General features: G+C 42.6%; 5 protein-coding genes across 15 annotated transcripts; 1 reads left to right on the top strand and 4 right to left on the bottom strand.

Annotated features, from left to right (window-relative positions):
- Positions 1-215: 215 nt before the first annotated feature.
- Positions 216-11,727, bottom strand: eef1db (eukaryotic translation elongation factor 1 delta b (guanine nucleotide exchange protein)). Of its 8 annotated transcripts, none has more exons than XM_076724673.1 (11): positions 11,528-11,621; positions 8,417-8,474; positions 5,220-6,496; positions 4,579-4,696; positions 4,253-4,324; positions 2,862-2,924; positions 2,446-2,527; positions 1,856-1,968; positions 1,539-1,742; positions 1,205-1,399; positions 216-336 (listed from the first exon to the last, which is right to left on the bottom strand). In XM_076724673.1, the coding sequence occupies exons 3-11, from the start codon at positions 6,494-6,496 to the stop codon at positions 298-300; spliced, it is 2,163 nt and encodes a 720-aa protein (XP_076580788.1). In that variant the 5' UTR covers positions 8,417-8,474; positions 11,528-11,621; the 3' UTR covers positions 216-297. The 8 variants fall into 8 exon arrangements, with proteins under 8 accessions (XP_076580788.1, XP_076580798.1, XP_076580807.1 ...); XM_076724683.1 differs by having other exon boundaries at positions 11,519-11,584; XM_076724692.1 differs by lacking the exon at positions 2,862-2,924.
- A 4,803-nt stretch (positions 11,728-16,530) lies between these two features.
- On the bottom strand, positions 16,531-22,936 carry pycr3 (pyrroline-5-carboxylate reductase 3). 2 transcript variants are annotated; one of them, XM_076721468.1, is made up of 7 exons: positions 22,815-22,936; positions 19,667-19,760; positions 19,518-19,582; positions 18,504-18,683; positions 18,189-18,401; positions 17,761-17,853; positions 16,531-17,604 (listed from the first exon to the last, which is right to left on the bottom strand). In XM_076721468.1, exons 2-7 carry the CDS (start codon positions 19,752-19,754, stop codon positions 17,401-17,403), a joined length of 843 nt encoding a protein of 280 aa, XP_076577583.1. In that variant the 5' UTR covers positions 19,755-19,760; positions 22,815-22,936; the 3' UTR covers positions 16,531-17,400. The 2 variants fall into 2 exon arrangements, with proteins under 2 accessions (XP_076577583.1, XP_076577576.1); XM_076721461.1 differs by having other exon boundaries at positions 21,957-22,883.
- A 255-nt stretch (positions 22,937-23,191) lies between these two features.
- bmb (brambleberry) lies at positions 23,192-28,570 on the top strand. The gene is made up of 13 exons (XM_076727207.1): positions 23,192-23,223; positions 24,574-24,830; positions 25,002-25,130; positions 25,215-25,400; positions 25,506-25,728; positions 26,211-26,327; positions 26,432-26,611; positions 26,719-26,925; positions 27,017-27,167; positions 27,586-27,647; positions 27,777-27,904; positions 28,009-28,130; positions 28,250-28,570. The coding sequence occupies exons 2-13, from the start codon at positions 24,576-24,578 to the stop codon at positions 28,377-28,379; spliced, it is 1,890 nt and encodes a 629-aa protein (XP_076583322.1). The 5' UTR covers positions 23,192-23,223; positions 24,574-24,575; the 3' UTR covers positions 28,380-28,570.
- Positions 28,571-28,692: 122 nt separating this feature from the next.
- Positions 28,693-33,737, bottom strand: LOC143318737 (GDP-L-fucose synthase-like). Of its 2 annotated transcripts, none has more exons than XM_076727208.1 (10): positions 33,684-33,737; positions 31,944-32,101; positions 31,741-31,855; positions 31,487-31,615; positions 31,324-31,397; positions 31,108-31,241; positions 30,632-30,763; positions 30,470-30,549; positions 29,416-29,515; positions 28,693-29,243 (listed from the first exon to the last, which is right to left on the bottom strand). In XM_076727208.1, the coding sequence occupies exons 2-10, from the start codon at positions 32,099-32,101 to the stop codon at positions 29,188-29,190; spliced, it is 978 nt and encodes a 325-aa protein (XP_076583323.1). In that variant the 5' UTR covers positions 33,684-33,737; the 3' UTR covers positions 28,693-29,187. The 2 variants fall into 2 exon arrangements, with proteins under 2 accessions (XP_076583323.1, XP_076583324.1); XM_076727209.1 differs by having other exon boundaries at positions 33,413-33,702.
- Positions 33,738-34,165: 428 nt separating this feature from the next.
- Positions 34,166-39,026, bottom strand: serpinb1 (serpin peptidase inhibitor, clade B (ovalbumin), member 1). 2 transcript variants are annotated; one of them, XM_076726042.1, is made up of 7 exons: positions 38,848-39,026; positions 37,860-38,045; positions 36,572-36,709; positions 36,368-36,485; positions 36,098-36,240; positions 35,809-35,976; positions 34,166-35,267 (listed from the first exon to the last, which is right to left on the bottom strand). In XM_076726042.1, exons 1-7 carry the CDS (start codon positions 39,007-39,009, stop codon positions 34,860-34,862), a joined length of 1,323 nt encoding a protein of 440 aa, XP_076582157.1. In that variant the 5' UTR covers positions 39,010-39,026; the 3' UTR covers positions 34,166-34,859. The 2 variants fall into 2 exon arrangements, with proteins under 2 accessions (XP_076582157.1, XP_076582158.1); XM_076726043.1 differs by lacking the exon at positions 38,848-39,026 and adding an exon at positions 38,675-38,715 and having other exon boundaries at positions 34,736-35,267.
- Between the last annotated feature and the right edge of the window lie 21,922 nt (positions 39,027-60,948).

Raw genomic sequence — 60,948 nt, 5'->3', positions numbered from 1 at the left:
GGAGTGAAACACTGTCAGCTATGACTGCTCTGAGTTTAACATGCAGTCTGACGTACGTCTTGGTTCAGTCACAGGAGAAGCTACTGACAGCGAGCATTTACACTACACGGTCAAGCAGTGTGATCCTGGTGTTATTCATTGTTTAAAAAATACGACAAGAACACTCAGTCAGTTTGTTTTCCATCTTCTTACACCACACACCATGAGACAACAGCTTCAGTGCAAGAGTTGGTTTTTATTATTAACCGTTGACACAATCAGCAGAGAAACACGGCCTGACGACACAGAGACACACAATCAGATCTTGTTGAAAGCTGCTACGTCGACGCTCTGGATCTGAAACGGAGCAAAAAGGAGAGACCTGAATGAGTTTCAAATCTGTGGCAGTAGCAGGGTTACACTGTCAGCTCCCTCACACCGGACGGATTACACTCAGACTTCAGAACTCTCTTTAAACTATCATCTCCAGCTTTTGTTTTAGCCTCTTTTGAACCACACGATGGCAGCAATGTGCTGTGACTGAGAAGCTGCTTTACTGACATGTACGGCCACTTTATTAGGTACACCGAGCTGAGGGTAGTGCAGTTTAACGCTCCTGCCATAAACCCGTCCTTCATGAACGTTGGACTGTTCAGTTTTTGGTGAGAGGTGTTGATTCAACTTTAGGATCAGTTTGGAGGCTGCAGGTTGTGCTGCTGTTAAACTCTATTGATTATACTGAGAGCTGGTTACACAGATGGAGTGGACAGAATATTAGAGACCACTCAGCGTAACAATTTAACAGCACCACAACTTGCAGCCTTCTAACAGACTAAAGTTTAATAAACATCTCTACAACAATGTCAACAAAACCTGACCGTGATAACTGTCAGGAGTGCTGTTTTAGTTTTGGCTTGAGGTATCTGATAGACTGGGAGCTGAGTGGAGTTTACATGTCAGGGCATTTAATTTGGTTAGGTGTCTTAATAATGACCAAAACAATAGAAAGCTTTTGTTTACTCATTTGAATTGATAAATCAAAGTGCAGACCACCTCTAAGGCCTTTATTGACAAGACTGAAATCAATCTTTTTAAGACTTTTCAAGACCTGCAGACACTCTGTTGGATCACAAATGGACCCTCATCTGGATTACAGTGACCCCAGATGTTTACAACATGTCCTCTCCTGGTCAGTTCTTATTTAACAGTATTACACAGTACTTACGTAGTCTTCAAACTTGACGATCTCTTCCTCCAGCATGTCTGTTCCCACCTTGTCGTCCTCCACCACGCATGCGATCTGGAGCTTCTTGATGCCGTAACCCACAGGAACCAGTTTGGATGTGCCCCATAACAGGCCGTCAGCCTGCACCGAGCGCACGCACTCCTCCAGCTTCACCATGTCAGTTTCATCATCCCACTGAAAAGGCCAGGGGACGAGAGGTGATCAAACAGGGTGAAAGGGGCTCAAAGTGTCTGTCAGTCGGCTGTTTTTTGTTTTTTCTTTAACCATAGATTTCAGCTCACTGACTGAATTTCGACTAAACGAGGACACTTACAGGTTTGACATCCAATAAAATGGAAGACTTGGCGATGATACCAGGCTTCTTGGCCTTCCTCTCTGCGTACTCTTTCAACCTCTGCTCTTTGAGTTTCTCTGCCTCTTCGTCTTCATCGCTGCCAAATAGGTCAATGTCATCATCATCCTCCTCTTCCTCCTCCTCTTTAACCGGGGCGCTGGTCTTCTGCTGGACGGTAGTGCCCTGAACAGAGTAAAAATACAAACAAGCTCAAACAGGAGTCTGTGGTGATGTGCTGGAGCTACAATCAGACTAAAACAAGAACAGTTTGATAAAAGCATGCTGTATCATCTCACATTTGTGTAGGGAACTGAAGGAGTGGGAGCCGGAGTCACAGCCACAGGAGATTTCTCCAGGACTGCTACCCGACACTCCAGCTTGGAGAGTGCAGCTCTCAAGTCATCCACCACTGAAGAAACAGGACCAGAATCAATGAGTCTTATGTGACAAACATTACACATGAACAAGGACCACATACAAAAAAAGGCATAAATGGTCATGTATTCTAGATGACAGAGGGTGCTGAGATGAAACAGTGCAAAACAAGCAAAGACAAGTACACTGCTCAACAAACGATGACAACCTTCATTTAACAAGTCAATCACTTGATTCGCCTGCTGAAAGTCAAATGAAAATATAAATCATTTATTAGTCCAAGTCCTTGCTCAAGACAAATCACTTAATATTCGCCAAGTGGTTCCTTCTGTGGTTTGTTGGTCGTATAAAATTAGCAGTTTTAGACAACAGACGGGGCTTTGTGGCTGATGAATTGCTATTGGTGGCTCTAAAAATATCCACACAGCGCCACAGGACACTAAAATAGCTGTAATGCAGGAAAAAACAACAAAATGTATTATATTTGATCAAAGTGGACACACAAACCTACCTTTGTGTAAGCTCTGGTTCTCCACCTCCAGGCTCTTGATGCGAGAGATGAGCTCTCCTTGATCAGCTGCACCGCTGCTGCTCTGCACAGGAAACAAAGAGTTTACTGAGAGCAACATCGAATGGCCAAACCAGAGCATCATCAGTCCTTTCTTCAAAGCCACTAAGCACACCGAATGGTGAACACGCAACACACAGCCGTGTCCATCTCAGCAGCATCTACAGCCACACTGTGGCAGCAGAAATACAGATGGAGCCTGGCAGAGGCACAAGTGATGAGCCGCTACTTGGTCTGCAACACTCCAAACAAAAATATCATCTACAAGCTGACTAAAAGGCTGAACTCTAATACACTCAAACTGGAGCGGGATGTCAGCCAGGCGCTTTCAGGGACACACAAGTCGTGGTGGCACTTACAAGCTGGGACTGTTGGCTCAGGGAAGGCTGACCAGACCCTCTGTTACACAGTGTAGTCTTCAGCTGGGGGGGAAGGAGGGGATTTCACGCATGAACAAGGGAGGGAAGGAGGAACAGAACTGAATGAAGTACATGCTGAAGGTGTGCCACTGAGGGAGTGTAAAACACAGCATCATCGATCAGGGCAACCAAAGAACCACCGTGGAGCTGGAAGGTTGTGGAAGATGACAGAAAAGGCAGCTATGTCCACACTCACAGCTACGTCTCTGCAGCGGAGGGATCTACTTAAAGATAATCTGCATGCAAAGCAAACTATTTCAACCCTTTAGCAAAAACAAAATGACTGTAAAAATAAACAAGCTCAAATATGTCAAGCAAATCCTATACAAACACTTTATTACCACCAGCTATTAACGGCCAAGAAAAAAAAAAAAAAGCAGCTGGTTTCTGGCTTCTTAATAGTTAGCCATGATGACACAAAGCACTAAATGCATTTCATTGACCTCAAAGTGCCAAAAACAGAGCACAAAACAGACAAATTGGTTTTTAAATTTGGCTCCACAAGTGTTAAAATAAAATGTGGCCCAAGATTGGTCTGTTGTCAGTTTTGGATGAGCTGCTCAGAAAGTTCAGAGTTAAGTTAAGCCTGTCAGCAGGAGAGAAGTAAAGAGAAAACCCAGTTCCCATTCTGCCACTGCGACACTGCGCAGAGCAACTATGAGAAAGGAAGGACGTGATTTCAGAGGCACAAAACATTATTTAAGGTACTGGGATAACAGTCTTCCTAAATGTCACTGTTTCGTGAGGGAATTATATACCTCCTGCAATTTAAGGGATAACACATCACACTTGCTTTTGCTCAGTCAGAACAGATCAGCAAAGCAGGCTATGCTGGGTAATCAGATGAACGTGCCTTTCATTGATGGTTTCATCAGATCAGATTGTCAGGCCATACAATAAATAAATGTCTATGCAACTCTTGTATCTTTTCTAAGCCGGTCTTTCATTTGTTTTGTTGAGGTTATCACTGATAAATGTTTCAGGTATTTCCACATGAAGCTGAAGATGTGGACATGAAGAGGTGGCAGATTCGATCCTTTCACAGCAAAAAAAAAAAAATACAGATACACAGTGACCCCGGCTCATCTGGAGCTGTGGTTGGCATGTGAGCAAAATGACTGACAGATCCACTAATCTAACCGTTATCACCATTCATAAAATCAAGTAAACCATCTCTGAACACCTATCCCATTATCCTGGACATTTTTAAGCAATGTGCTACATACCGTGGGTCAAGTGGGACCATGATTGCTCAGGCGACACGTGAGGTACTTGAGTACAAGTGAAAAATGTGAGGTAAGAGGCAGATAAAGAAGGCAGCATGTACTTACTCCTGCTAGAGATTTCTGGATGTTCTCTCGGGCCCGAGCGATGTCTTGCAGGATGGTGTTAGCTCCAACATCCTTCATGAAAAATTGATAGAAGTCAATGTTGATTTATCCTTTTTAAAGTTTCAGTAAGGCAGAAATATCAAAAGACTCCTCAGATTCACTGTTTTCTCTTTAGCTTCAATTCAATACCAATCTTTCAGTGCAGACAAACACGTCAGGTAATGTAATTTGGTGAAGAAAGGTTTAAAAAGTACATTTAGAATAATGGCCCCAGATTTATAGCAGCAAAATAAAATGGAAGTGAACCTCTGAGACAGTGCAGGTACCTGTGTTGGTTGTGAGGAGCCGTTCATGTGCTCATAGAAGCGTCTTTCTGCCTCGTCATAGCGAGGTTTGTCAAACCAGATCTTCTCCTGGGCCAGAAAGTCCACTGAACTCATGGTGCTACAGAGGAGAGACCGAGGAAGGACAAGAGAGGGATGTATGAACAGGACACAGGAGGTCAGGGAAAAAGGAAAAAATAAAGAAATTCTGTATTACTACTTAAAATTCTTATGCTTGAAACTGCTTGATATGTGATAAATATAAACAATGTCAGATGCATTAGCAGTAAAATGGCTTACTGTATGTATTCTTTCATCTACACTCTACACAAACAGCCCACCAACACAACCGTACAAAAACTCTGAATGAAGTTGGCAAAACGCAACAATGGTTCACACAAACAACAGTCATTCAGGAAAATTTAAAACAGACCTCAAGGAATAAAAATCAATGAAATGACAAATGAAAAACAAAAACAAGATGAACAAAGAAAGAGCAAAAATGTCCACGCATTCAAATAAGTAAATAAATTTTAAAAAAGGAAAAAAAAAAAACAAGAGAAACACATGATCAAATAAAGAAAACCAATGAAAGATAAAAGTGAAACAGCTGGAGCGGCTCCAATCTCCCGGTTTGGTCATACTTGTCCCTCAGTGGGGCGGTGGAGGCAACTGATGCTGCTTCTGGCCTCCGACCCTTCTTCACCACCACAGCTTCACTCTCACAGTAACCATGGAAACGGCTCTCTGCAGCATCATACCGCCACTTGTCCAGCCACACCCGTTCGCTGTCTGGGTGAATGAAGTAGCAGACTCCGGACCCGGACACCTCTTCCTTCTCTGGGACGTCAGCTGGCTCCTCTTCCTCCTGAATAGGCAGCAGAGCGTGGAAGACTTCTGCTTTACCTTGCTGGACCACCCGTTTTTCCTCTACCACCACTTCCTCATCTTCTTCCTCCTCTTCCTCTTCTACAAGGCTTTGAGGGTGGTCGCTACTTCTGGCAGTGGAGGCGCAGCTGGACCGTTTGGAGGAATTGTTACCGTACATATTCTGGTAGAAGGCCGCTTCGGCTCGGTCATAGAGCGGTTTCTCCAGCCACACATCTCTTAGCAGCTCCACGGGGACGCGGGGCAGTCCATTAATCGACTGTCTGTTGGTTGGTGTGACAGCTGCTTGTTGGATGACCGGCGTGGCGGGAGTCTGGGCGAGAGATTGATATCCTTCATCAGGTGTTCTGGGTGGGATGGAGCGGTTAGGCTGGGATGGAAGGGCCAGAGAATTTGGAATGGACGGCATTGACTCTTCAACAAAGCGGCGTTCTGCTTGGTCAAAGGTTGTCTTGTTCACCCACACGGCCTGGACGACATGGTGGCAGGCCACCTGATCGCCATGGTGGCACACCAGTCCTGAGGAAGATGGCGTAACAGCCGATGGAGGTTTTGATTGTTTCCCTGGAGCTGAAGGTGACCGGTTTGACTGGGTGTTCCCATTGGAGGAGCTCGCCAACCAGCACTGGTACAGGCTCTCGGCTCGCTCATAGATGCTGCGCTCAAACCAGACATTTGCACACTCAGACTGCAGGCCAATCAGTCCAGCACGGGGGTCAGGTGGCTGGCTGGTCCTTTTGTCTGGCTTGTCCTCATTCTTGGTCTTACTGTCGACCTTCCCCTCAGGACGACTCTCGGGATTGGAGGAACGTTTCTTGCGGCGGCGGTTTTTCCCACTGCGCTTTCCATCTCCATTCAAGCTTCCGCTCTCTGGGGATGATGACGCGGTCTCTCCATTTCTTTGACCTGATTCAGCCTTGTTCCTACACCCCAGTGCTGCGTTCACGGACCGGTCCACCTGACAATTGCTGGGAGGCTGATCATGCTCCAACTGATCCACTGCAGAGCACTGGGGGATCTTCTTAGACATCATCTTTAATCCGTTGCAGGAAAAAAAAAGAGAGTAACAGGTACAGGCTTTTGGATTAGTTAGAGAGATGCAGGAGGGTTTAGAGACAAAAAGGGATTGATCTATTAGGCTAAGTTCTTCAAATGAATCAGTGTCAAACACTAACTTTGGCGTTGTTATAAAGCTGTATGTACGACTACAATTCACTACAAAATGGAGTCTCCAAATCAGTCACAGAGAAATGCAAGAAATATGCAGGGAATTAGAAGAAACCCATGCAGATGAGCTAAAAAGTTAAGTAAATGGAATCTGTGCTTGTGATTTGTCAAGAGTCGGCAGTACAGAGTCCAGAGTCCTACCACAGGAGAGCATCCAGCTCAGCACAAGTGGTATAAATTCAAGGCAGGGAAATTTAACACCAGCATCCATACTTTGGAGTCCAAAATACCAGTTGGCGATTGCTTAATGGGACAGTTCACCCCCAAATCAAAAATACTTTATTTTCTTCGTACCTGTAGCACTCTTATCCATCTAGATTATTTTTTGTGAGTTGCAGAGTTCTTAAGGTACCAGCTATAGAGATGTGTGCTACACCCGCCAGCTGCATCACTGTGCATCTACTCATGGACGAGAGGTTCATGCTTGTGACCTCCTCCTTGGCTGAGCTGCAGCAATAGTTAGCAGCATTGGTTAGCTGTAAACTTGTCTCTAAAAGCTAGCAATTTCAGACTAGGGTTAATGGAGTAGCCACATGCTTCCTGCTGGGCTGAGATACAGTTGCCAGGTGTAGTTTGGTAGAAATAAAACAGTTCCTACATGAAACCACTCACAACAAGATCTGTGGAATACCTTGAGTAATCCATGTAAAAAGACACTGCTGTTGAGTTTCTCAAATGTATTTTTTTGAGCAACACAAACCAAGTGCCACCTCGTTCCATTATATTCAAGAAAAGGCAGTACAGATGATGTCTCACATCAAAATAAGATAAATTAACAAATAGCACTGCTATTTATGGAATGGAAAATGATTTGCCAAAAAAGTAACTTACACTTAGAAATAAATTCTTGTAAAACCCAACATTGCTTGTAAAGACATGGCCTGCGTTTCCCGTTGGTGGACCATGGACAATGATTGCTTTCCTGTGCATTTTTTTAAAATTGACTGCTGCAACAACATGCCATTAAGCTATATGGGAGAATTCATGCAGTTTCTTCTAGTTTATTCAATACGATTTTAAGTGACACAGTAGCTTGAGCAGTGCCATTATTTTAGCCCACTGCTATCATGCTCTTCCTGCAAAGGCATTTGCCAAATGTACACTGACTGGATCTGCTCTGTTAAATGATGATTTCATAAGACGCATCTCAACACTATCTCAACACTGATAACCTGGATACCCAGTTCTTCTGATTATTTACAGATGCAGCTGCAGGATTAAACACAGCTTTTCAACATAAACAAATGAACAAACGTTGAAATAAATGTTTCTCTGTAAATATTCAAATCTTTTCATTTTGAATGCTAAAATATGGGGCACGAGACTTGACAAATCTTCACACACTGATCTGAGAACGTGTCCTCTATATATATATATATATATATATATATATATAAATAAAGGTGAGATAAAAATCATTGCATTCTGACTCTGATGGATCTGTGAAAGCAGCGACATGCTCATGCAAGCAAAGTAATTCATTCAGTAACTACTGAGGTTTTGCTCTGGTAACAACAAATCACACAAAGTGCAAGTCATGCCGTTTTTACAATGTTACATTATTCTGCTGCAATACAGGAAATGCATTCCCTTCATGTTTCACCATGTGGATGTTAGTAACACTGACGAACACTAATATACCACAGAAATGGTACTGGGCAGTGTTTTGGGAAGGCATTTCCTGCTTACTGATTATTAGAAAATCTTATTCAAGCTCTTAACTCACCTTTCTTGATGAAGGTGTTGAGCTTTAACTAGTATCAAATTCAAATGCTCAACACGTTCTTTTCATCCAGTTAACCGCAAGCCATTAAAAAAAACATTTAACAATCACCACCTTGCAAAACAATGAAACTGATACAACAGGGTTTAAATATGAACGAAAGGCAACAAAAGTCAAAGGAGGTAAATGCCCGTGTTATAGGGAATACTCACTTGTCAAATTCTGAATGCAAGATGAGGAAAAAGAAGCTAAATGTTAAAGATTTCTCTAAATAAATACCCCAACATGAAACTCTGGCACTGATATTGACGAAGAACTTCAAACAACAACTCGGATGCTTCCCAAAGCTTTTCTCTCCATCTGTGTCTCTGCTCACTTTAAATGGAAGCGCTTGGGGCAGCTTATTTTCCTCACCATCATCAAAAATGAGCATTTGCTCTGAAAGTCACTGAAATCCTTCAGTCCAATTAGCCAAACGCATTAGTGGTGACGTTACAACTTTGAAAATAGCCCTCTTGTAAGCAGATCATACACCATGCTGCTCCGCCACATTTGATCATTTCTTGTGTTTTCTTTATGGGAATTTTCAGGGTGCACCCCTTTTGATGCAGCGCTGAAACCAAACCCAAAAAACATCCATTTAAAGGGTAAAACTGGTGATATTAATGTCAATAAGTCCTTCAAATAAACCAAACTAACAATGAGGCAGTTACGTCTCTACAGCCTGTGGCACTCCACTCCAAACCCATTTGTTCACACAAATACTGAAAATGTATACTTTCATTTTTTTATTATCTACAACAGCTGAACCCTGTAATAGAGCCCTGAATGGGACTGTTTCCTAAATCCCACCCCTGCTGGATTTCTGACCTATAAAAGTATACACTGTTCATCTGAGTGCTGAGCAATGGAAAAAGCACTATGAGTTAACAGTCCTGTGGCTGGTTTGCGAAACACAGCCAGTGGCAGTGCCGATTCAGCAGACTGTGAGCTGGAGTTTCCCCAGTAAGCACACCAACCTCCTCAGCTATTGCAGTTGTGTATCGGTGCTAGGCAGACCAGACAACCCAGTAGGCCGCAGGGCAGGCTGGCACCAGGCTGCCCATGTGCACAGACTTGAAAAGATGACAGGACTAAGGTTACTTGGTTTCAGCGGCACCACGGCGTGGTTAACGTTGAGAGCGGACCAGGGTAGATGTCGACTGTGGGTCTGCCGAATGGCCTGGGCAGACCGTCCAGCACCGCTACTGGCAGGTACAGGTCCAGGCCTAGAGCTAGGTCTGGGTCCCACCTGCCAGAGAATGAGGTGAAGAAGTGCTTGTACCCTGCGGACACCCAGCCTGTCTGCTGTGCTTAGAAGAGAGACAGTCCAGCAGGGAAGAGCGGCTCTAGAGGGAGAGTGACACCGAGAGGAGCAGCAGCAGGACGGCAAGGAGGAACGAGGTGTGTGTTCACTGCGGAAACTACAGCTCACGATCCACTATGTCAGCACCATGACTGGCTGTTTGTTTTACAAACCAATTGCAAGTAAGCAGACACATCAAAGCTACACATAATACAGCTTCTATGCTTCACTCAAACGTAACACATGTAACACACTGATTTTTGATTTGACATTTGACATTGATTTTTGAACATCATTTGGCAAACTGATGTCCTGTTTGGTCCTTATGGGCCACCGTCTATTTCACAGTCATGACAGAGGGCTTGCTTAATGCCTGACCTGTTCACCTGTTAATTCTTAATAAACAAGTGGTTATTTAAGACAATGTGATGTGACAAATGATGTTCAACAATTTTCATCCCGCAGTTCATTTCTTGATCACCTACAGGAAATTTAAACCACCTGCTCCCATGAGATTTGTGTAGGGTCCCACGGGATCCCAATCCAGTTCTCTATCCTGTAGGGGTTTTTTTTGTTTAATTTTTTTTTTTTTTTTTTTTTTTTTGCAAATGTTACCCAGAACAGAGGAAACAGTGGGCTATTTTTAGCAGCATATTAATACACATTTGGTGCTCTAGTATTTCTGGCAGCAGGACTGTGTATGTGGGAGTAACTAAAAATAAACTACAGTGTCCATGTTCGCAATGAAGGAACATCACAGAATCCAACAGCCTGGCTGCTGATGTGTTTTAATAGTTTTTGGACAGCAATGGAGCTCAATGGCACAGATAATATCTGTGCCATTGAGCTCTTAAATCAGGCCTTGGATCCACAGATTGGTCAGGTCAGCATTGGGTTTGGTTTTTACATTTGATGATAATAAAGAAACATGTTATTCACTGTGAAGTCACTTCAAATAACCTTTGCCAAGTGTCCACGTTACCTCTGAATACTGCTGTAATCAAATACTTTGCTCATGATGTTTTATCCCACTGATAAATGTGGAGAAGTTTAGCTGCCTCACAAGGAGGTCAATTACAAGTCCAGGTGCAGGGTAAGGGTGGAGTTCAGTGACAGGCAAAAAAAAGACATGTGGGCAGATGCTTCACTTGCCATAATCAAACCTAATTCCATTTAATTTAAACCTAATATCCGCAGTCACTGGACACGACTACATTAAGCCTGAAACGGTCAGATTAGGTTCACTGAGATAACAAGTTCCTGTTTAAAGGACTTGACACTTGAACACAACACCTTCACCAAATGTCATGAATGCGTCACGTCACGAAGAAAAGCAAGAAAAGCAACAAGAGGCACAGCTGTCATCATCAAAAGGTGTGCCCTGCTAACATGAACATTAGCCATCTTTCATTCTCAAGTTGGTCCTAGCTACAATGAAGGTGGTTAGCATTAAATGGGACACAAAAATAACGCTGGTTGTTTTGAAACGTGACACCTAAGAATTCATTTCTCATGTTGACGTTCATGTAAAATGTCAGAGTGGAATAGCGGACACTGAAGCCGGTGTCCAGCCGGCGTGACAGCCGCGTTAGCGCTAGCAAGCTGCCCCATTCAGCTAGCCGCCTGCTAGCATCGGCTAACACGAGCCGAGTCCCCGCTGCCTGTATAGCACCAATATTCACCCACGTCCCGCTATGTCTCCGAAACGAATCCCGACATCATTCCCCGGACTCAAAACCCGGCTGTCAGTCAGCTTTAACGTTACTTACTGCTGTGTTTGTTTTTTGTCTTGTCGGCGTGAGACCAGGCCGGTGGATGAAACGCGTGCTTCTCCTGTCGTGAGTGTCAACGGGAAGGAGGAAGAGGAGGAGGAGGAGGAAGAGGAGGAAGCAAGGAGCAGCGGTGATTGTGTGATCTTAGAGGATGGGGGAGGGGGGGTAAGGATAGGAATCATTAATGTTGTCTGATGCCCAATGTTAAATCTCGTGTATTGTCGACGCTCAGTGATGGAACATGAGTGACCTCCAGGAGCCATTTGTTCCTGTTTCACAGAATTAACACAGAGATCTGAATTTAGTTTAAAGGACCACTTTGAGTGCACAACCTTTGTCCACGTACACGATAAGATTTTACTGACACGTTATGTGCTGCTGTAGCATTTCCCCCAATCTTAAACCTGACAATGTGACAGACACTGCAGTGCCAAGATAGACTAATTTATTCTAATCAGACAGACATTAGATCGGCTTTCTTTTTCAGAATTTGACACCTTGGAAGCTTTTGTTGATCGTGGTCATGTCTGCATAACAATCAAGTGTGAGTGCTCTTCTAAAGCCAGTGAAAGTATAACAGACTCAGTGAGCAGTGCTCTCAAGTTTTGAACTGAGTTCAGAGTGAAATTTTGGCGGCGGCGGCGGTGTGTGTGTGTGTGTGTGTGTGTGTGTGTGTGTGTGTGTGTGTGTGTGTGTGTGTGTGTGTGTAATGCGTGAGACTTGAGAGCTTTGGTTTCAGAGAGCTGTTGATTCAACTGTATTGCATTAGAGAAGTGTTTGTGTTTTTTAGCTTCCCCTCACTGATATAAATGACACTGTTGAATACGGTTTGTGATAGATTACATGTCGGTCAGCAGTGTCAGCCACCTCCTGTATTCTATATGTTGCTCAGATGCCTGTTGGCCTGTTTCAACATGTGGCTGCTGTTCCCTTTCCTTGATGCTGCTTTCCAGTGTTTAAATGATAATATATGGCTTTCAAAACTGTTCCCTTTGATATTTTGATAAAATCGGATTTTTATAACGATTTATAGAACAATGTATTAATTGATTTGAGGGCCAGCAGGGGAGGCCAGGTAGGTGGAGGATGTTCTTGAAGCATCCAACCAGATGTTAAGGCTGACCTCCTACACAGGTGTGGTCACTGGAGCCTGTGTGTGTGTGTGTGTGTGTGTGTGTGGCAGCTGCACCTGGACCATCTACAGGTGACGGGGCACCATCATACTGGTCCACTCCGGGTGTTGCTGGGCGTCGAGGAGTCGTTCTCTCTCGGCCTGCTCATAGTGTCTGGCCTGCTCCTCCTCTGACAGAGACTTCCACTGTGGACAGACGACAGCACAGTGTCAACACACATGCAAACACCATCATATAAACATCCAAGGCATTTGGCGGCTTTTTGATGTACGGCCGATCGTCCTGCTGCTGGTTCTCACGCTTTCTCTTTCCACAGGACAAGAACAGAGTGAGAGCTCATGTCACCGCTGTGGAAATGTTAAGAGAAGCACAATAATACAAGACGTGTGTAAATGTAACCTTGTCTGTGCTGTGCACTGAAGCCATTAACAGACACTGATTCTAATAATATTCATGCAGACATGTTTATAGACAAAGAACAGACAGCTGAAATCAAACAACAGCTGATTGAAGTTTGAGAAGAAGTAAATTTCAGAAGCACATTATTTGACATCTGTAAATCTGGATGTGAGTTGTGAGGCTACAGGAAAGTGTTTCTGTGTTTACCTCTTCTGTAGTTTTCACGGTGCAACACAAAGAAGATGAAACTACAGACACTCGTTTGAAACTCTCTGTGTCTTGCTTATTTGAGCCAATGGGTGCTAAAGTGAAAACCCAGTGCCTCATCACTCCTACCATCCCTTGCAGCAAGCTGACACCCGATGCCCAGCCACCAGTCTGAGGCCAGACAGTCAGCTCCGCTCGCACCCAACAGGCACGGTTGAAAATGAACTGCACACAATAGTACATTATTCTCTCTCTCTCTCTCTCTCTCTCTCACACACACACACACACACACACACCCCTGCACGAAGAAATGCTGAATTAAATATTTTTATTTGTATGAATTTATTTGTCATTTATCAGATAAGACCCCCGTCCCCAACCCCCACCGCCGCCGCCAGATTCTCACTCTGAACTTGAGAGCCCTGAATATTGGATTCATCAGGTGTTACATGCACTTGTGTCCACAGATGTGTTCTGAAAACAAATGTTTAATTTTTTTATGGAGGCAAATAAATGCAGCTTGTTGAAAACTTGTCTCAAGACAAGTCAGAGAACCAAACGGAGCGTTCCTTGAGCATCAAACCTTTTCAGTAAGTACTTCAACAGCACTGACTGTCATACCTTCACATGCAGGAACAGATCCAGTTAAATCTGTAACAATGCTTTATATTTTAGAAATGAATCATTACTTTTTCATGTTAAATCTTAATCTGCCAAGTAACTTGAAACTACAGCTGTTACATAAATGTAGTATAGAAAGTAGAATTTATGCCTCTGAAATGTGTGAACTATAAAGTAGCAGAAAATGGAGCAGTACTTGAAAACTGTACTGACTGTAAAAACATCACTGATATTCAGATCTTCTACTGAAGTAAAACTGCTTATACCATAATGTGAAAATACTTCATTATACAAGTAAATGTTCCAGCTGCCTTCAAATCTTACTGAGCTAAAAATAGAGAAATGTAAAAGTCATGTTGAAGTAAAAGTTCTCATCATGCTGACTGGCTCCTTTCAGAGACTCAAATTATGACAAAATTATAATTTTGGAGTGTTATTATTGATGCATGAATTTAACGACTCAGGATGGAGTGGGGAGAGGTGGTTTCCACTCTTGAGGCGGCCATCTATGATCTGCTGGACAACCGTCCACCTACTCCATCAACACCTCCTCCTCCTGTTGGGCTGGAGCTCAACATCTCCCCTGGACCAATGGATGGATGGATGGATGGATGGATGGATGGATGGATGGATGGATAGATAGATAGATAGATAGATAGATAGATAGATAGATAGATAGATAGATAGATAGATAGAGACTTTATTCATCCCCAAGGGAAATTCACAAGTTCCAGCATATTCCACAAATTTTAAGTAAAAGGCATGCAATAAATAATCTAAAAGCACAGCAAGCAAAGAATTAAAAGTTAAAAGTAAAAAATGTAAAACTGTCCACATGTCCAGTGCAAATAGGATTAAAAGTGAAGATGCCCTCTGCAAACAGAATTAAAAGTAAAAATGTCCAATGCACCAGAGAGCAAGTTTAAATGTCAAGTGTTTAAATGAGTTTAAGCGAAATGTCCAGTGCAAGTTTAAATGTCCAGTGCAAACAGAATGCAAGTTAAGGTGCATGTTGAACAGAGAGTTGTACAGATTCCATTCAGGACATTGAGGAATATTGACATTAATGTTTAGCGTTTCCCCCCCTGAGTGGAGGTAAAGAGCCGCATGACATGGAGGAGGAACGACCTCCTCAGTCTGTCAGAGGAGCAGCTTCAGTGACAGCAGCCTGTCACTGAAGCTGCTCCTCTGCCTGGACATGACGCTGTGCAGCGGATGCAGTGGATTGTCCATGATTGACAGGAGCCTGCTCAGCCAATCATGGACAATCCACTGCATCCGCTGCACAGCGGTAGAGGGTCAGGGTCGAGGATATGGTGGGTGATTCCTCCCAGGAGCAGTTCTTCAGGTCGTTGAGCAGCAAAATCCATTCATGGAAGCTCCCACCATGAACTATGGACCACCACTGTCCCCAGACAACATCGTGCAGCCAGGTCACCTGTTCTACCATCAGGCTTATAGGCAGGGACAGGTAAGCTACTTAGTACAGATGAGGTGATTTGGAGTAGATCAATACCTGTATTGATACACATACAGATACAGGTGAAGCCCTAAAACACATTTGAATCTAAAACCTACAGTTCACAGGTGGATGTTACTTCACCTTAAAGATCAGCTCATCTTTCATTCACAGTTCAAACTCAGTTTTAATCAAGTCAGGACTCATTCAATGCTGCATGAATGCTTTAATAACTGGTTTAGCTTTTGGCACTGCGGTCATATGACCTTCACATGAAAACACACTCATGACCTCTGACCTCTGTGACCCTCAGCAGAGACATTCAGACATATTCTGGTTTTATACCTGCGTATGGCAGATTCTCCACATATGTTTTCCTCCACAGATGTCACAGCAGCTCATTCAAACTGTTCTTAGAGTTTATAGGGAGGGGAAATCCTGACACCTGGTGGACAGGTGACACCAATTCAGCTTGTCTAATCACCTATGTTTGTGTCTCCAGAATAACGGTGTACCAGTGGTGAGGCTCCCTGACGGATTCACCCAAAACCTGTGCTGTGTTGGACAACTGTAAGTTGTAAATGTACCGGAGTAAAACCTGCAATATTTCCTGAGATATAGCGTAGAAGTAGCAGTACAATATGATAATATATGGCAGTCGCTACTAAAGGTAGGTAAATACGTAAGTACAGTTCATGAGTACTTTACATTCCGCCACTAGATGCAGCTCAGCCCTGATGAACTCATCTTATTGGTTAGTTGACGTGACCATTAATGATTAATCTGGAGATTTCAGTCAGATCACATGATCAGCAGAGCATCATAATGGACACTAGATTTCATAAACCGAGGCCCACTTCCTAAGGTCTGTGGTGAGGACTGTAACTCAGGATTACTTTCATCATTGGCTGATCTGCCACTTATTTTCTGGATAAATCGATTAAACGTGCATCAGGTAAATGATTGCACATCCATCCATTCCACAGGTCTGCTGTTTTCTGCTGTCTTGAAGTGTGAGTTTGGGCCTTAAGGGTTCCACTGTGCCCATCTCTTTTTCTGCTTGATCTGTTTATCTTCATATTGGTTCTACTCATTGAAAACTGGAGCTTCCACAGGCCAGCTGATGCCTGATTCCAAGATCTCAACTTCACATCAAAAAATAAAGGCAATGCACAAAGGGAGCGGGTTCACATGACACTTTATGAAAACCCATTCTATACACTTGGCATTGTAGGTCACGAATATTTTTTCTCAGCATTGTGTTACACACATAGCCAGCACCTAGATGTTCACTACACCTGGGACATGAACTATCAGCAGCTGCACAACCACGATCATTCATAATTATCCCAAAGTTTAATTTTAACCTTTATTTGGCCAAATATTAAATTCTATTATTTAACAGAATTAAACACATCCACACATTTCCCATCCATTCTGTACTCCACATTACATGCACACAATAACCCAATCACGGCTCGTGAGACATGACTCCAAATTTGAAGTTTGTATAAGTTGCTTCTTGGACTGATCGCTGCCACAGAGTATAGTTTGATTAATTACTCCATGACATCTGTGTTTTCTTCTGTATTCAAGCTCACAGGCTAACATGGTGTCCAATAACTGTTCCTAAATAGAAGTACTGTGCATCATTTTCTGATTATAATACTCACAACTATGGCTAGAATCAAATTTGGGTTACATCCTAACGTGCATTACTGCCTAAATCAGAACGGATTGGATTATTTGTTGTGCATGTAATAGTAGCCGTTCTCAAACAAATCACAGGGTCCTGATCAGATAATTTATGTGTCAATGTCCAGATTAGACCAATACTTCCTTTTTGCTCAGAACAAATCCCTCTGGTCAAAGACATGGAAAAAGAGGAAGTATCAACTGCACTTGTTTAGGGGAAAGTAAAAGGGAAATGAAATAAAAAAGTAATGAGTCATGTTTTGTCTTTGTGTTCCATGGCCGTTGGTCGAGCCAAAGAGTCATTTTGTTGTTAGGCTTGAATAAGGTCCATTAGAGTGGCAGTGAAACAGCATCCGTCATTTCCTGCATCCTGCAGCTGACTTTCGGCCGAGCTCCCTGGCTCTCTCAGTGGCAGATTCCACGGCACTCATGGTCGACGCCCTCACGCCGCCCTGTTCCAGGGTGTGAAGCCCATAGATGGTCGTTCCGCCTGGCGTGCAGACCTCAGAGCGGAGCTGAGCTGGATGCTTCCCGGAGTCACGCAACAATCTCCCAGCGCCCTGCAACAGATGGAATAGAAACTAAATTAATAATGGTGGTTTTAAATATTGTTCTGGCACACATAAAAAAGTGACAGAGTAAACAGTATTCTTAGCAACGCTAAAACTGCTGATGTTGCCAGAGTGAAACGAAAGCACACACACTGGAAAACTGACCAGAACAGTTTGAGATGCAATGCTGTGTGCCAGAGCACTTGGCATTCCCATTTTAACAGCCCCTTCTGCCAGCGCCTCCGCGAACAGATACACCTGCAGAGAGGGATCGCATGCATCACAATCAGGTGTACAGAGTTCAAGTCCTTGCTGTTCCATATGAAGACAGAAAAAACACACACATGCACACACACGAGGGTTGATTACTTTCTATTACAGCAAAATAAACAACTTCAAACAATCATTTCATAGTGTTTTAGATACATGACTGTGCTTTTCTGACCTTCCTTTCATTTCCTTTTAAAATGAAACTTTCATCACTGGGATCATTGTTATGTATTGTATTGAGGAAGTCTTATTCCAATAGTCTGCAGACATTTACAAACGCTTCCTGCTAAATGAACCAAACCATGCAGTCCTGGGACACTCACAAAAGCGACTCCACTCCCGCTCAGTCCAGTGTGGATGTCAATCCACGCCTCAGGTCCCTCCTCCACCAAACCGCAGCGGTGCAACAAGGAGCGAAGCAGCGCTCCGTCCTCCTGTTTTGCATGGGATCCCCGTGCGAACAGGAGAGCCCCTTCCTGAACCAAACATGGGAGATTTGGCATCAGCCTGATGGCAACTGAATTCTCTGGCAGGAGCTTTGATTGGAAGAGAAAAACAGAATAACATTACTCATCTTTAGATCACCACAGAATCACCATTCAGTTTACAAGACATCACACAGCGGCCAGTGCACTCACCTCTTCCAGTGTTGACAGTGTTACTCCTGCTGCAACAGACACAATGATGTGTCGGTCAGTGACGTGCTGTGAGATCTCATTGAGAACTAGTGGAACCAGGTGAGGTTTGACTGCTATAAAAACCACATCTGACCCACAGACCACCTCGATGTTGGAGTGAGTGATGGGAATCCCGAGCTCCTGAAAGGCAATAGAATCAATTCAATATTGAGCTATCAGAATCATGACAGTGCATGTTTTTCTTTTTTTTTTTAAATATACAGTTGTGGTACTACAGTGCTATCAGGTGCACACATGCCACCATGTGTCAGGCCGTGGACATTTCCTCTTAAATGACCTTTGGATTAGAGCTGAAATGATTAGTTGATTGTTAAGTTGGTCAACAGAAATTGACTGGATATTATCCTGATAACACATTAATCATCATTTTCAAGCAGCACTAACTCTAACCATGCTCTGGTTTCACTTTCACCATTGTGAGGATTTGCTGTTTTCTCTGTTTTATATTATTGTGAATCTAAGATCTTGGATCATAGACTCTTGGTCAGACAAAACAAACAATTTGTGGACGTCCCCTTGGGCTCTAGTAAAATGTGATGGGCTGTAATAAATAAACTGAATGTCTTTGGGTTTTGGATTGTTGGCTGACTCAAACAAGCAGTTTGTATATATCACTTTTTCACAATCATCATTGTGACAAAACAAGGAATGGAGAAAATACCTGGCAGATGAACTGGTGATGAAAAAAATGAACGAAAATTGAAAACGTGAACTGCTAATTCCTAATTTTTACCATCAAATTACTCTTTCATGTGTAAAAAAAACAAAGCTGACACCTGTGGGACCTGTAGGAACGAGGTCAGCATAACAATGGATTGGTTTGCAGGACAACTGTCCGTTCACAAGGAACCTGATCTTACTAACAGTAACCATGATCCTAAACTGTTCACTGTCCTGCAATCCAACCCCTCCTGCTGAGCACGGACTGACAGAACAGACAAAGGAAAAAAGTACCTGAAAGCGTCCCAGGTTCCTGGAGGACGGTGCGCTCACCTTGACGTTTACAGGGAGAACATTTCCTTCAATGGGGACACACGAGACACTGTTAGCTCCTTTACTCAGAACCTCTCACGCTCTGCTTCAGCAACTCTCTCCTGACTCACCAGACAAGATGCCCTTTGCGATGCCAAAGGCCATGTTCCCCGCACCGATAAAACCAATCTTCAGCTGCGAGTCCATCTCAGGGTCCATTTTGATCTAAAGTAAAAGGAGAGAACAGGTTTGAGTGGAAAACATCAGCAACATGCTAACATTTAAAAACTAGGGTGTTAATCACAGGACAACCTACAACACTATCATGACTCATTTCCCACAGTTACAATGGCATCACACATTATCGCACATATACGTCATGATTCTGTTATTTACGATAACACTGCAAGACAATTAAAGCTGCTCAGTTGACAATTAGTCAATTGATTGATTAGTTGATTGACAGAAAATTGTTTGACAACTATTTTGATAACCAAGCATGTGCAGCAGCAATAGGTTTGGTTATCTTTCAGGCAAATGTACCGAAAATTCACTGCTTCCACCTTGTCAAAAGTGAGGAACTGATATTTTTCTTTGTCAAGATATGAAGGTAAATTGAATACCTTTGGATTTTGGACTGTTGGTCATGTAAAACAAGCGATCTGAATATATCACCTCAGCGTGACAGAAATCATAGCCATACTGTCTCCACACAGTCAGAAACTGAGCGAGGAGTGATATGCCTGCCTCACTGCAACTACTTCAATATGTGCACATCAAGTTTGATAGAAAAACTAAAAACCACAATTTAAATATGCTTACACAACAGTAGATGTCACATTATTTCACCAAATAAAGTACTGTAAGAAAATCTATATAAAATTATAAAACACATCCTTTTGGGCCTCCTGTATCAATAACGGCAAGAGAGCATTGGTGCTAATCCATCAACACCATTTAGCAACAGAGAGATGCTTTGAGGCTGCTGACTGTGTCTACATGCACACAAGTAACCTGATTACTGCATGAAATCAGGTTAAAGCAAGAAATCAGGTAACATGTTAATTTCTTGCTGACAGTTGGTGAATAATCAGATTTCTCCCCCTCCCCCATAACCGCTGTCAAAGCGGAGTTTCCTCGTCCAGGGTCTTCTTGTCATGCAACTGCATACTTAACCCACTTTAGAGTTTACAGGGCCAAGAAAGCTGGTTTATGCAGCAGAGAAACCAGCAAGTCTGCCAGTAAATCACATTTCCTCTTGGGCTCGCAACCTGATGGTGTTTCAGAAAGCAGGTTACTGCTCAAAGCTGGGATCACATTTCTGAAACGCATCTACAGTGTGCAAAGAGAACCCGTCAAGTTATGAGCATCAGTCAGCTGATGAAAAACTCATGGACAATAAATCATTCATCATGTTAAAATCCCAAACATTTGCTGGTTCCACCTTGTCAAATGTGAAGATTTGCTGACTGTCCCTGTTGTACACCATTGTGAACTGAATGTCTTTTAACTGCTTGACTGAACTCGTGATGGACATTTTTCACCCTCTACGTCATTCTATAGAAAGAAAATCATTGTTCAAAGAAACCATAGCAGAAAAAAACCCCACAGGCCAACAGACATGGCAAAAAAGCACGTAGGCTTTTGAACCAGGGTAGTGTGTGGCCATAAGCTGAAGCAATTGTTTTCAAATACATGTTCAACTACACTCAGTCGCCAGTCCAAGGTAAAAACAATGCAGGTTAATACAAGAGCCCTGCAATAAATCCCACCTTCATGAGCATTATAATGGACAGTTCTGTTGAAATGACTCATTTTGGAGGCTGCAGTTTATAGTGCAGTTGTATTATCTCAATTCTTCTGATTTATTTTAACAGAATCATATTAAAGAATAGTGAACGCTACTTTCAATTGCTTTCTTTAAGTCAGCCCAAATGCATACTGCATGAGCACATTGTGTTGTGAATTTCAATATTTGTCAATGCTCATACTGAATGTTCTTGTTTTCAGGTTCTCTATTGAAAAAAGATCTTGATCTGCCCGTTCAAATAAAGAATCAGACAAAACTGTATTACATTTTAATGTGTTATAATAGTGTTTTCAATATTTGTCTTCTTGCACTGATATAGAGTGAACAGAATATTAATATAGCAAAATAAATATCAATATCACCATGTGCCTCCAAAATGAGCAGACAGCTGAAGCAGCGCCTCTCTAATACATTAAAGTGTCATGACAGTAGGATTTATTGCAGGACTGTTGTATTACACTGCAGAAGGTATGTGTACCCAGGAAATGAGTACCTAGAGATATATTCACTGCAGGCACACAGTTGGGTAATGAATTCATGCATGTTGACAACACATGGAAGTGATGAAATGGTGATCTAATGACACATCGCATCCACGGTATCACCCCTACAATTAAATCCAGGTTCTGAGTGGAATTGTCCGCGCAGGGCTGCGGCCAGTGCAGCATTGATGCTTCTCCATCCGAGTCTTCAGTCACTTCATCATTCCTGTCAGAGTTGACCCCCGCTCCGACCAGGGGGTGTCTGGACTCCATGATAGCTATCATTGTCTTTTCGTAGCGCCACCAACCCTGTATTTTGGTGGGCGCCGGGGAGTCGGGCTCTCTCTTGCACTTGTAATAAGCACTTTTGAGAAGTTTCCAGCGAAACTTTAATTGGTCCACAGATCTGTGATAACCAGCCGCTGTCATTCTCCTGTGTGCCACCTTGAAGAGTTTGTTATTCCTCACTTTCCTACCGTCTAAGCATTTCTTCATGTCCAGCTCCTTGAGGATTTCCAGAAATAACTCTGTCTCCTTCACGTCCCAGTTCTGCTTCTTGATACCGGAGTCGTCCATTGTTGTGGCAACGTATCCTCGTTAGCTCAACGGCTAGTCAACGTTAGCCCAATGGTACAATGTTCTCACGGCTAGGTTGCTAATTAGGAGCTAGCATGTCAATGTGGCAGAGGCAGACCTGTGCTGTTGCTATCTTAAACCCAGCTGTACTTATCCTATGGGTCCTGAAAACCGTGCCGATAAAATGTTAAAATCCTGCCTTTACAAACCACGATAGCAAAAAAGTAGCCCTGATGCTGCATCTAGCTAAGGATAGCTAGAAAATAATCCAGGACAGATTAGATTAGAAATACAATGCACGTGTTTCTTGTTGACTGGACAACCATAAAATAACACGGAGTGACATAAACACGATGTCAGGCGATGCTGTGAGTAGCACCGGCTAACGCTGGTGGTAGGATATTTATTCACCTGATGTTTTTCAGATTTGCTGATGTCCAACGTTTAGAAAAGGTCAAAGTGGAGTTTAATTTCAACTATGTGATACACACGGAGCATCCACAAGCCAAACAGCTGAGTTTCCGGTGAACTGTGGTGTTTGTTTTGTACACATTCGCTGCTGTACAAGGTGGGCGGCGCCTTCAGCACCAAAAGCCACACATGCCACACATGATTCCGCACAGCACCTTTTCACTTTCAGCCGTGAGTTAAATCGAGCACACCTGGTGTATGTCCCAAAAAAATCGAGCAATTTTATTGGCTGCGTCCTGGTGGTATAGGGCGGAGAGGTGGTGGACAAAAAAAAAAAAAAAAAAATCAGCTGTCATTCCAATCAGCTGTGTGAGGGAGCTGAGGAGCGTCCTGCAAAATCCAACGACAGGTACACGATTTAGAAATATGTTTCTATCTTGAATTTTAATCCAACGTGCAGAAAAGTTAATTGAATTTACTCATATATATGAGTATATATATATATATACATATATATGTGTTAACAAGAAAAAATGTTTTGAGCGTTTTCAAGTTTGAATTTTAAATGGCTTTCCTTATGTTCCTCTTTTTTTTTCTTCACACTGGGGAGTGAATCAGTGACACTTCTGCTCATTTTGCTTCTCGGTGATTGCAACAGACAGAAAACATGCATTTGAAAGTGCTTCCTGGTAGATTTTAATTTGTCTATTTCCTTCTAAAGCATTTTTTGCGTCTATTGTAAGACAAAGGGTAAAGTTAAGGAGTATGTTAATAGTGCCTAAACGATGCTTTAGTGGTGGACAGCAGGGACTTTGTTGGGGCTCTTGTGCAGCAGAGCAGACATGCCCGGGCAAGCCTCCGTGTGGTCCTCATTCAAACATATGAATGAAAGCCTTTATTACTGTGTCATGCATACAGTTCTGCACATCCCACACGGTGTTACAAGACACCATAAATTCATATAAGCCAGATCTTGAATGTTGCATCTTTACATTTTCAAAGAATCATTCAAACACATCGGCTCTGTTGTCGCCATCTGGCGACATCCAGGATATTACACCTCCTCCAGCAAGTTACAGCCGAATTTACAAATGAATCTGCAGATTGGGATTTCAGACAGTGATTGGTAAAACATGTGAAGATGCACCACACATCCACCAAGTCAAGACATGGAGGCAATTCTTCTGGGAAACTAATCAAGGTGGTATCTACCTACTATAGACATGTGTCAGATGTGTGGATCATTTATGATCACTCACATATTTCTTGGCAAAGTCACAAAGTAGCTATATTGGGAATTGTTAAATAAATACAATAACTAGAACAAATACTATGTTAAAGTACCACAAATAATATAAGGTCCCTCTGTGAACTGTATGGTGCTTAATCTCTGTAATTTCTCTCAAGAGAGAAAAAAGAGGCAACAGATATTTATTTAAAATACGACAAACAGTGAATGAAATAGCCGATGTGAGGACTCAAAGAGAAAATAGCTCACCCAGCAAAGGATGAGACTGAGACTACAAGAAGAACAATTTACAGAAATGGGAAAATTTAACATTGCACAACACCCAGAATGGCAAAATCCAAATGAAACTACAATTGAATCCGTCAACAGGACTACATGAATGATGGAAAAAATGGAAATGTATTCCCCAAACTGTTTTTTTCCAGTTTTGCTGTGATTTAATGTTGTAAATCTCCTGCTAATAAAGATTTAAGATAATCCATTATCCGGTGTTATTGTTCTCTGTTCTAGACATGGGTCATCCCCTGATCCACCAGCTTTGTTTCCTGCTGATCGGCTTGCTGGCCTGTCAGTGTCCTGCAGTCAACGGGCTGTTTGAGTGGCTGAGGAAGACAGATGCACCTCCAGCAGCAGCACCTCCGCCGGCAGCAGTCGTACCAGCGCTCTTGGCAAAGGATGCTCAGTTTGAGATGGCTACCGCTGATGAGAAGTTTTTGGCTGAGGCAAAGCATTTGAAGATCAGCCCGTTAGACAGCTGTCATTACAGGGTAAACTGAGCCTCTGCTCCTTGAAATCCAGTTTCTCACTCTTCTCTCTCTCTCTCAGAATCCACCCACACACACAGGGTCAAATCAAAACTCAGCAGCTAACAAGTACTTTTTGGATTAATGGATTAGTGTATGAAATAGTGGAAAAGCGTCATCACAGTTTTGTTGTAGGTGGTTGCCCGGCTGAAGACGAGCTGTGAAAGCCTCTCAGAGGAGCAGCTCGCGAAGCTTGGAGTCATCCTGTTTAACTGCCAGGCGGAGAGTGAGGGGCGCCAAACCTACCTGTGTACAGAGGAAATGGTAGAAGTTATGATCAAGGGTTTTTAAGGACTTGTATGTTTGGTCTTTGGGGAGCTCTTTTTAAATCTCATTTTGATGTTTCAGACCATAAAGGAGTGTACAGCAGACATGGATTCAGACACATGGAATGCTTACCACATAGTGAGCAACAGAGCGCGCTCTGTTTGCTACGCGACTCGCCAGCAGCTGTTCCGACGCAGAGCTGAGCACACTGTCAATGCTCTCATCTCCACAGCCACGAGCCAACTAGATGCAATGAAGGACCTGAAGGTAGATTTTCTTTGTCTTTTCACCTTCATGTGCACGGTATGCAGTAATGGATCAGATCACGTGCAGGTGGATTTTGCTTCGATCAATCATGGTGCTTTGTTACAGGAAGGCCAGCTGGAGCTGAAGGAACTGACTGCAGCCTCTTTGGACAAGCTGCTGGATGGTCACAGTGCTCTGCAGGACCAACAGGGGAAACTGTTTGAGGGCCAGGGGCAAATGGAGAGTTCATTAAGGGACAACCTGGAGCGTCTGAGCCAGGAGAAAGCCCTCATCGCCTCTGGACAGGAACTGGTAGCCCAGCTCATTCAGGGCATCACACAGAGAATGGGTGAGAGCTTTCATATGTCACTCTGGAAAATATACATTTGTTTATTTGTGTCATTTATGTATTGGTTTCGGCAAGTACAGGTCTGATCGAATTGTGCTTGTCTGAAGTGTTGGAATACCAAAATTTGTGCGTGAATTTGAGCTTTGCGTGTTTGAAAGCACACAAAGAGCACAGTCTTTTTGAGATGAATCATAAAATGTATTTATACATTATAATGTGCATCAAAGTAAGTATAACGATAGGATGTGTGTATGTGTTATGTCCTTAAGTCAATACATAAATTTACGAGAAAATGAGCTGGTATCGAATGTCTTAGGTACCAGAGATGATGCTACAGTATCTTACAGAGGAGACCATTAAGAACCTCCTTAATCATCCCTAATCAGTGTTATCTCTGCTCATCTCAATATCACTCATTGGAAACCCGGCTAATGTCCCATGAACTGGTATGACATGACATTTATAATCTGTCCTCCTTTTAGAGAATGTGAGCGATAATCTGCAGATCCAAGGTTCAGAGGTGCAGGACAGCCACAAGGCGATTGTTAAAGACCTGGCAGATGTGAGACACCAAGCTCAGGACATCTACCAAAAAATAGGTAGTCAAAGCAGGACGTCACAAAGCTAAATTCATCACGCGGTTGTCAAACCTGTGATTCTGATCAGTGCTGTGTGTGACTGACTTTCCCCTGTGGCTGATCAGACCACAGTATGCTGGAGTTTCTGCAGTACCAGGACCAGACCTCACAGTACTACACGGACCTGATGGCCAAACTGGAGCGCATGAACAGCACCCTGGGATTCATGCTGCGCTACCTTGATACGATGCAGGGCCGGATTGACGAGAGGCTTCACATGATCCAGGGCTACCTTGGCTGGGCAGGTGACCATGTTTGTCCAGCGCTATCATCTTTTCTGTTACAGAAGAAATTAATTGATTGAAATTAATGATCAATTGATGTGTTTCCTCTGTGCTTCTTGTGATTCCAGGCTTGAGCCTGACAGCCATGTGGACGTGTGTTGCACATGCAGGTTACTTCGTGTTGTGTGCAGTCCTGCTGTCGTTCCTGCGTTGTCCAGCTTTCTCTCGAGCCATGCTGCTGCTCACTGTGCCTCTTAATGCAGTGGCCGAAATCAACCAGCAGCCAGCGCTGGATCTGCCTAGCCTCAGCCTGCTGCTGCTCACTCTCTCTCTGGGTACAAAGCTGCTCACTAGGCAAACACAGCGTCTCCAATATTCTCTTGTATGGATCATAATATTTTTTGTTTCTTTTTTTTCTGTCTGCAGGTCACTGGTTTGTGAATCAGTGTTGGGCCTGCTTCCACATTAGAAGCAAGCCGGCCGCTCCGCTGCCACTGACCCCATGTGACATTGTGGAGCCACAGAAGCAGCCAGTTTCATCCTGCCACTCACACCTACCATCCTCTACACCGCAGAAGTGAGTCTGCAGAGTTCATTATTTACTGTCTGTGCCACAGAGTAGGGTTGTTACATGTGATTATGTTAACAGTACATTTCACAAGAAGCTCTTTTCTGTCCATTATTCAGCACTATAACTCAGGAACAGAAGAGCAGATTGTGAGCATATTTCACAATGTCAGATACTGAATTGGTGACACTAATATTAGGTGTCCTTGAAACTGTGCTGATTGTAAAGATCTTCTGTGCTGCTGGCCTGAAGATGTGGGTGAGGCATCCATGTTTTACAGTTTGTAGCTTCTTTGCAGCAGCATCCGTATTTGAAGCATTGTAGTCACCATAAGCTCATTTCAGCAGTTGTACAGCAAAGTGGGAAATAGGTGCTCTTATTTCTTTGTAGTTGGTTTATTTTCATGAAGTTCTTTCTGCTTCCTCAGAGATGAGAAGGATGGCTTCATTGAGCAAGACGACCTGTTGAATCTAGACAGCTTCATAGCAGGTTTGAAACATATACTGTATGCATGTACTGTACCAGTAAAATATTTGACAGTTTTTCCCTGAAAGAAAAGCAACACTTTACAGGATTCAGTTTGATCGTATTTGTTGTCACATATCTCTTTGTATACAGGTGACTTTGGCATATCTGCAGTGTCTCCCCCTCACAGGAAGCGGGTGCCTGAGTCCAGGTTTATGCCGATGATTGGCACACCGAATCACTCCACTCCCAGGCTTGTGCCACAGCCAGTTCTTTCAGCAGTGAGCAAGTCGAGTGAATATCATATGAAAGATTAAGACGTGCTTTCAGTATCTCATGAATTATTAATAGGCGCCACCACAATGATTGTGGTTTTGTTTTTAAGGCTCTGGTTGATGACATTCCCCCCAAAAACCTGGGAGGTGTTTTTGACGCACTGAACGACTCACACAATTTGGTGAACAACTCACGAAGTTCGAGTCCAACCCCATCACTCATCAGCAACAGGTCAGGTTTTTAGCCTTTGTGCCCACAGCTACTGCTTTAAACATGAAAACTCAAGCATGCCATTTTGATTAAATTGCCATTTTGACCCCCCCCCCCCCTTTTCCATCTTTGCTGTGCAGCTCTCTCTCAGGCCGTCAGCTGTGCAACGGTATCACAAAAACGGGGAAGGCCTGTAAGAAGAGAGCTGTGCTGGGACAGGAGTACTGCAGGGTCCATGAAGGGGGGCACCCCTCCTACGTTCACTCCTGAAATACTCAACATCCTGTTTGTTTCCTTCTTCTTTGACAAGCAGCCTTCTCTACAAAAGTGTAATTAGCTGTTATTGTTGTTTGTTCTGCCTGCTTTGCTTGGAGATTAAGTTTGCTAAATGAGCAATTCACCTGCCGATTTTTAAAAACTATTTTTATTGCCATGTTTCTAAAATAAATTATTTCTTTAACTATAAATCTGTGTATTTCCTCCTGTGAAATATGAAAATGTACAAAATCCTCAAAAGTATCAGAGGTCTCAGCCTGTGACACAGACCATAAAGATTCAGGGAAGACACTTTAAAACATTACAGGTATAAAACATTTATTTTGGTCACTGCCAATACGGAGTAAAAAAACAAAACATTCAAGCCACCAGTTAAATCACATGTACCGTCACTATCTTTGTTTATTAAATAAAGTGAATCACTAAATTCCCAAATCCCAAACCCTTAGACAATAAAGGTCATTTATTAATGTTATACATAAGTGCTAGAAAAGATTTAAGACAGTTACTGAAATTACTAAACTGTGCCAGCACCTGGATTCCATGATCAATCAATTAGCATTTCAAATGTGTAACCTCACCACAGTGAAAGAAATTCAACATATGGGTCGTAGGACTGGGATGCCTATAATTATGATAGATTGTTTATGATGCAGACGTCATTCGGCGACGGCCATGTTCCTGTGCAGACGAGCCGTGTTTTCCTCCAGCCCTCTCCACCTCTGCCATCACCTCCTTCCACATTTACCCCGTCTTCCAGCAGAAGAAGTCATGGATTGACAGACTCCGCTTGGCAGAGTCTTCACTTCCGGGCTGAGTCATTGTTGGCAACAAACCAATCACAGGTTTCCTTTAAAGCTGTAAGTGAGAAGAATCAATGAAGACAGGAAGATGTAATCAAACATGATTATTCTAATTTTGATCAAGTATTTAAAACATCTGCTCTGATGGCCTTTAAACATGTATTCACACACGCACACACACGCACACACACACACGCACACGCACACGCACACAGTGTCAGACCCACCTTGTTTGAATGGTGTGAATTTGAAGTCTGGCAGGTAGCGGCGCAGCTTTGCATTGCTGGCTGTCTTTTTGAACTGGCCGTCTGATTTACTGGTATCAAACTGGAGGTCAAAAGTCAAGGAAACTACATGGACCTCTCCACATGATTAAAATGTTTTGAAACCACCATGTACAGAGGTTTAAGGACCACAGTAGTATTTTGTCCATTAAATAGTTTAAGAATGCAAAACATTTCAAAAGAAAATCTGCAAGTCTTAACTTTCCAGACAGCCAACTGTTTGAGATCATTACAGTATTTTCTGAAAATAAACTCAACTTTCACAGTCATTTATTAATGTAGTATTTTAGAGTAACAAACATTGCTTACCACCAATTGACAATTACTTGAGATAGAATAACCTGTTAGGTCCCCTTTGTAAAAATGTAGTAAGTGCTTTGGACACTGATCAGCAATAAAAGCCCTGTTTGCACAGGACATCTATTACCAGGGATCCTCATGATTTAGAAATGACCCCCTGATGTGTTTTGTGCGCATTCATGCAGGATAAATGTAGACTGTATTTTACTCAAATTTACTAACTATATCCAGCAGATATGATGTCAGACATCTGTGTCACACCTGCCTCCTGAACTGCACCAAAAATCCTGTCAAAACTTTCATTCATAATTGCGAACAAAGCCTCCATAATTCTTGACAGGGAAACAGGCAGAGAAAAGGCGCTGAGAAAACAAAAGAATTTTCAACTTTACAAATTACGGCCATGGCACATTCACATGGGATTAAGATCATAGAGAACCCCCACAATTATTACAAATTACCAGAAGCCCCCTGGTAATACTCGTCCTGTGCAAACAGGGCTGAGGTTGACTATATGCAATTTGTGCTTTGTGTTACGACAAACAAAACCAGCAGCATGCTCTTCAACACTGCTGATCATATTTCACAAACAGGTGAGATTATTTACTTGCCTGAAGTCTGATTCAAGAAGCAGATTTACTGAGTTACAGACTCCTAAAAATCTGCTGTGATGACACCAGTTTGTTTAAAAGGATACCACCACCTCTCCTTTAAAGTCCAGTGCTTGCACAACTGCTTCTGCTGCTTCTTTGATGGACACTTCATCTTCCTCTCCAACTGGAACCAGTGGACATGACACAGGCATTAGCACACATTCAATTCAGCTTTCACTATTGAAATGCTGTGTATGAGGACTTACCAGAGAGAATGATCGGTTCGACCTCTGGATACTCTCTCAAGACCCACAGGAAGAGACGAGCCAGGTCCAGCGAGTAAATGAACTGTCTTCTGGGAGCGCCAGAGCCCCAGACCACCAGGGGCTTCTCCTCCTCTAATCATACACACATGAGTACATGATTTTTATGCTTCCATTTATCCTCACTCTATCCTGCTAGTCCAGAGCACAGACACTAATCTTACCATTTCACGGCAAGTACTGTTACAGTCATTCAGTAAATGGTAACAATACAACTTAATGCATTTTCTGTGCAAAAGTAATAAGACATAAGAAAAGAATGTATCAAAGTCTGGACTTTTATAGTATCGGTGTGGAGGTATAGTGTCATTATTGATCCAAAACACTGATACATACTTCGTATTGTCTAAAAGTTTGTGTGTTCGTGAAATATTAGACCTGCCCATCCCTACTAGCTTATGTAAGACAATGTGACTTACTTTGAGCAATGTAAGCTTTGTGTATGAGGCCTGGCAGCACATGACCATCCTCAATGCTGAAGTTGTCATGAGGACCAAACACATTAGTGGGAATCACCGCTGTATAGCAGCGTCCATGCTGCTGGAAATATGCCCTGTGAAAAATACCGTTTGTCAGACAAGTCTTATTTATGCTATAGTGTGAATTTACTAAACTGAAAAAAACCGAGCCCCCACCTGTTATGAACATCGATCATTCTCTTTGCATAAGAGTAGCCAAAGTTTGACTCATGGGGTGGACCATTATGGATCTTGTGCAAAGAAGTAAAGTTAAGTTAGTTGTCAGTTACAAATTTACTGACGCATGCCAGCCAACACCACACAGACACAGTCCTTTTACCATGGTCTCGTCGATAGGGTAGGTGGTCTTATCAGGAAAGATGCAGGTGGACAGGCAGGACACAACCTTGACCACGCCAACTGCATGTGCTGCCTGCAGCACATTATCATTGATGTAAACATTGGTTCTCTGGAAGAGACAGACACATCAGTAGAAACAAACACAAATGTGAAAATATAGAAATTGACCCAACATGTGTCAAACATCTGTGCTAATCTATTTGCAATGATAGCAGAGGTGCATCTTCCTCATACCCAGAAGTCCAGGTTGTACTTCATGTTCTTGAAAAGCCCTCCAACCATAGCAGCTAGGTGAATGACGTGGGTTGGCCGATGTTTTTCAAACGCCGCTTGTGTCGCCTCCATATTCCTGAGGAGAGGCCATAAAAATGCTGAACAAGGAAGGGGCAGAGACAGCCTCTGAACTGTAAGTAGTAGCTCGAAGAGGATGATCTCACGTGAGGTCGGCATCTTTGGAGGAGAGGAATATCCACTCTTCCCCCTCCTTGGCTCCCCCCTCCTCTTTGACCACATGCTGTATGGCCCTTCCCACCAAGCCGGATCCTCCTGTCACCAACACCCTCATCGGAATGGTGCACTCGCCCTGACAGCTCATCTAGAGAAAGCCAGACACAAAGATAATTCATGAGGCATAAGCATAATACAAACAAAACAAGACACGAGTGTGTACATAAGATATGGCATTACACAAAAGGAGCAGATGACAAAAGGCACTGAAGGCCCCCTGACAGCAGGCTTGTTTGAGATGAGCCAAACTGACGCAGACCTGCGCAAATTCGATCGCGTGTCACTGAGTGCATTGCATGATGGTCAGTGGTTTTGTTCGATTTGCTCGGGATGCTTGACTGTGTGGGACTTTGACAAGGACAAAGACACACACAGTTGGGAGAGCCAGGCGCCACTTCTGTTTCTCACGAGCTGCTGAAGCAAAATGCTCGATGGGAAACAACTCGCCAATAGAATGAGCTGAGTTTTCCAATTGGATGTGCAGAACTTTTATGCCACCACTCACAATTAAATGATGACACTTAAATTGTTATTTTTCAGCATAATCCCACACTGATTATCTACATGAATTTCAGTAGTAGCAAATGTATTCAATAAGTACATTTCTGACACTTATAGTTTAACACATTTGCGGATTCCACAACAATGCAAACTTACTGAAACCCACAGATTAAAATGTTTTGAAAAAAACATAAGTGGCTATGCCTTTTACATGCAGGATTCAGCAACCCTACATGGACTTGTTTTCAAATGAAAAGACACTTAAGTCACAGTCATTTACAGTGAGGTGTTATCTGTATTATGATGAACCCTTACCATCAATCATTGCAAATGCCTGGGAATTGTAATTGCTGTTTGCACGACAATTACAGCACATAATTACGTAGACATTCATGTTGTAGACACCATATAGCTTACAGTGCCTGCTGAAGAATTCTGCTTCACACCAAGAGAAACGCACACCAACAACAGCTATTCGGCTTCAGGCACTCTCTCTCATAGATCCCCCGACTGCAACCGACTACTCTGGTCTACTTCCGAGTCAAGCCGCAGCCCATCTCAAAGCAGCCTTTTGTGTATTCTCATGCCAAAGCCTAACGTCTACAGGTGGGTGTGTAGCAGCTCTATTCAGCTGTTTGCAGTGCTGAAGGCTCAGATAAATGCCACGTCATTCACCAATTCAGTTCGGAGAATATATATTTCTTACAAGCCCATGATATTTTCTCACCAAGTAAGACAAAAAGGAGCGTGTGACACGAGCCTTGGACAGTAAACTACATCAATCCAAAACTCAACAAAAACTCTCTAACTTTCCGTAGCTGTTGCAGTTATCGTACCTCTATTTTCGGGTAATCTATAATGACGCTATCAAAAGGCCAACCTGTGTGTCGTTACCTACCTGTGACCAGGTGTGCTGTGACTCGCAAAGCCAGTCACGGAAACCAACGTAATTAGCAAAAGTTGACGTTAGCTAGCAGGTAACCGCTGTCACATCCGTTCATTTCCGCGAGTGTTATATTCAAACAGGCAGATACACTAATGATGAACGTGGCAAATATATCGCATGTAAGTTAAATAACAGAGCTTCTTTGTCCTACGAGTGTCGCGCTAGTGCAATAAAGCAACGTTAAATCTGAGCTAAACAAATATGTAAAGTAGTTATTTCTCACCCTTCAGCTGTGAACTGCCCAGACAGAAGGAAAGGAGCCGGTGTCAAACTACACAGAAAAACTCGGCTTCCGGTCTTAACCTTCAAAATAAAGTACTATTGACAAACTGCCGACGCATTTTTCATAGCTCAATTAAATACCCTGAAGTGTCTGAATATTATATAAGTGAAAAGACATAAGAACTGCATCTTAATCTAGAGCTTCATTCAATACTTATTTTTTTTCTCACGGTCTTTTGATACACTTTCTAACTTTTACTTTTATATATAAAAACACCATCCTACGGAAGCCGAGAACGGCCCTGCTTAACGACTTTCGGATTGGTAATTGAATACACGTTTTATGTTATGCTCTGCTCATACCATAAAGAAAACAATTGGTGGCAGTAAAACTTCTATAACTTTCACTTCTCATCAATCCTGAGCAGATGTCACAGGTCACCGAATTAATGACAAATACAGAAGAACCTCAGAGTACGTGCCTCGTTTGCAGCTGACTTTTTATTTGTTTTGGCTGGAATGCTGCCTCAGTCCTTTATCTGTGTTAGTTTCTGTTCAGTGTTTGACTTCCAAGTTTCAAAACTGCTTTAGTTTAATAGCATCGCCCAAATTATTGTAAATGGAGTAACAAACTAAGAAATTACTAGATTATGATTAAAAAAAAAAAAAAGCCTGTAGATTTATCATCAAAGCAGGAACACATACTAGACTTGACCACTTATGCTTATAAAATCTGTGTGAGATTTTTGTTGCCAATACACCTGTAATGAACGGAATTTTGTTTCTATTGTAATGCGTTTCGCAACGAAAATATCTTTTCAAGAACCTGCTTTTCAAGAAACTGTCCTGGCTCCTCTGGTTAAGACACAGAAGAAGCAGCCCTTCTGAAAACTCTGGTTATTTCCATTTTAACAATGCAATCATCTTTAAACCCAAAAATCTATTGCTTTCTTTTTCACTTACATAGACTGATCACTTGTGTTTATTTCAGCACTAAAATCCATTTATTCAACCAAAAGCACTCAAATTACTTGATTAATTGTATGATTCAGTGCATAGGCAGACAACGATGCAGTTATTTAAAGAGCAAAACATCACAGAAAATAAAGTCTTCATTTCAAAGATTTTGCATATTTTTTATTTGAATCGGCCCAACATCTTCCCCTGCTGGTTCTGTCTACTGAGGAGACGAGAACCTGCCGAGAAAGAGGATGGACTTGGTCTTATTGTGCCTGATGAAGAAGAGGAAAGGGTGGTCTGCTGTGAAGTGTTCCTCCCTCAGCATACAGAATGCTATCATGCCTGCTGTGGCTGCGGCCGCCTCCGTCCCCTCCTCGTTCACCTCCACAAAGGCCTTGTGGGCCACTGTAGACAGGAAGAGTCCCGTGTCACCGTTCATGCCAGACAAATCGGCCTTCGCCCCGCAGAACACATCTGTCATGCCTAGTTTGACCAGAGGCTCGTTCAGCTCGTAGTCTTCCTCCAGCTTGAACTTGGGCAGGTGAACGAAGATTTCTGAGTGGACGTCCATGTTTTCCCTGTTGGTCCATTCGTCCAGCTTCTCCTGTGTTAGCTCGTTCTCCAGCTAGAACAAAAACACATGACACTGTACTGCATCTTCAGCTCATATTTATGTTCAGAGATTGTAAGCATCAGGTGGTCTCTTTCAGATCAAGATCTCTTTTGCAAGAGGGACTTGAGTAAAAAAATAAACAAAACAAAAGCACCTACAGCATCAGTGACAGTTACAGCCATCACAAAATAGATTCAAATTCAAAGGTTTAAAATTGGTCAGTGGGCTTCCATCACATCTCCAAGCCACATTAATTTATTATTTTTGGCCACTTGGGGGCAGCAGAGTACACAACAAGCTGAAAAAGATTTTTATTTCCGATGTTATAGCAAGCTAATGCCTATTTATACCTCCAGCAGATGCATAGCAACAGTAGCACACATTTGGTGTTTGTGCTTATGTCCACCTGATGACTGGAAGTCCAGCAGTTACTTTTGTTTTGATCTCCTGGGAAGATTTGAGCCCATTAGCCTCTTGATGTTAACTTTTTGTTTCACTGGCTAGTCACGAACATTGCCTTTCTTTTGGGGGTAGATTATTGTAGGTTTTGTACCTTCAGCAGAGGGTCAGAGCCGTCTGCGGACTCCTCAGGCAGCAGGATGAACATGCTGAGCTCCTCATCCACGTACGGCAGCTCCAGGATCTGCAGACCGAGCTCAGGAATGTAGTTGTAGGGCAGCTTCCTCATCTGGTACATCATCTGGACTGGCTTGTTCTCATTCTGACACACAAAAAACACAAAGATGAAGGTGATCACATCATGTCACATCTGGCTGAGTTCAGCTGTTTCCTCTATTCAAACTTCATGTCTCTACATCTGGAAACTTCAACTTAGTTTTCACCTGGTTGACTTTAAAAGGCATCTCTTTGGTGTTTTCCTCATCAAAGCGGTTCATCCAGTTTCCCTTGAAGTAGATGGCGTTAACCAGAGCCAATCTCGTCATAGCACTGACTGTTCCTGGCTTCAGAAGGTCTTTAATCTTATCTGACAGGAAATACAAAGACAAAGCAGCCACTGACCACTGATTCACAGAGGAGCATGCTATTGAACAATTGCTTTGAAAGTTGGTGGAAGGGTGATTTTTTTGTCCAATTAAGCTGTAAATTCTCACTTTCTGTCTGCTGCTCGACCCAGCTGTTGATTTCCCCTCTGCACGCCTCTGGAGCCCCCATGAAATCAACAGCCTTCAGGTCTGCCTGGTAGTACTTCTGTGTGGCTTCCAGGAATTGCTGCAGAGAGCAGATACCATCTTATCGTTTCAGCCATATAAAGTAAATATCTGTGTCTTCTGTGATTAGTGGAATTCACAACAAACCGGCAGGAAGTTGGCGGTGTTTTCTCCATAAAGCCGGTTGGCTAGTTTCAGGATGTATGATGCAGAGGGTGAGTTGATGTCAGCGTTCAGTGTCTCAAAGTCTGCGTGGACGTCTTCACCGCAGCTGAACGACAGGGCCTGTGAGAAAGTTTGGAACAACACACTTTATTCTGGGATCAAAACAGAGTGAAAGTGAAGCTGAAAGCAACACAGGAAGAACAAGTTTACTCCTGCTAGGAATGAAAATCTGTTTCTTGGACAGTCGCAGCATGATATTTAAAATGAACCTTTAACTGACTGTTCATTGTCTGTCAAGCCTGTACATTAAATTTTCAGGTCATATCATGTTGCTTTCCTGGGTTTCTTTACTGGAAATGAGCTTTATGTTTGTCTGCTTTATGTTAGATATTCTCTGTGTGCCTTTTGGTTGCCTGTAATTGTAATCTTTAGTTGTGTCTGCTGTTGTTGATTTATGTGCCTGCTCTACATACTATACAGAGAGGCCAAACCTACGTGGACAGGCATGTGTACTATGGGTCTAGAGCCGTTTTTTCTGGTTTGAACTGGGCCCCTTAGTTCCAATCAAGGGCAATCTTACTGCTGGAGCATACAGTGCAATTATATTTTGGATAATAGAGTTCTTCCAACTTTGTGTCAACAGCTTGTGGAAGGCTCTTTCCTATTGGTGGCCCCATGCACAAACCTCATCCAACACCTTTGTCATGAACTGGAAGGCCATCTGCGAGCCAGGCCTTTATCAGTGTTGGTCTCACTAATGCTCGTGTGGCTGAATAGAACCAAATCCCTGCAGCCAGGTTTTTAAAGTCAGGTGGAAAGTCCTTCTGAAAGAGTGGAGGCTGTTACAGCAGAAGATTAATGGCCATTATTTTGGATGATTTGACTCATGGGTGTAACGTTCATCCATCCAGCTTCTGACCATATAGGGTATTTCTGTGTTTCGGAGGATTTACTGCAGCCTTTCAAAACAAAACAGGTTTGATGAACTGAAACTGTACCTCTGTGTCCAACTGCCAGTTTGTACAACCTTCTGCTTTTGAGCAAACATTCGTTGTTTCAGAGGCATTTATTAAGGTCAAAGTACAGGTGGTATTAGACTTCACCTGTCTGAAGACACACCTTTCAGTCTGTGCCTATAGCCTGAACCTCAGAACTCATACCATGTTTTATGGAAACAGGCTGGGATAACTGCATTTCACAATGCTGCTTTTTATAACTGTGCTACAAGTTACAGGGACGTCAGGTGATGCAGGAGGCGCAGTGTGCTGACCTGTGCCATCTGAGCAGCAGTGTCTCCTTTAGCGCCCAGGTAAACCATAGCCAGCGCTGAGCTGATGCTCAGCGGGGAGACGAAGATGTTCCCGGTGGGGTTTGCCTGGCTCAGAGTGCGGAGCAGCTCCAAGGCAAACCTTGTGTTTGAGCTGCTGATGGCGGCCATGACTGATGATCGGTTTTCCTGCAACGAGCAAAGGCCATTTCACATGGTTCTATCATTCCTCATAGCAAAATACACAAAATGCACCTCAGCTGTATTTCATTGTTGACAGTGTTTATATGACACAGACTGTAACCTAAATACATTTTCTCCTGACATATACAACTTATAAAACCCTGGAGGAGAGATAATATCTACATTTCATGCACAATTAAGCATCAAAGAAGAAATGTGAATTAAATTTAGTGGGTAATCCACCCTCTTTACCACAGTTGTATGTCATCGTTGCTCTGTACCTCCACCTGCTTTCTATCTTTAGCTATCAACTGCCACATAAAGGCAGAATGCCAAAACATTTCCACTTTTTTTAATGTACATATGAAAACATTCCTAGCCTCATCAGCTTGTAATGAGACTTTTTGTCCTCTGATCATTTTAATGATGTCTTTGCACATCCAGTTCAATGGCGCTGTGGTCACCTGCCGGCTCATGTCTGATAGTATATCCATGAAGGTTTACGCACAGAGAGAACACCGTGAAATTCAGCAGATCTAGTGAGTTTTTAACGGGTGCTGTCTGCACGGACAAAGAGAAGATTAAGGTTTTTGTTTTTCAACGCATTTATACGCAAAGGCCGCGTCAAACGTCACCTTTTCCCGTTTATCTCGGACCTCAGTGAAGCGTGTAAAGCTGCGTTAACATACCCGGAAATAAACCCGGACACGTCCTGCTGTAAACAGCAGTCTGTTTGCTGTGGAGGGAGAGTTCCATGACGCGGTACAGGTGCTGTGCGGGTCTATCACAAGCCTTTCCGTGTATTTACCTGATCGTCCTGCTGCAACGGCTGAACCTCGACCTCACTCCGCGTGTGAAAGAGTGAAAGTAAAACGCAGAAACAAGCAGCAGTCCACAAAATTCCCCGCGGAAGAGAAAACCCACAAAGTCCCGGGTCGGTGATGACACGCAGGGGTCCACCGTAGCTCATTTATGCGAATACAAAGTGCGGCTGTAACAGCAGGCTGTGGGTGGGACGCGTGACTGGGCGATAAGTCACTGACTGGTGACAAATACATGCCTTTATACTGAGGAAAAAAGCCATGCAGGCCTGGGTTTGCAGAACATGATCAGCATGATCCTGTGCGGAATAGCCTTGAAAAGAAATGATTAAATGATCATTTTGGCTGCTTGGTGAGTGCACATGGATGGAGGCAGGGCCTGAGAGTGGATTTTAAAGTACGAGGTCAGGCCATGAGTCCAATCTCCCCCCCAAGCAGAACCCCACCCATCTCAGTCGTGTTTGTCTAGACACGGACCAAAGTCTGTAGAAATATTTAAAAATGACAGAAGCTCATCCATTTAACTGTTCACTTATATTTTCTGTAAATCTAATCTCCATCATGGTCTGAATGTTCATGTGTTCACAAAGTGGTGACCCTCGCTCCATCCTATCTACAACTGAGCCTTTCCAGGATGCTCCTTTCATACCCAGTCATGATAATATCACCTGTTACCACTGAACCTGTTTACCTGTGGAATGTTCCAAACAGGTGTTTTTGGAGCATTCCACGTCTTTCCCAGTATGTTGTTGCTCCTGTCACAACTTGTTTGAAACGTGTTGCTGCATCAGATTCAGAATAAGCAGATACTTTTTGGAATCAGTGTTGTATTAAACATCACAATCAGCTTTAAAAAAAAAAAAATCTGCTATGTGTCATATGTGTGTAATCTTGCAGTAAAAAAGCCTCTAATGTCATTAAACCTGTACATTTCCAGAAATATTACTGAGCACATGTCCTTGATCTGCTATTACATTAAAGTAATGGGATTAGGGTGAAAAATGCAATAAATAAATTATGTAAACCCAGGTGGAATGTATTTAGATATGTTTACTCAAGTCATGTTCTGTTTGGAGGTACTTGTGCTGTACTTGAGTATACACTACATTTCAGATGGAAATATTATACTTTTTACTCCACAACATTTGCTCGACAGCTGTAGTTAGTTTGCAGATTCAGAATATTAATGCAAAATATAAAAGAAATACATTCTGATGCATTAATGTACCTCAAAGCAAATACAGTTAAAATTAACTCCACATTTACCAGCTGCAACTTTAAACTGATGTTTACACATTAATGCATCAGTAATTACAACCCACTAATACTCTATATGACTCTGAAATGGGGCATTCTGCATGATGATCGAATACTTTACTTTTGAGGCTTTAAATACATTTTGCTGCAAACACATTTCTATTTCTACTAAAGTCAAATTTTGCATGGAGGACTTTTACTCTGGGTTATTTCTAAAGTGTTGTTCTGGTACCTCAAGAGATCCCAGTGCTTCTTCCACCACTGCCCAAATCTTATAGCCACAAGTTTTCCAACATGATGTTTCATTCTTAATTGAAGTAACACAATTCTGTCATTTTGGAGCACAGAAAGTGGGAAAAGTCAGGAGAAGATATCAGTAGAGTCTCAGTGGATGTCAGAGTTCAGGATGGCGCCAGCTTGAGAAAACGTGAGTACAGAGAGGCTTACTTTGGGGTCTTCAGATTTCACAAACATATTACATTTTCATATCTGCCTGACTAAAAATACACGGAGTATCTTCTTAGAACACTGAGTCAAGTGAAAGTCAACCTGCAGGCATTTTACTTTTTCACTTTTAATGGAAATCCGTAAGAGATAAACAAATGTACCCAGATCACAGAATTAGAAACAGGTTAACATCACTTCAAAATCCGAAACAAAATCAGGAATCATTCTGGCAGTTTTGGTCACATACTCTAATATTTCTCAGGTTTCTGGTTTTGTAGATTTCTCATTTAACGCTATACTCACTACTCTTAGTATATACAGTAGCAAGTGTTTCTTCTCACTTTGGCTTCAAGTGGAATTTATCCATTGTGTAAATTTAATTGGCCTCATTGACATAAACATAGATGAACTTTATTGTCATTCAGTGAAAAGCAGGTGTGCACTGAATGAAATTTCTATTGCAGCAGGCTCCGCACAGGGTTGAAAATAGTTAAAAAGTATATAGAAATAAAAAATTATAAAAGTGAAAAATATGTGGAATTCCTTAAAGAATGTTAAAATAAACAGCAGAATAATTTTGGTATATAGAGTGAGTAAATAAACAGTATGTAAAATAAACTGTGTGTACAATGAACAGTAGCAATTGAGTTAAAAATAGCAGCAGGGATTTGCAGCAAGTGAAATATACAACTGAAGTAGACTTAAAGTGCATTGAGGAATGACCTAAGGTTACAACAGTGGTGCAAAGATTTTCGGCGTGTTCAGCCACCTCTGTGTTCTCAGCAGAGAACACAGAGGTGGCTCTTTTCAATCTTCTCATGAGTAGAAAGGTGTGTCGGTATGATTTACCATGTAGAGATTATATCTTGTCTCCACCGTCACAGAGTCTTTAAGTATAGCCTTGGTAGCCACACACACGATAAACATTTCACATTCATGTCAACCCTTGGACTCAGTCCTGGCTGTTACATAACCACCTTCCTATAGACTGTCCCACTATAGAAGTCCCCCTTCCCTCTTTCTTCCTTACACCTGTCTTTACACCTGTGTCATGTATCAGAGTGAAACATGAGTTTTAGTGCCAATGCCAGTATATTTCCCAGGACCTTACTCTGCTAAATAAAAATGTGTTTCACCCCTTTTTATTTAAGAAAACATGCATCAGTGTTAAATCAATATTGGGTCTGTATTTGGAGCTTGAGCAAAGATGTAAAAATGACAGGTGAAGACTTCATATATGTATTATGTATTAATATAATCAAAAAAGCACATTAAGGCATTGCAGTTGCACTTAAGTGAACATGGTGACCGTCATTCACTGTTTTGGATATTAGTTATCAATCAGTAAATGATCAGTCATATGTTGTTCTTTGGCGCGCTTTTATTTTAATGTTTGAAATGATGGTATCTTTATATTCTGCTGTAAATATATCTTATTTTTCACTTATGTAAATCATGTTTGGATCAACCTTACGTCATCTTATCACTTGTGATTTGTTAGCCTTTTTGTGGGCCTCCACCACAATCGTCCTCAGCTTGTCCTCTTAACAGCTTGTCCTCCTTGTCCCCTGTACACCAATTTAAGTGAGTGGGAAACACACGTGTCAGCCTCAGTAGTCAATTCCTCTCTGAAGTGTTCTCATCTTGCAGGTGACATTGGCATTCCCATTAGCAGTAGCATCTTTCTGTCCTGTCAACATGGTCTGTCATCACAAGGCCCTGATGTGTTCACGTACTCATCAGCCATGTCATTCATGAGTGGAAACAGAGCACAGGGTACACATGTATATATACTTCGACAAGTATATATACATGTCTCATTATTGTGTCGTTGGGTATTCATCCAAGGAGGACACTTTATTTTGATGCAGCCAATCAAATCTTGCATAAGCATCAATGTTGTATAATAGGCAGAGCACACAGTCACACTGAGCCGGACAACAGTCCGTTACACAATACAAGAGCCAAAGACCTGGAACAGCACCCCACAGTGGTTTTCCTGCTTTCTGGGGAAAGATGCACTGTTAGCATCAGCTTGATAGCTAATGAGCTGTTCAGCTGCGCTCAGCGGTGTAACAGCAGCACTTTAGCAGCCTGCCAGCTGCTGTCAATCATACACAGACACCAGTATGACCCTCCAGCTGGCTGGGATGGAAAGGAGCATTTGTGATGTTTCCCCAAATTCCTGTTTTTTCCTTTTAATAATAAAACCTGTGAATAATACGTACTAACTTTATTTATTTATATCAAAACATAATTTTGGAGTTCAAAAAGGGACTGAGTATGATTTCAGTTTGACTTTAACAGCTAAATAGCCAGACATTTCCCCCAGGAGTTGGTAAAGACCACAGACAGAGCTAAAGGGGAGAGAATATTGGACTTACATTCATCAAGTGGTCAGAGGCATGAGTGAATGGTAATGCTGCTTTGTAACCGCTGGATGTGTAAATAAGCAATAAGCATTGTTTATCAAATCAATTTTAGGTGATGATGAGCCAATGCTGCATCACAATTTGTTCCCGTCGCCTCCAAGTGGACAAAAAAATTAGCTGTTGCAAGTTTACAGACAGGCTTTAACATCTGAAAACAGAATCAGAAAACACTAAAGATGTCCGAGTTGTCTGGTCTTACTCTTTGTATCAAATAACATCAGTCTGAGAGTGATAACTGGCTCTATTGCTGGATTCTGGATTTACAGACTCGATTTCCATGGAGGTACACTTCTCTGTTCAATATGTTCAATATGTTACACCTGACAGGAGGAGAGGGGGCCTGTTGGCAGACTATCTGACCTTTCAGAAATCTCATCATTGTTGCTCTGACTCATTTACGAGTGTGAGATGAAAGCGTCGCAGCTTGCCACCAGCAGCAGGGGACAGAGGCGAGGTGTGTGTGTGTGTGTGTGTGTGTGTGTGTGTGTGTGTGTGTGTGTGTGTGTGTGTGAGGGGCTATTTCACATTGTTTAACTTACTTTACCTTTGTCTTTCAGCAGCCACATGAAGGACACTCTAATGCCTCAGACCCATAGTGAAACAGTTTGAAACTGTCAGGGATGCCATGGCTCACTATTACAAAACAAATAAAGGCCTGTATCCCCTAAAGCCTGCGAGCTGGGCTGTGGCTGACACGACCCAGGAGGCCTCAGCTGGGAAAACACAAGTCTGAATAAGGTGCCGTTGTGGAAAAAATGCAAGAGAGGCAGTAAACAGATGCGATGCGATGCGTTGTTTGTTCCACAACAATGTTGGTTGTCAGTGCAAAGCCAAGGTCTAACAGCTTACCTGTACTGAACATGACTTTATGGCACATCAGATATAACTTGATCCCGGCCTTGAGCTGTCCTTAGTGGTCAGAGTTCTTGGACAAAGCCAGAGGTCACAGAGTTTGACTGGTGACTTACTGTGGCCTGACTTCACCTTTGAAAGCTACATGAAAGGAGCTGTTGAGAATTGTCGGAAAGGTGTTCATTTGCTCTTTTTTTGAGAGTGAGAAGATCATTATCGAACTCCGTCTGTGCAATAAGCGGCTGTAATCAATATTTTTACATAACAATGCATCAAATGGCAGTGTGAGAATAATGTGACAGTGTGAAAGACGTCCCTTACAGTGATGAACCTCCAGAGAGTCATCACCTGAGGCTGCAGCTCTCCTCGGCTTTACAGAGCCAATAATCAGTTTCAGCTCATTGTTCAGCTTTCCAGCACACAACTTTACTGTTTTGGTTCACTCTCTCTGCTCTTCATCGTGTCGTTTTCAGCTGTGGTGGGCAGCTGATTTCAATGAGAATGGACATTACGTGCTCAGCAGCAAACAGCAGACAGACACAATTAGAGGCAAGCTGGTGAATATAGTTTTGCACTTAGCAGCTAAATAGCCAGATCTTTCCCCCAGGAGCTGGTAGAGAGCAAAAAGTTAAGCTGCTGGATGTGTAAATAAGCAACTGTTTGTGTTTTTGCTGCCTCCAAGTGGCCGATGAATTCAGCTATGGCAGGTTTAAGTTTGGAGCTGTTTAACAGAGTTTGCCCATTAAACAAACAAGAGTGGTTTAAATTAGCGAGTGTTAGAGGTGTTATGTTTTCACCTTGGACATAGCCAGGCAAGCTGTCCCTGCATCTAGTTGTTATGCTAAGCGAGCCTAACCATGCCCAGACTCCATCTCCATACTTCATGCACAGATATGAGGAGTCGGTCTTCTCGTCTGACTATAGCAAAGTATTAAAGGACCAGTATGTAGGATTTAGTGGCATCTACTGCTGAGGTTGCAGATTTCAACCAACTGAACGCCCTTCGCCTCACCCTCTCCTACAGTGGCCAATAATAACCCAAAAGGTGCTCACTAAAGCCAGTGCTTGGTTTGTCCGTTCTGGGCTACTGTAGAAACATGGCAGTGCATCATGGCGGACTCCCTGGAAGAGGACTCGCTCTCTCTGATATAAAGGACTCATTGTAAAGTAACAAAAACACAATTCTTATTTTCAGGTGATTGTTATTATACACTAATGTTTCTGCCAACAGATCCTTCTAAATCCTACACAGTGGATCTCTAAATGATTTTTGGCCACAAAACAAATCCAGAACAAGTTAACAGACACACATCTCTGACATATTATCACCATATGAAGTTGCATGTAAGAAAACACTTTCCCATTTACACATTTAGCAGACATGGACGACGCCTAACGAATTCGCCCTTCTTTTGGCTCTGGTTTGGTCTCTCTTTCACTGCTGGGTGTTCTTCACCCGCTTGTGTCCAGCTTGGCGCTGGGCGCGTAGTGCAGAGTAGTTTATCAGAGCTTGTTTGCTAAAAAAACAACAACCGCCTGCTGCTTCTGGAAATGGGGTCGAGAAGAGTGCTGAAACTGAACCGTACAGTAAATGTCGAGCTGCAGAGCCGGGTGATAATTCTCTGTTGGTTCATGACCTGGTCACATTACATGACAGTCATTTGATTTGCTGGTGATATAAAAATATTTTTGTTTGAGATTGAAATGAAATTGTGCAGTGAAGGTGACATGTTCATGCACGGCTAGTTAATGATTGCAAGTCTGTGTGTGTGTGTGTGTGTGTGTGTGTGTGTGTGTGTGTGTGTTATTTTGACTGAATAAATGCTGAACATTTAGTACTACGGTGCATCATTCATAACATATCACCAGATACGTCAGCTGCATATTCATAATACTGACCTCATCTTAATGCATGACTCTAGAGTTAATGCTCCTCTTAGATGCAATTAAATAAGGTGTTATGTATTTGATACAGATTCTGGAGTAATTCAGCTGCCCAGTTTGAACCAAAAGAGGGTGAACACTGTGTACCAGCTCTTTCAGTGCTGGCTCACATTTCTTCAGGTACTTAGATGAGTACTTACACATTCACATAAGCGCTGGCTTGTAATTACATGCTCTTATTTACAGCATTATATCTGATGTTGCAGCTTCCGAATTTATACCTAAGATGGTAACTTGTGCCATCAGCAGTTAGTGCCAACATGCTATAGTTATGTACACAATGGCAATGAAAAGGTTTGGGCACCACTGGTGAAAGTTTCTGTCACTGTGAGTAGTTAAGTGGGTGGAAGACAAGCTGATCTCCAAAAGGCCTAAAGTTAAACGTTGTTTTTGATATTTTAAGCAAGTCTGTTATTTTGGATTTGTACAATTTTAAAGTGAAAGAAGCAAAAGAGCGCCATGCAAATGTTTGGGCACCCCAAAAGATTTGAGCTCTCATAACTTTTACCAAGGCCTCTGACCTTAATGAGCTTGTTAGGGCTGTGGCTTGTTCACAGTCATCGTTAGAAAAGGCCAAGTGAAGCAAAGCTTTGAATGAATGAGGTGGAGGTACAGAGTGCTTACATAGTAATAATTGTTCTAATAATTAGTCAGCAACTTTTTCATCCGTTCAAGATTTTCATGAACACCTGAGAGAGATAGCTTGAGAAACTCTTTATCTAATTTATCTAATTGAAATGAAGAGGACGTTCATGTGCTTATCAGTCTAGACAACGTGCAGTGTGAAAGCAGGTCAACAGTGGAACTGTTAGATTTCTTATACAAACGGACCCAAACGCTAAACTCAGACAATGGAGGCAGGAGTTGAGTAAAAGTCAATTGGTTTTAATAAGTACTTCAAAGAATGTACAACAGGCAAATGCAGATGATTCACAGAAAAACTGGAGTGATGACTGAGAGTGAACAGGCCAGACAAGTGTCCAAATCCAGTAAACTGACGAGGCACAGGCAGACATGGCATGGACTGAAGCAGGCGACGGTTTGGCACCTGAGCACAGAAAACAGGAAGGCAGAAAAGCAGACAGGGAAAGCAGATAGAGGATAGCAAGAAGATAGCAAAAATACTTCGGAGGGTCTCAATCACTCTCACGTAGACGAACTGACAGTTCAATGGATGCTGTGTAGAACACCGCTGTTTATATTCTGTGGCAGCAGCTGAGACATGATTGTTGACTGATGACTGGTCTGACAGAGGAGTGCTGACTCATGTTTTGTATTTTATTCACAATATCAAGTAATAAAATCCCTGCAGGACACTCTGTATAAGGCACTGGTCACCCAGTGGACTATTTATTTACCCCCCCCATCATCGTGGACTGTAACCAGGCAGCACAACCATAAATGTGCTGCACAGATCTAGACATGAGATCATATCAGTGTATTGTTATGATAATCGCCATCCTCCATGAATACATCTCAGGTCAAGGCAAACGCGGGTGCCCTCAATTCCGTCCGCTGAGGGGAGCAGCCTCTGCAGCCGCGGTCAGCTGGCGTGCCAGCCTCATTGTGTGCCCACACAGCTGTGACCTTCTCAGGGATCACCGCAGAATCTGCCTTCCTGATTGAGTTTCCAGTTAAGATTAAGCACGGCCTCTGGAAATCTGTGTCAAGTGTGCAACGTGTCACCCGGCAGCCTCCAAAGTGTGCGACTTTTGTTTGCAGCTCTCGTGCAGTCAGCGCCTGAAAGATTTACACTTCACGCGATGTCAGCGTCCCTCAAAAAGCAGTGATATGATACATCTTTAAAACTGTACCGCAACCATACCAAACGCTTTACGCAGCATATTAGGCTGAAAATACCTCGCAGTAAACGCAGCTCTTAAAATTGACCTGACAGGAGGCCCCATGTCACACAGAGTGTCTGTTTCACGACTTCCTGAAACTGACTCACATTGCTCTGTTTTTTGTTTGTTTAATGAGACTTTCAAATGTTGCATAGTTTTATGTGTTTCCACATTTTAAATGCTTTTTCTCACTATAGTAATGAAGTGCAGGTCTGCTTCATTCCACAAATGATTTTCACACCTAGTGTTCAACTCTGACGGTGATGTTAATCCTTCACTGTTGTAACCTTGTAGCACTTAATAACAGCTTAACCTAAGATGGTGAAGCTCAAAATGAGGATTTGCTGTTTGAGGCCAGTATTTGCAAAGTAACTCAAAACTATGTGTTTTTTTTTTTTTTTTGGGGGGGGGGGGGGGGGGCACGCTATCATTTCACTGAACAACTTAATCAAAGAGAAATTTTGCTCTTCACAGGTTACTTGTTTTAGGTCACTGTCTTCTGCCAAAATGGCATGCTGCTGCGTCGTTTGACTGTATGTATAAATGAATAGCAGATGTGTTGTGGTTGTGTGGTTAAGACAGACATGTTGGCTCTTGAGGGACCCAGTTTAAATCAGACTGTGGGGCAAAGGCAGGTGTTGATGGCGGTCGGGTCAGCCAGCAGCTGTCTGTTTAACTGTGCTATCGTCTGCTTGCTGGTTTCTATTAGTCTGCTGAAGATCATGGGATTCACAGACAGACTGACAGACAGACATTACACAGTATGTTGATTTTCAGGTCTGAACAACAGAGAGTCTGACACGCTTTATCTTATCTCACAGTGAGTTATGGGGCTGTTCATGGAAACTTTAGCGTTGAGTGTTCCTGTGGCTGCAACTCGCCTCGCTGACATTTTTCCATGTTGAAAAAGGTTCCCATATTGATTGCTATCGAATCCTTTGAATAAACATATTCCCCGTGACACTCGCATTCTGGGACAGCACTCTGTCGTTTCTTGCATGACAAACACCACTGTTGTCCCAAGATAATCGAATTGAGTGTGAGCTAAATATAGCACAAGTGGAATACAAACATTTGGCCAAGGGCGACAGTCTTGGACTGATGCAAAGCGCTGTTAAACCCTACAGCAACAGGCACCAGTGTAACCAATTAGCACAGAGAGAGAAGGTAGAGGGCCAGGAGGGAGACAGAGGAGGGAGGGAGGATTCAGTGTCAGGACCGAAGACTAAAGACTGAGCTCACTAATGGGAAGGTCAGGACAACAACAGATGATGATGATAAACACAACAGACCATTACGAGACAATACTGTGAAAGGCTGCTGCAACGGGCCTGACGCTAGCTACCAATCTACTGAAAATCCACTGAAACCCCTTGAAAAGTGAAAATGATTGTTCATGAAAAATATTTTGTGAGATCAGAGATTTTAAGTTATTCAATGAGTATGAAAATCACCCAAAGTGAGTTTGACTTTCTTTCTTTGTGTTTGTTAATCTTTCTCATGTGGCCAAGTGTATTCCTGTGTGTGTGTGTGTGTGTGTTTGTGTGTGTGTGTGTCCTGTGAGATGATCATTTGTTTTTGGATGGATATGCTCTTATTTTGTGTATAACTACATGAGGAGTTTCTGTATTTCTTTTCTTCTGAATATAGATTTTTTAGAAATGTTGTGAATTGGTCTCATGTGTTCCTATGCAGCCCAATCTCCCAGAAATGACATTTATATGCAACTTAACAGCAACAACAAACAGGGTTTGAGGGAAATGTGTTGATACTCATGTTTACTGACATATTTCATTTGTTTTGCACCAATATCTTGCAATCTTGTAGTGAATACAGCATCATCCGTTTTTTTATGGTTATGTTTAGACACTTACAGCACTTGGTTAATGTTAGGGAAAGATTATGGTCTGTTTTAATACAGAATGAGTCAGCAGTGACTTGAAACTTCTGATTTTAATCAAAATCTTGATTTTGAACACAATCCACTCAATTATTACTTTTGCCACCACAACATACTTATAAATGCAAATTAGTTGTATATAAACAAAACTTCTAGAGACAGAGTTGTTGTTATTATTATTATTTTTTGTTATTATTTATTTAATTTCTATTTATTTTGCAGGGACAGACAGATGAGCGTAGAATATTCACTGAATAGACAGACACCAGATATCACAGCGTTTATAGCCTCAGCTAATTTGCAACGCTTGTCTCTCCATCCTGGTTGAACAGATTCAAGAACGATTACAGCTGCTATAATCAGTGTCCTTGTATCAAATGACCCACAGATAACGATCACCCGACTCTACTTTTTATATGTATAATAGCTCTAAAAACTAAATGTTCACCACTTTCCCAGAACCAAATAGCAGACGACGTTAGTGACTGACTGAGAACGCAGACAAGCATTTCACAGCTAAAGAGCCAAATACGTCCCCCAGTAATTAGTGGAGACGTCCAGCTGAAAGGGTGAACGTTGGACTGAAGCGATTGCTCATCATCTGAGCGATGTGTAAATACAAGTTACTGTTTGCTAAAAGTTAGCCATACTAACTTAAAAGGTGATAATACATCAATGTTGTGTTCCCATCCTGTTTCCACTGCCTTGAAGCGGCCAAAAAGTCAGTTAATGCAAGCTTAAACAAAAAGTAAACAACAAGGAGGATATATATATATATATATATATATATATATATATATATATATATATATATATATATATATATATATATATATATATATATATATGTTTTTCATTTCATGCCCCCCCCCCCATGCTGTATCTCTCTCCCTCTCTCAGTCTATCATCCCTCCTCTTGCAGAGACACATGGCACTTCAGCATGCCACTCATTCCATTATAACAAGCCACATTCCCTGGATCACTTCCACAGCTCTGTCCCTGCTTGTGGTTCCTAGTCCCAGAGCAGACCCCCTCCTCCTCCTCCTCTCACCCGCCCCCCTCCCGGTGCTTATTCCTGGGCGTCTGTGGCTCCCACTACAGAGAGCCACAAGCAGCCAGAGCTTCCCATTAAGCTGCCTCTCCTGATCTGTGTGTCTGCCAGTCACACTGGATCAATTTGTCCAAGCTGCCTGGTCTGTGTAGGACGGAGGAGAGCATCCAGCACCAGGACCTAAAGACATAAACCAGTGGAGGAAGGAAACCTGGAGAGACGGACTCCATCACACCCATGAGAGACATGGGAGGAAAGGAGAAGAAGGTCTTGGTGATTGCAAATGTGCCCAACTACCAAGGGTGAGTCTTTAAAAAAAGGGTTGTGCTTTTCTCACCCTGACAGGAGTCTCGTATCTGCAAAGACTGAGGCAACTCTATTTTATGACTCTATTTCACTGTCACTAATTGGAGCAGTCAAAAAGACATTTCTGACCTGCCTGCACTAACTATTTATGTTATTCTTCAGAAATGTAAACCAATCTTAAACTTGCATAATGACCGTGTTTTGAATTCTCGCACCTCTTTTCCTGTGATATCAGTTACAGCCCAGAGCAAGGTGCCACTTGTCAAGTTACCCGGCACACTGATTATTTAGTGCACATTTACTTGGGGCTCGGTTTGAAATGATATTTGACAAAAAGGCTTCTCATCTGTTTTATACACGTTGAGTTTAAAGACAAACTGAAATCTTTATTTTGGTGTGAGATTTTTGAACATCTTCAAAAAAGGGCTCCTACATCACACAGCAACAGCTCAACAAACTGAGCAAAAATAATAATAATCTATTTATCTCGATTAAGAAATGAAGAGAGTAAGAGAATCATTTAATAAAGAATTGGTGACTGAGTTGCTGAATGAGTGCTGATTCACCGATAATTTCGGTGCAAAGCAGAAAGCAACTCTATCTGCGGTGGACTAAAATAAGAACTCTGCTTTGTTCTTGGCGAAATGGAAAAGTACATTGAGTGGAAGTTCTACAGTTACACTGTTCTGCAGAGGTTGCTGAGTTGTTGTCCGTGTGAAGGATTGGAGGGGCTGAGGGAACCGAATATGTCTATTAGTGAGTAAGTAAACTTTACTCTTATAGCACTTTTTCAAACAGCAGTTACAAAGTTGATCATGAAAATACATGAGTGCGCAGTATGAGAACAACAAGGAAAAATAAAATTTACAAAACAGAAAACAATACAAATGAAAGCTAATTTAAAAGGCAAATAAAACCAGGAGGAAATGCAAGCAACAACTTGTAAAAACACCAGCCTGTATAAGTGGGTCCTTAAAAGGTCTTTAAAACGTGAGCTGACCTCACAGTGAGGGGCTGAAACCATAAAAACACAGTGTAAGCCACTAATGACATACAAACACAGTATCTGTGCACGCTGCACAACCTGCGTGTGTGTGTGTTCACCTGTGCTGAGTTACTGTATGTGCACTGTGTGTTTGTACGTGTTTGCGTCTGCATTGCATATGGCACTTACTGCAGCATTTCAGGGTCGCCAGAGTTCGTTAACACTTTGGCTCCGTCCTAAGAGAACATCCTCCGTCCAACTATTTATGCACTGAACGCTCCGGAGGGCCGTGGTGATGATACGTTGATCATGACTTGGCTTTGAAGCCGCAGTGAGCTGGCAGGCTGGAAAAGAGGGAATGCAGACTTTAGAAAAATAAACCTGTTGATCACTTGATAGTATCGGTCGGGCAGTCAACATGTTTAATTTGATGCCTGTTTGAAAAGTGGCTGCCGTTACTCGAGTATCCTCTCTAATGAAGCAGGCTGGGAAATACGTTCAGTTTTCTGCTTTAACGAGGCTGCAGTTGGACAGTGTGTCCTTTAATGGAGGGGACTCAGAGACCTACACTTGAGGCCCTTTGGAAGTATTTTGACCTCATGTGTTTTCTGTGTTTTACTGACTTTTGATTTTGATGTTTGAACTTAAACGTTCCCTTGCTTTGCCTGAGCTGAGGCCAAACACACATTTGGTTGGATGATCGTGTTCTGTACTGTTCTCTTCTCAACACACATACACACACGCACATGCACACACTCAGAGACACCTCCCCCACATTCCTATGGTTTATAGGCTTTGATGGCTGTTTCCATGCCACTACTAAACCAGGACATCAGAGGCCCCTGAGAGAGATAGCACCCTGGGGTGAAGACTGTCCATTTGAGGCTGCCCCTCCTACCCAGGCTGTCTGGGACTAGACCCTCTGTCCCGGCCCCTAATCTGCCCTGTTGCTGTTTCTGTACCATGTCCATGTGTAACAAACAAGCCCTAGCAGAGTTAGGCCTTGGATTACTTACACACTTTTACATAAGTATGCACGTATACATGAACGTATGCACACATGCACACAGCACAAGCGGACATGCATGCGGCAGACAGTGTGTCTCCTCTTGCCACTTAATGTTATCTTTGCTGAGAGCGACTGCTATGTCTGTTTACCTATCAGCGGATACACAAAGCAGAAGCTGAGGAGGTTTCTCGATTTTCATTTCAGAATGTGCTGCGTGAAATCTGGACTGGGCAGAAGTAGCTCACCCTGACTCATTGTGCAATATTCAAGCCTGGTTTGTTATTCTACACCACATCAGATAAAGACTGAGAGACCCACTGCTGTGGCAGATAAAAATAAATCATTTTCACTTCAGATATGGCCATACACTGCCACTTTAAATATAACTTGGTAGATTATTTCATATTGATTATATCAGCATGTGTTTTTTGCTGTTAGGAAAGAGTGGAAAGCAAAACTGTTACTGTAAATAGCTCTTGATAATCAACAACAACAAAAAAAAAAAAATAGCGCAATGCTTTAAGCTACCTGCTATTAAACCACATTTCCTGTTTCTACCTGTGTTGCATACACATGGTACAATGTGTAAATATGGACGCATACAAGTTGTTTGAAGGCAGCTTTCACGGTGCAAGGCTAGCCCTTTTTCCCTGCCTCCAGTCTTTGAGCCAAGCTAGACTAAGAGCAAACCCGTCTTTGTACTGGATCCACGGAGATGAACCTGATTTGTATCTTGTTGTTTAAGACAGGAAGTGAGAGTAGGCTGTTTCACACACCCTGGTGTCACTAAATTGGTTTGATTCTGGTTCATGTTTTAGCAAGAATTTCACAAATTTCTTATACGTTTCTTAATAGGTTTTAAAAAGTCAAAAATGTTTGTACATATAGTGAGACGTATGGAAGAGGTACACGTTTTTCTCATGGGCCTGATTAGCACCTGTATATTTTCACTGCAGTAGTTTTCTCATCATGCTCTTTGTGACCTCAGTAGCATTTGTGTCCTCTCCAACACATAAAGAAGAGTGACACAGAGGAGTGTTGCATTATCACCTGTTGCTACTGTCTTTCACAGCGTCTCTCTCTTTAACACTCTCCATTGTACCCAGCTTGTACCTTTACATAATTAGCCTGATACAATAAACCCATCGCTATGTACAGACATTGATACAGCATTTGGCCACAGTCCTGCACGTGGCGAAATATTTTTATTGTACCAAGAACATCCTGCTGGTCCCCCCTCCAATTAACATCACAGTCATGATTAACACTTATAGTTTTTCTTATTCCTTTAACCCCCATAGGCAGCCGGTATAAATAGTTTTTGGGCTATTCGCTGCCTGTGGGGGGGGGGGGGGGGGGGGGGGGGGTTAACTGATGTTTGCTCTCATCACTTGTTCTTGTGGCACATTTGGCATTTCAGAACGAGGCAAACCCTCCCTCTCTTTTTCTCTCGCTCTTTACTCTTCTAAACATACACTCCTGGACTCATACAGGGTCTTGATGATTCATAGCTACTTTAAGAGGTATGAGACACATGCAGTTCTTCCTATCAGTTACATGGAGGGATTATGATGGAGAAGACAGATAGGAACCCCTTGCAGTTTTATAGAGTGGGATTAAGGAGGGCCGCTAAGCAAAGCAAACACTCACAAACTACAGCATTGCTTTGACAGTGACTCACTGGCTATTTGCACGCATACACGCATAAAACACAACCACATACCACACACAATACCCTTATGTAACGGATTGGTTAAAGCAACAACTGCAGTGAGTCCACAATGGAAAGCAATGCATTCAGTTTTAATTCCTGTCTGCCTGGCAACAAGCATCGGGACAGCTCCTGCCTCCTAATGGTTTTTCATCGACGGAGGTTTTCCATTTCTGGTGATAGCGTGCCCCTTGACCCTCACCCTGTACTACACAGCACCCAAAATAAAGCCCTTTAAAGTGAGTGACCCAGGGTCAGCCAGCCTGCCACAAGCATCAGGGCTCTCCAAGGCTTTGAGCCATCACAGCTCCAGACCACAGCGTCAAAACAGGCATGAGGTTTCTTGAAAGGCCCTCTTCAGAACACCACATTCAAAGAAACAGGCTGGGTGGTGGTCAGGTCAGACAGCTGTTGTCTCAGTACTCAGCTCATTTACAAAGTAAAAGCAGTAATATATTAGACATTACCAATAAAACACTTGCACTTGAAACTCATGTCAGATACATTAGCTACAACAATGCATTTTTTAGTCTCTATTTTACTGAAGAACAACAATTTTTTGCAGACTTATTACATTTTTTTGGTAAGTGTAGAATCTTAATCTGTAAAATTAGCCTCCTCCTGTTCTCAGACACAATAATGTAAAAAGAACAGCACAGTAATTACTCTTATAATGTAGTGGACTAACAGCACAAAGTCTTCCCTGCTGTAAATGCTCAAATAAAGTACCTGCAGCTCAAAACTGAAGTAGCACTTGAGTACAGCATGCTTAGTTTGCACCTATGCTTGCAGTTGTCTATTGCACTTAAACAAACTGATTGAACCTATGGCACTTCCAGATACACTGTGAATAACTGCCATGTTGGTTTGGATAAGGGCATCACAAATGTCCTGATTACACAGTATTGTTGATCAATATGATCGTTTCTTGAATCTGATCACTTTTGCACAAACACCTATTTTGTAAATCTAAGCAAATGACAACAAGCGTGAGCTTTAATTCATGAGAAAGCTTTGTTCTGATGTGTAATGTGGTCTGCAGGGTACAGCTGTGAAAGGTGAAGTAACACAATTATTCATGATAGACATTTCCCAAGAATCTGCCTTCTGAAGTTGTTCCATTATTGCAAAAGCTCACAGAGATAATTATCTTTCAATGAACAATGCTAATGAATGGGTTGTGTAAATGCATCTGCACAGGCGATGCATCTGCAGCCTAAACCCATTCCTTCTGACCAACTGGAAACAGGAAGAAAAGTAGAAAGACAATTTTAGAATTTGAAGTTGTGACAACTGTAAATAAATCACCAAATGTAAAAACGCCAACATAAGGAACAGTGACAGGTGCATCCTTGGCCACTCTCTCGGTTTTAGCACTGGAGTTGAAATCCTACCCTGAGAAAGTGCCTGATGCTGAAGAACGGCCCTGGCTGCAACATGCAGTCTGCATGAGGGGCTCATGCACCATCCTGAAACTACAGCCACTCTCTGACCTCTGTAATTGTCAAGCAAAGGCAGGACATTTACACTCTGGAGGTATAAATATCCCCAGTGATCTTCCATGACTCCCCCAGAGGCTCAACAGGTAGAGCGCAGCAGAAGGCCAGCTGTCACCAGCAGGCGTCAGGGTGGATTTCTCCACCACATCATCAGTCATCCCATTTGGATCTGTGATACTGCCGCTACTACCGGACTACTGGAGGGCTGGATCAAAGCAAATGGAGTGCACTGCTATTTCAACAGTGTCGACAAGAGTTGGGCAGTAGATTAGGCAAGAGGTTTCGCTATACTGCTCATGCCAATGCAGCAATCCCTGTCATTTCAGCAGGTGCATTAGACAAGTGAAGGCAATGTTGTTAATCAGTTTTATGGCGGTGTTTACAGGATCAAGTGCAAAAACAGACATTCCCTTCTTGTTACTGTTTCGAGTAGTCTGTAACTAAGATTGTTTTCATTAATCCTTTTTTTAAATGCTGAATTAATTTTTCTGCCAGTTTTTTTTTTTTTTTTATTAATCGTTTGGTCTATAGCATAGAGAAAATAATGTAAATGCCCTTACACAGTTTTTTCATTCAAGACTTTACATTCACACATTAATCAGCTTGGTGTAAAAATGAGTGAAAATGTCAAAAAAAATGTCCATCACTATTTCCCAGAAGCCCAGGGTGCAAGGTGATGCCTTCAAATCTCTTCTTTTGCCCAATCAGTAATTCAAAACCTAAATATATTAAATTTAAAAGATTTAAACCAGAAAATCGTTCAAATTCTTAGGTTTGAGACACTCCAATCTGCAATTGTTTGGAAGTTTTGTGTCACAAAAGACGTAAAAGAATAATTGTCAAAATTATGTTTGTGCTGATTAACTAATTGCTTTGACTAATCATTTCAGCAGTACATTTTATCCCTGTAACTGTTGTGTTGAAGGACATATTTTACATCTTTTATAGGATAAAGGTTAATAAAAACCTTGTTGTCATTTCAGGTCAGACAAGAGCGCTCTGTGCAGTGAGTCTGTGTCCGGAAAGAAGAATGGAAAACTCCCACCATCCGCCGTACCACCACCGATACCCATGTCCCCCATCGTTGAAAAGATGGAGGGGCTGAAGGCCATCCGCAACCGCAGCAACAGCCTCCGTCTGGGCCGACTGGCCTTCTACCGGCACCTGGAGAAGGTGGAGACCATGCGCTCCTTCTGGGAGCTCAAACATGTGGAGCTGGAGGGGAGAAACCAGCAGGTAACATGCACGGCCTTCATTCTGCTCACTCCTGTCGTCCACACAGAGCTGTTCCACTCACTGACTGAGAACTGAACGGATGGATTTGATAAATCACTGATTCCTGGAAATAGACAACACCTTTTTACCTTCCTCCTTTAGTTTTTTGCTCAAGGACATTTTAGTAGAACAAATTCTTACAAAATGATATTTCGGGTTACTCAGCTGAACTCTGCAGCCATATTTAATCGGATCAACTAGCTGACATGCTCATTTGTCAAAAAACGTACCAGACTTTCTGTGTGTTTAGCCCATTTACGAAAATGAATGTACACACTGCTGCCGACCGCTTTACAAGGCATGCAATGGTGCTGATTTCTGCACCATTGTGAAAATGCTGGGAAGGTATGACAAGGACAGCTCAGATGCTTTTAGTAATAGAATAATACGTAAGAGAAATCATATTCATGGTGTGTTTTCAAGTGCGGTTTTCAAAAATCCTTTTATTGTCAATTAAATACCAATTAATGAGCTACTGAATTAAGACTTTTCAGAGACTTTCACACAGTTGGTATTTATGAGAGTGAGACTGCATGTGTTTGATCTCGTTGCCCCTGATGGTAATGCTGCAATGTGTCCAACCTGAGCTGCAATCAGCAGGCTGTGCAGGGGGGAAGGAGAGGGGAACTGAAATAAGCAAGAGCAGACACTGTTCCACTTCTTGGCACCTGTTGGCAGGCACAGCATGCCCAGACAGGTGGAGTACCACTCAACAGGCTCGGTAGAGGGAGCTGCAGATCTTTTAATGTTTTTTATGTTGTTTGAACCTCCTCAACTTACAGCCTGTCACACACACACACACACACACACACACACACACACACACACACACACAAATTTTCATGCTTGGTCACTGCACACAGATCTAGTTGCCACAAGATGGCGGCCCCGGGCCGGTTTGCTGTGCTGTGAATGAATGCAGAGGTCACTGATACGAGTTCCTGTTAGAGGAGATGTTCGTTTCAGATGCTCCTGTGGTATCAACAACATTCCAGAAACACTGCAGCCAGGAGGGTCTGCTCAAATTAACTACACAAAGGTAATCGTGAGCTACAGATATTAATTTCAAATGTTAATGGGTGGAATTATTTATACGTACGTTAACAGTAGCACAGGTACCTGATCTGTAAGGAAACACATAACATAAATACAGTTATTTAACACACAGTGTGAGGTTCGGTATGTTTTTGTAAAGGAACTTCTAAAATTAAGTTAGTGGTTGTTATAATTTTCACTTTCTGTGATCAGTTCAGCAGTTTATTGAAAATATAGAACCTCTGGAGTCAGACCTTTAACTGGCATGAGGCCCTGTGCACTATCGTATATTTATGATCTCTTGCAGAGAGTCCAGCAGCTGTTTGATCTCAGGACAGCTTCTGTATGCTTTAACTGTAAGTGGAGAGAAGTTGCAGAAAGTGTTTGCATTGTGAGCATGTCTACATTATGTTGGGAATTTGGCTAATTTATTTTTTGTCTGTCCAGCTATAAATCAGTGGTGCTTTCACAGAGACCACCAGGCAGCACTCGGGGGAGCATTCCAGTTAGATGGGAGGCACCGTAAATATTTTACTGTAAGATCCTCAGCCTATCGTAGTGCCCGTGAACAACTCTCACCTTCCTCTTTATCTCTGACCTCCAACCTCAGCTGCTCCTTTGCCCCCACCACCTGTCCTTCCGTTCCCTCTGCTGCTCTGTTCCCCACCCCACACCATTTGCACTCTTCAGATTTGAAATACTACAAACTGACTCAAACCTTATCAGAAACATGCAGCTCAGCCTGCAGATGCACCATCTTCATTAGCAAACGCTGTCACTCCAGGCCTGCTGTCTCCTCACATTCTCACCGGGAATATTTTCCCTCCCAGGGGTCCTGCTCTGTAACCTTCTTGACCCCTGGAACCCCCCCCCCCAGCTGTTGCTGCTTGTTAAATCAAGCTTTCTTTGGACTTCTGTGCTCTAAAAAGGTGATGATCTTGAAAATCTGAAAAGACATTTTGTCTTTTTATTGGTAAGTTTCAGTAGAATTATGCTTTCAACAGTGAAAATCACTTCGAAAAACAGAAAAAAGTCTCATCCTCTCCTAAAGAAAGGTGTAAAGGCACCAAGGTTAAAAGTCCTTCATACTGTACACCAACATGTTTAGCAGGGCACGGGGAGGGATATGATCTGCTTGGCTGCAGTGGTCACATTTCATCATCCAGTATAAATCATCAGCTCAATCCAGACAGATAGCTGTCATACACACAGAGGCACATACTCTTCAAGCAGGGAACTCTGCAGTCCTCTGCTGACCACACAAACAGGGTATCTGTGCAGTCTGAATATACAGTGTGAAGGAGGGACAGAGCATTCTTGAGTTTTCTTTGTGTATATTTTTTCATTTTTAATATCAGAATTATGCTGCTTATTTCTCTGATTTGTCAGAGTGTAATTTTTTATTTTACACTCCCAAACACCCAACATCTTTGCTTTGCCTCGCTCCATGGTTTTACAATTAATGGATTAGAGGTCCTCTATTCTTTTCCCTGTCACACAGTGTGGACACAGTACTTCACTGAAACACACAGCGACTTGCAGTATGTGGCCTCAGAAAAGATAAACATAGACCCACACAGATGCAGGTGTTTGTTTACATGTGCGCGTGATTGTCGACTTGTTTGCCATTGTGTGCATCTGCAATGATGCATGGACACGACGTGTCTGTTTGTGAGGTACAGAGAGGCAAAGTGACTGCTGGACAGATATACTTAGGAGTATGCATGCATGCATGAAGTGCTGTGTCTGAAGTTAAAGGATACCGCAGGGGTCTCACTAACATACCAGCAGCAGCAGCAGGCATCTGATTCTGCGTACAGCAACGACACCCTGAACCCAACACCACCTGTCACTTTCTCGTCTCAGAGACAGCATGTCCTCTCCTTTTAGGTCCTGGGGTGGGAGGCAGGGAAGAAGTCGGGTGGAGGGTGAATGGTTGGCTGGGTGGACAGGTGACTTGAGAGCACAGGCCCCCTGTTCTTGTCCTGGTCTTGTCGTTGAGTTTGTAGTGAGCAGGCGACTGAGCATTCAGTGCACAGCTATTGAAGCCCTACTATTCCATAATCAATGCCTGCTGTCTCGCCCGATGTCAACAACTTGTTGCCCAGCACCTGAGACTCCCTCGCCACAGGCGGCAGAGAGGCTGAGATAAGACAGACAGCCCGTGAAGGCGGACCACGGGGACAGGAAGAGGAAGATTTTCACCATGGAGAATTTCCTAAAGGATAAAGATATTTGGATATTGGGGAGTGTGTGCCTGGTGGCCACTTTCCTGTGGCGACGGTGGTGGAAATTATTCTCCGTTAAGAAGAGAGGAAAGACCACATCATCTGCAGACACTCAGGTAACGCAACAAGAGGGGAGATTGGGTCCTCGCACCTGTGCTACATGTGAACAGGTCAATTTGGGAACACGCCAGCTGTTCATTTAGTCTGAATGAACAGCTGAATGGTTATTAATAATGTAAAAATCTTTGTTTATTGTTCTCAGCTGTCATGCTGCGGATTATGGCTGACAAGCTGCAGGCCTGCATGGACCGG

Source organism: Chaetodon auriga, chromosome 3 (genome assembly GCF_051107435.1).
Source record: "Chaetodon auriga isolate fChaAug3 chromosome 3, fChaAug3.hap1, whole genome shotgun sequence".
NCBI classification, from domain to species: domain Eukaryota; kingdom Metazoa; phylum Chordata; class Actinopteri; order Chaetodontiformes; family Chaetodontidae; genus Chaetodon; species Chaetodon auriga.
The sequence above is the reverse complement of the archived record's forward strand: the minus strand, read 5'-3'. Positions and strand labels throughout refer to the sequence as shown.

Coding starts and splice junctions, on each gene's coding strand:
- eef1db (XM_076724673.1), bottom strand. CDS start 6,496: ATGATGTCTAAGAAGATCCCCCAGTGCTCTGCAGTGGATCAGTTGGAG. Junction 4,325..4,578: donor GCTCCTCACAACCAACACAG/GTACCTGCACTG, acceptor TTTTTCATGAAG/GATGTTGGAGCTAACACCAT. Junction 1,400..1,538: donor TTTTATTGGATGTCAAACCT/GTAAGTGTCCTC, acceptor TGGCCTTTTCAG/TGGGATGATGAAACTGACAT.
- pycr3 (XM_076721461.1), bottom strand. CDS start 22,403: ATGGACGACTCCGGTATCAAGAAGCAGAACTGGGACGTGAAGGAGACA. Junction 19,583..19,666: donor CGCAAAGGGCATCTTGTCTG/GTGAGTCAGGAG, acceptor TCCCCATTGAAG/GAAATGTTCTCCCTGTAAAC. Junction 18,684..19,517: donor GGAACCTGGGACGCTTTCAG/GTACTTTTTTCC, acceptor ATTGCCTTTCAG/GAGCTCGGGATTCCCATCAC.
- bmb (XM_076727207.1), top strand. CDS start 24,576: ATGGGTCATCCCCTGATCCACCAGCTTTGTTTCCTGCTGATCGGCTTG. Junction 25,729..26,210: donor GGGCATCACACAGAGAATGG/GTGAGAGCTTTC, acceptor TCCTCCTTTTAG/AGAATGTGAGCGATAATCTG. Junction 27,648..27,776: donor TCTAGACAGCTTCATAGCAG/GTTTGAAACATA, acceptor CTTTGTATACAG/GTGACTTTGGCATATCTGCA.
- LOC143318737 (XM_076727208.1), bottom strand. CDS start 32,101: ATGAGCTGTCAGGGCGAGTGCACCATTCCGATGAGGGTGTTGGTGACA. Junction 31,242..31,323: donor ATGATCGATGTTCATAACAG/GTGGGGGCTCGG, acceptor TATTTTTCACAG/GGCATATTTCCAGCAGCATG. Junction 29,516..30,469: donor ACTTTAAAGGAGAGGTGGTG/GTATCCTTTTAA, acceptor TTTGACCTCCAG/TTTGATACCAGTAAATCAGA.
- serpinb1 (XM_076726042.1), bottom strand. CDS start 39,009: ATGAGCTACGGTGGACCCCTGCGTGTCATCACCGACCCGGGACTTTGT. Junction 38,046..38,847: donor CGTTGCAGCAGGACGATCAG/GTAAATACACGG, acceptor TGCTCGTTGCAG/GAAAACCGATCATCAGTCAT. Junction 36,710..37,859: donor CTGCTGCTCAGATGGCACAG/GTCAGCACACTG, acceptor ACTTTCTCACAG/GCCCTGTCGTTCAGCTGCGG.